This window comes from Dipteris shenzhenensis, chromosome 29, assembly GCF_047967505.1.
Source record: "Dipteris shenzhenensis isolate YYH24624 ecotype China chromosome 29, Dip_SZ_1.0, whole genome shotgun sequence".
Lineage (NCBI taxonomy): Eukaryota > Viridiplantae > Streptophyta > Polypodiopsida > Gleicheniales > Dipteridaceae > Dipteris > Dipteris shenzhenensis.
Window position 1 is genome coordinate 29575911 of NC_141624.1, and position 72089 is coordinate 29647999.

Genomic DNA, 72089 nt, shown 5'->3' on the forward strand with positions numbered 1-72089 from the left:
ATAGGGCAATATCTTGTCACTATTGGATTTCAGATTTCCAATTCAGATTTTTCACTTTATGTGAAAAGGACAAACAGAGGGATTGTGCTTATAGTCATCTATGTTGATGACTTGATTATTACAGGTGATAGTGATGCAGACATTAATGAAGTGAAGCTGCTGTTGAAGCAGAAATTTGAGATGAAGGATTTGGGAGAGCTGCGTTACTTCTTGGGCATTGAGGTTATTAGATCTCCGAGTGGGATATGGGTGTTGCAAAGGCAATACGGTTTGGACATGCTGTCCAAATATGGGATGACAGGCTGTAAGCCTATTTCTGTTCCATTGGAGCAGAATGTGAAGCTCAATGCAGAGACAGGTGAGCATCTTGAAGATATTACTATGTACAGGCGCATAGTAGGTAGCTTGATTTACATGACTATAACCAGACCAGATTTGAGCTATGTTGTGGGGCTGGTGAGTCAGTTTATGCAGGCACCGAGGAAGCCACATTTGGATGCGGCTAGGCGCATACTGCGGTATGTGAAGTCCACATTGCATTATGGACTGTTTTATGAAGCTGGGTGTGCATTACAGGTACATGGATACACAGATGCTGACTGGGCTGGTAGTGTCTCAGACAGGAGATCTACTAGTGGTTTTATGTTTTCCCTTGGGAGTGGTGCCATCAGTTGGAGCAGTAAGAAGCAGCCAACAGTTGCCTTGTCGAGCACAGAGGCTGAGTACAGGGGTGCAGCAATGGCTGCATGTGAGGTAGCTTGGTTACGGAAGCTACTTGCAGATATGGGACACTCAATCCATGCAGCAGTTGTCATTCATTGTGACAACATTAGCAGCATCATGCTTGCTAATAACCCAGTTTATCATGCTAGAACGAAGCACATTGAGGTGCATTATCACTTTGTGAGAGAGAAGGTTCTAGCAGGTGAGATTGATCTTGTCTATGTCAGCACTGAGGAGCAGGTGGCTGACATTTTTACGAAGGCATTGGGTACTGAGAAGCTTCGCAGATTTAGGAGCTTGCTTGGTGTACGTGAGATGGATTTGAGCTTGAGGGGGAGTGTTGAGATATCAAGCTCTACCGCCGATATATCTCCTGGATGACTATCATTTATGTCACCGCCTATGTTAGTTGTACTCGTGGTGTAGTTAGACTACCACGTATGTTTTTGGTTTGGGTTCACATATGAACCACGTATTCTAGGTTTTGACATATAGGGTATTTCCCTCCTCTATTGTATTGTTGTTGTGTGCAAAAGTGAAGAAAGACTTCACCCTCCAACCTTGTGTCCTCTCTCTTTTGTGTGTTGTGAAGAAAGCTGAACTTGAGTCTCCTATCTCTCTCCCTTATTCTTTACAGATAGATGGTATGGCACCTAGGCCAGATAGCACATGGGCCACATAGCACTTGGTAGATAAGCCAAATAGCATATGGGCCAGATAGCAGATGGGCCAAAGACCATGGTATGGCACATGGGGGCTAGATGGAACATGGTGGATGCTATGGCACCTAAACATGCTCCATGTATTCCAGGAGCATGCCAAAATAGGCCATTTGTCCAAGGGGAATCCCATGTCTCATTAGAAAGAGCCCACAACATTTCAAAGGTAGTCACTCAAATCCACTTGCTATCATTCCTTAATATACTATCAAGCATCACCTCATGAACTTCATGATGCTGCAACTCGCTACCATCCCTCCCCATTATGGGAAGTTGCTCCCCCGAGTTCCCGCACATTATTCCCATCAGCCTCTCATTGCTACTACTACTGCTATAGGTGTTGGTGTAGCTTGATGTGCTACTGCTGCTCCACAAGCTCCATTTTCCTCCTTGGCTGGATAGCCTTCGTCTTCTTGTTCCTGTGCTCCATTGCAATCTCATCCATATTACGAACTTCACGATGATGTAGCTCACTACCATCCCTTCTCCATTGTGGGAAGTTGCTTGCCTTTCCTCACTCTCCCATTCGCATGGCCAACAACAATGGAGAGGGACGGCAGCGAGCTGCATCATCATGAAGTTCTTGAGGTGGATGAGATTGCATTGTAGCATGGGAACAAGAAGGTGATGGCTATCCAGCCAAGGAGAAAAATGGAGCTTGTGGAGCAATAGTAGCAGATCGAGCTGCACTAGCACTTGTAGCAGCAGTAGCTGTTGAGGATGGTGTAAATTGCACCATACCTCTAGGGCATAGGGGCAAACCCTAACCCTAACCCTAAGGGATTCACATGTATATCAGATATCTTCATGTTCATGTTCAATACAACTTAGTGTACATGTAGCTATATCATGTGCACTCCTCTCTCTCTCCCTCTCTCACTTCCGCTATCATGGTATCAGAGCCAATGGTGCTCCCACTCCCTTCATGAGTGTTAAGCACTCCTTCCATGAGGCATCCTCTTTGAGAGAGATTTTTCTTGAGAGAGAGAGAGAGAAAGAGACAGAGTGTGAGGCCTTGTTCCATCATGCATGCAATCCCTTGCTCAATCAAGGCATAAGCCCTCTGTCTAAGGAGAATGAGAGTGGTACATTTGAGAGAATTTTTCTTTGAAAAGTCCTACTCAGGGTTCTTTTTTCTACTAGTTAATAGAGTTTCCTTGTCTCTAGAGTCTTTGAAAGGTCATTCTGAGTTGCACAAGATGCATGTCAAGCAAGACAAAGAAGGCCTCGGTAGCTAGTGGTAGCCAACCACACTCACAATTGAAGCAAAGCTTCATGACCTCCTTCCACACGCTCAGCAAAATGAGCCACCAAGAGGCTCTATAGTGCCACAATATAGTGGCCTACAACATCCACAACTAGCTCTCTATCTCCATCCCAAAGCTCAATGAACCCCAATGTCAAGCGGACTACACAACAAAGCTCATCTACACAAGCCTACGTGGCCACCGTGCATCCAAGCGATGTCCAAGCATAGCAATGACTCAGTCCTATCTACAATTGGCTGATGAATGCCCATGGCTCCTCAACATCAAAGGCAACCTTCAATGCCAACAGCCCATGAGCAACAATCTCCATGGCTATCTCTATGCCATAGCAACAACGGCACAAACAACTATCCACAGTGCCTACTAGCAATCAGTGGCCCTCAACGACCTACAGACTTAGCACAACTGCAATGTCTCAACTCAATGGTGGCTACCAAGGACTTCAATGCACGTTTGATGTCGTGATAGAGCAACAACCGACTGTGAGCACGTCAACAGTGCACAATTGAGCACACGAATTCGATTCCTCACCCATAGCGGCTCCCAGGCAGATGGCTCACAAGCTCTTGCGCTTAGCAACCCAAGCTGCAACGATGCCTTAGATGCCAAGCTCCAGCTCCATGCTATTGGCATATGGGCTCCAACAGCAGTAGTCAATCGCTCATTAAACACACCTTCAACAATGAGCAGCTCAACACAGCCGCCGTGACCATGTTCGACACTGCAACAGCCTCTCCAATAGGCTACACAAGCATGGGGACATCCTGACAATGCCTAGATAGTCCTCCAGTGCCAAACCTCCACAATGTCCTCTACAGCAGCAACGTATTGGATCACCCGGCTCACAATAATGCATGCCTCAGCTTCCACACAGACAAGCCCGCACGGTAGCCGCGACTCTCAAAACTCCACTCGGAATGCAACTGGCGATGCAGATGCCTCCATTTCCAATGACAAAATCTTAAGAGATTCCGTCGAAATATTTACAGATTCTAGGATACACACGTGGTAGAGAGGATCACCTTATCTTCAACCTCACGACACACTAAGATTAATCAGCTGACATGTGGCATACTACACGTCAGCAAGAAGGCCCATAGTGACCCGTCACCATTGCCCCTGCCATATTCGATTGGCACAATTAGCCACGTGGTAGTAGCCGACTACCACATCATTGTCACATCAACATCATTATGCTATGTAGGCATACCCAGTCAGCAACCACATAAGTCTACCACATCATGAAGCCATTGTTAGTACCACAACATTATGCCACCTCATCTTGCTGCACAGTTAGCACTTGCCTTTACACAGGCACACTTCTGCATTTTGCAGGTGACCCTCAATGACAAGGACACATCAATTTGGAACCCCTCCTTGGATAAACTTTGGCATAGATTCAAATGGCCATAACTTTTGATCCAAAAGCAATTTTGCAGTGCTCCAACGAGAAAAATTGCTCGGTAGCTCGTGCTCTACACACTTGTTATATCAGATTTCACATCTAAGATTTCCACAAGTCAGCATCATTGAATCCTCATCATCGAAAACACCTCCTGATCCATTGCAGTGTACCCAATACTTAAAATGAATCAAGATAAAATTCATTTGCTTCATTTTGTGCTTCAATGTGTAGTCTAGCTGTAGACTAGTACTGCCTTAGAGGAGATCCAATGCCACCAAGCCAAGCAAGCCATTGCCACATTACTTGATTAGTTCCCACCGGCATCAATCCCATTGGATCTATCGTCGGTGTACACACTCACACATCTGACACCAGTTCAGTTCTCTTGGCATTCGATAGTTCATCATGATTGATGACACTAGGCAGAGCTCTCCTCGGATTCAGGATTATTGCACATTTCCACACACATATGCCACCCATGTATAGTCATATTTATTGATTGTTATTGGCATTGGTTCCTACACATCTACATCAGCCTTGTACAGCCTCTTGGCTATGCCCGACACACAGATGCTACCATTTTACTACTACAAGCTTGATCCTTGGCACATAGTTGTTCTCACATGACTTTCATTTTGACCATTTAGCGTAAGCCCCCTAGTGGCAGCTCTCACACAGTGTTCTCAAGGATAGACACTCTCGCCAGTACACAACTAAGCCTCTTGGCCAGAGCCTTAGACCGCCTCCAGCATGTCATTCTCATCACACAATTGATGATACACCAATCATGACTCCAAATGAGATTCATGAGTAGAAAAAGAATCTACTCCAACCATTTATTGCCACAGGGTATGTACCAGTTTATGATTCAAACTTGAGCCTCATTGGTCTTGAGAGATCATATGCAGATGTAGCACATGCTAGCATGGATCAATCCACACTTTCTCATTATACACATTCTTCAGTAAGCCCTCAGCATGAGGCACACTTCTCGATAAGCCCTCAGCATGAGGCACATTCGACAATAAGGCCTCAACACGAGGCAGTCCCATCTTCATCAGCATAGCCTGATTCGAGTGATGTATAGCCATCACCTTCATGCATGGATCCGACTCCATCTTTTGCCACAGATGATACAGATACTCAATAGGAATTTATTTATGATCATGCAGTTATTCAATAGGTAAGTCCTCAGTACGAGGCCCTCACATCTCCAACCACATGCGAAGATATATGCCATAACACATTCAGCTCCTCAGGTGATTTCATTTCAACATCGATCCCTGATGCTTTCTCCTCTGACACGGAGTATATCTTGGACATAGGTTCCACGAGCAATTCAAATTAGCTTATCAGTCTTCAGGATGTTCCAGCATCAGTGAGTCAATCATCCCGCATTGCACCATCCTTGGATCCAGTGATCACCAGAGATCATTCCTCAGCATGAGGATACCAATGCATCAGTGCGGTCTTGTCCCAGTGCAGTGGACATCATCAAGTTCATCCATAGCACAACCTGGGGAGACTCAATGTTTCATCATACACTCATGGCTGTAGTATACAATCCTTACTTGATGTAGATCAATGGTTGGATCCACGACTTCAGATCAATGGCAACTTCCTCTTCCCTTCAACTTATTTTTTGAGCTTTGTTTCCAAAGGCAAAGGATAAAATGCACATCTTGTACAAGACTAGATAAGTTGTACCCATTGTACATGATTCCGCTATGTAGTCACTGTGCTCAAATATGCACATACAACTCTCATTTCTTTCAGTCTTGGATGCTATCATATGCACCAAACGAAATCCACAAAAAGGTCTTATACATGCACCCTCTACTTAACACAGTGCAATTTAAGAGGGGGTGTTGAGGATGGTGTAAATTGCACCATACCTCTATGACATACAGGCAAGCCTTAACCCTAACCCTAAGGGTTTCACATGTATATCTTCATGTTCATGTTCATGTTAAACAACTTAGTGTATAGTTAACTATATCATGTGCACTCTTCCCTCTCTCCCTCTTTGCACTCCTCTCTCTCCCTCTCTCACTAGGCTGGTATGAACCTTGAGGCAGGCTGTGAAACAAGAGATGCTATCACAAAATCATGTGAAGGTATGCATGCGTGGTGTGCAAATATTCCTCATAGAATCTGAAAGGCGGCTGGTTGAGCTCTTGCAAGCTTGTTACTGAAGTTTGTCAATGTACACTATTGGTGAAGCCTGTTATTCAAGTAAATATTATATGCCCATTTTCATGGTCTTGCCCTTTCCTTTTACCCCTCTTCCTTTCTCGACAGAGCCTATTTCATGTATTGAGAGGAAGTAAGAACTCTATTACAAATCTAACGGTGGCTATCCTTCATAAATTAACAGAAATAAAGCATCAGCGCTCTGCAGAATACAAGTTTATACCACCAGATCAAGTCGAAGTTACCGCTTGCAGAAAGTTTACTCTCTTGTTCAAGCTGATGCCTTTATTTAAAGAATCAGTGTGAAAGAATGTCAAGTGTTACTTCTGGATCTGACGAGTTTAGCAAGGGTCTCTTGAGCAGAGATAGTATCAGGATGATGTTCACCCAGCATAACCGTTCTAATGCTTATGCAAGTTCTACATAACTCTTCTCCAGCATCAAACTGTCCACCTTTGAGGAGCAATTTAGCACGTGTCTCCAGGAGCAAAGCCTTCATAACAGTGGCACGCTGCCATACATATTCATCCACCTGTCGACCATCAGAGTTACTCCTCCTCCAACACAGTGATTTTCCCCACCAGTCTTGAGTTTGGGAAACAAACGACTTCTCTACATCCTCAAGCCTGTTGGTGCACAGACGTAGAAGCTCTAAGGCAGCTCGGCAACGTGAGAAGGTGGTGAATGCCCTGAATGCCAGCTGAAGGGCTCCCTTCTTTATGAAGGACAGCAACTCCATGGCTTTGAGCTCCACCACTACTGGGTCATTTCCGAAGCCAAACACCAGAAAACATGCAGCCCAAAAATGCTCTGAATGCTGAGATATCACACCCCTCTGTCTAATCCCCTGTACCATAGCTCTAGCTGCTGGCACCCCACCCCTTTTCCTTGCATACAGCTGCACTATCTCGTTTAGAAAGATCCAGCCTTGTCTGCTGCAATTCCTTGCAAACCCAAATTTCACCAACAGAGAGCCTGCATCCGTCTCTGATCTCTTGCTTTGAGAGGATCCACAGCAGCACAAACTGGTCCTCAGCATTTGGAGTGTTTGAGATTGCTCCGGGAAATCCAAAGCTGCTGTACCCAGAAGAGAGATTGGAATGGGGAAAGGTGCGCACCATCCTCCAACCCATGCCATACGCGAAGCGAGTTTTCTTGGCCCATCAAATTGTTCCAGGAAGGAGAAGCACACGCCCATAAGCTTTACAAGGAATGAGTTGTTTTTGAGGGTCACCTCCTCTCTTGGCCCCCATGTCCATTCTCCGAGCAGCCCTTTGTTGATCTTTTCTAGTAGTACAGATGGCATGATTGGGAGCTCTGATAGGAGTCTGCCCACCAGAGCTAGCCCAAAAGTCAATCGATCCAGCTTCTCTTCGATCACTTTCAGTGCATCTAGCTCTTGAGAAGAGAACTCTCTCTTGCCCCTCATAAGGGAGAGGGCCTCCACTCCCGAGAGATACAACAGCTTGAACGGCTCAACATTCATGACCTTGGGAAGTCGGGTGGTGATGACCACATGAGTGGCTCCTCCAGGTCGAGGAAGAAGCTCTGAGACTTCCTTTCGATCCCACCAATCTCTCTCACTTTCCAGATTGTCGATTATAAGAAGGTAGGGAACATCTCTTTGGAGCTCTCTTTTCACTCTCTCAAAAGCTTCCCTTTCCTGCTCATCAAATGTTCTAATGCGGCCTCTTTCAGGCCCAACCTGGCTCTCTGTTCCCACATCCAGGCCCAGGAAAACAGAAAGGTTCAGGTAATTTTGCCTAAAGTACCTCGCTTCACCACCGATCCACAGCACCATTCTGTATCTTTGATAGAACCTGTAGGCAAATTCAAGGACTAATTCTGTTTTCCCGATGCCAGCACCTCCAGAGATGCAGACAGTTCCCCCGTTCAGGGACAGGGCACCATCAGATTTGCTCCTTGAAAGATTTGAGGCTTGCCTGCGCCTGCTGATATAGCCTTCTCTCTCGTAATTATCTTTCAGCCTTTGTCCCCTCCTTCCTCTTGGCAGCTCTGCTTCCTCTTGCACTTGGTATTGCTTCTCCTGCCTCCCTTCTGTAAAGGAAGCATCATCGCGACCAGTCTCCAGGTCTCTTGCCCATCTAAAATCTGTGATACCTAAGGAATCACGTCCCTTTGCATACCACCTTTCTGAACCGCTCCTCTTCATCCTCGCAAAACTAATCCCGAGTCCCCCTTCAGCTACAATGCTCTCCCACCTATCCGAGTCGCTCTTTCTCCGGGCAATTCCACTAGTGTCACCCACATATCGACTTTGCAACCTGTCTGCGTCACTTCTTCGCCTGCCTTCAGGATCGTCCCTGGTTGGTTGTTTCGTTTGCCGTGACCACCTTTCTGAGCTACTCTTCCTTGCCGATTGAGATCTAAATGGCTTCTTTACCCTGTGGTTCTCTTCATCCCAATCCTCGTTGTTGTTCTCTGCGTTCCCTCCGAAGAGAAGCCCTTCGAGAGCTTTCAGCTCCTTCTCTCTTCCTACGAAATTAGAGTTCTGCGGGAAAGGAAACTCCTCCCTCTCCACCCTTTGCTTCCTCACTCGTTCTCTCTCGGCAACGCTTTTTCGGCCTAGCCTTGTCCCGAGCAGGCTCACTGCTCTCAAGATGCAGTCCCTCCATTTACCGTTAAACGCCTCAAGTTTCCACTCCTCGATCCTAGACAGCCCATCTATAGCCTCCCTCCATTCTCTTTCCTTGCCACCAAACAATTTCCAGAGATCCCCTCCTTCTTTCTCCCATACTTCCCCTCTCTTTTCCAAGATATCTCTGGCCAGGCAATCCGATGGAGCTAGGTCGAAGAAGAGGGGCACAAGGTTTTTTCTTTCCAAGAAGATCTGAAGCTCCTCTACGCTGTAGACATTTCTGAAAGTCTTCTTGTTGATGACAAGCACGCCGAAGGTGCATGATTCCATGGTGCGCCGAGCAATGTCGTGGCTTCGAGGGTCGGTGTAGCGAGCTCGGTCCGCCAAGAAGCACGCAATTCCTTGAAATTCAAGCTCAGCCCGTAGCCACTTCGAAAACCTTGACAGAGAAGCACTATTCCCATGTATTCCAATATAAACATCGCAGGTACGCGGGCGGAAAGAGGAAGAGGGAGACGCCGAGATTATGGGTGTTGGTGGAGCGCGATAAGGTTTCGCAGGTATCGACTTAGGCTCGGGATCCGGGCGAACGACTGGGAACGAAGCCTCGCCAAGTGTATCAGTTGCTGGAGCTGGCTGACGGGCCTCTGGGGTGGCCTCAAAATGCAAGTCCACGAAAGCATCGGTGGCTTTGAAAGCCGGCGTTTGCGGATCAGGCAACGGGTCAATATACTTGGGCTCCTCTCGGGCAAGAAGCTCGGCATCGCGAGCAGCAGGGACGGAGTCGATAAAGGGAGGGGAGAAAGGGGAAGCGGAGGCAGAAACGAATGCAGAAGAGGGGGGGGAGACCGCGATGAGAGCGTGGGGGGGGGGGGGGGGAGGGGGGGGAAGCCGTGGAAGGGCCAGAGGAGAGGAGGGGAGGGGGGGAGGAAGAGCCGGAGGAGAAAGCGGGGTAAGTGGAGGAGGAAGCGGGGGCATCAGAAGGGGAAGGAGAGCTGGGAGGGAAGTAGTCTGCGAATCTGACGGAGAGATGGCGAGGAGGAGGAGCAGAAAGAGCAGGAAAAGAAGCTGGAGAAGGAGGGACGGCGGCGGGAGGAGGAGGTGGTGAAGAAGGGAGAGGAGCAAAGTCCATATATAAGGAGGAGGAGCTGCATTGGGGGGAGGGAAGGGAGGTGCATGGGAAGGAGAGCCGAGGAGGAGTGTAAGCATTTAGTTGAAGGAGAGGAGTGGCTATGGCGATGGCGAGCTCAGAGCTTCAGAGCTCAGAGTCGTGAGAGTGAACTCTCTCAGTGAAGTAGAAGCGCAGGTGAGGGTGGTGAAGAAGAAAGAAGATTGCCTTAGAGTATTGTCAGAATTGCGAGCGTGCGTGAGTACGTGCATGTGCATGTGCATGCAGACCTTGGATTCAATTCAACACAGTCACACCCCCCCCCCCCCACCCCCTCGTGTTTCCTACTCGCCTTCTTATCATTTTGTTTGTGGCCTGCCCTTACAAGTTTAGGGCTAAGGGCCTCTCCACACTACTCCTGTAGAGCGACTTTGGTGGCGGGTTTTGGAGCTTGGCCCCCTAACTTCGATGCAGTTTTGGAGTGCCACTAGGGCTCAAAACTGCACCTGCATTTTCCAAGGCGCAGATCTCGTGCGGATTTGAGCACTGGTGCTCTGTTTCGCCTCCACCCAATCACCACTTGCCATTTGGCTCTGAGTGCAGCCTTCAATGCAATCTGCAACATTCTGCAGCTCACTGCATTCTGCTCCCTTTCGTCTCTACCCAATCATGACTTGCCATGTGGCTCTCAAGATAGCATTCAATGAACTGTGCAGCTCCCACAAGCTCCGTCAAAGCCATTAAATATTTCAAGATTTTGTTCACGCAAGCTAATTCATCTTTGGCGTGGTAGTCGCACCAATGGCACTTTGGGGGACTCGTGTGCACAGGCTCTAAGGGTTTCACACCCATCCTCTCGAGGCTCCGTGCTAAACTCCCTACATACTCCATCCACCTTCATTTGAACACTATGATGTGGTCCGTTTGCGCTTGTATTCCCACGCGACCGTGTTATGAGGCGGTCCGTCCGCACTTGTATTCCCAAGCGAGCTTGTTTATGAGGTGGTCCTGTTGTGCTTGTATTCACAAGTAAGCTTGTTTATGAGGTGGTTCGGTCGTGCTTGTATTCACAAGCGAGCTTGTTTTATGAGGTGGTCCGCCCGCACTTGTATTCACAAGCGAGCTCATCAATACTCCACTACACGTGCACCAAAAATGGCTATCTTGGATGGTCAGGTTGTCAGACTCTGCTCTGCGGGACCCGGGTTCACATCCTACACAGTGTGTAGATTGGCAGAGATAACCCAGACACCCAGTTGGGTGTGCGTATGAGGCCACCTAAAAGTTTTTAGTCGGTCGTCCATGACTCGGATTCCACGTCACTTGTTTGGTGCGGACAGGTGTGAAGAGGGTACAATGTTAGCGTGCTTTTTTATTGGCGGAGACTCATCTGCCCATTTCAAGGCGGATGTGTGTGAAACCCCCCTAAGAGCCAGTGCAGACGCTACCAAAAATATGCAACTCGCCATGCTGCATTCTGGATCATACCATTTAAGAAGTGGGAGCATAAATGCACCCTCAAATGCTCATGTTGGAACCTTGGTTTGGGGAGGTGCCAAACGCAACATCTATGCACTACCCCCTACTGACTAGCAATAGACAATCGAAGCAAACATTTTCACCTCCATGTTAAGGCTTTTGTAGCTACAAGGTGTGCAACGGGGGCAGGGGGGGGAGTTATAGTGTTGCAGCCAATGTTTCGTCAAGGAGGGCTCCCCATTTAAAAAATTACTTCCTCGATTAATGTTCCAGTGCACAATTGGTACATAGGCCAACTGCGCATATCTAATCATGTATGTGCTAGCTATAAGGGTGGGTTCAAGGTGGATATCCACCTAAAGCTCGCAGACCCAAATTGCATTTTTTTTCCCATGGTGGTAAGTGGGGCAACATACACATTGCCAAGGAGGACATGTCTCACATTATATGGCAAGAGGTCATGGGCTCACAATCCTACTACAAGCAAGATGCATTTAATTTAACTGAGAATTATACTTTGTTGAGAACAATCCCCCCCTCAAATGCTTGGATGGACAGTGAAAATCACGTCCCCAATTGGGATGCTCCACTTGGCATAGCGCATTAACTTTCTTGCATGGGCATGCTCTCCTCCAATGTGTAATTGGCCTCAGACCACCCGCCCACGATGGAGGAAATAGAATTCGAGGATGGCCGCCAGGCAGTCATGTTTGATAAAGCAAGCTGCTAATTTATGTGATTGGTGTAGTGGTTGGTGGACATGGAATGGGCAAATCTTAGCGGCCTTCATGTGTGAGGCACAAATCTTTTGCGTCAATGTCCAGGCCCATCCCTCCTATTGGGCTAACGAGGATGGCAACCTTCACATCACCTTTTGAAGGATGGCAGGCAAATGGTGCACAAACGTGGCCTATGTGAAGGTGCTAGTCCTTCGAAAACAAAAATTACTTTTGGAGATTTTTTGTGGCTTAGCATTTGTGGAAAACTAATTGGGGCATTGAATAATTACACACGATATCACTGAGTAGTGGAGGAACCCACTTGCACATGTTAGGCATTTGCACAGCTTCACCGCTACTCAATTGATGTATTCCTATATGAGCTTTAGGCGTATGAAATCCACCCTTGTGGAGCTCAGGATTGCACATATTGCAAAGATTCCGAACACAATCTACATGCAGATAGAAGAGAATGTCCACCTTCACAAGTTACAATTTCCTCTTGGCAGGTCGAATGAATCTCATTCATCTTGTTTCTCATCATATGATAGCACATTCCCAATAACAAGATCCTTATACAACCTTAAGGCTTGGTCCATACAAGGGTGGACACCTTCCATCAAAAGGGGCATGGATTGATAGGGAAGAATATGGCTTGATGATCATTGAGGGTGGTGGAAGCCTAAGTGTGTCTGGCACCTCCACCCAGACCAAGCACCAGACAACTGACAAAAGTAAATTAAAAAATTACGCGCATTGAAGCTGTTAGAAGTCCCCAGGTAGCAACCAGTAAAGCTTCTCCTCCAACAAGCGGAATTCCCTATGCAGCAACTAGTAAAGCTTCTCCAACAAAGATAACAAATGCTATCATTTGGATGCTACGAGTGTGAATATTACACCTTGACGTCTATCCTCCCAAAAGACAGTATGGAGTCTGAACCCAATCTTACTCCCCCTACCCCCCCAAACCTACATTCAGTGCTTGTTTCTTGGCTTTTTCTCATCATATAATCTAGCACATTCCATCCAACGAGGTTTCTTGCCTATCACCATAGGCCCTACACAATTGTGCCCCTCACAATTCATCGTGTGTGCAGATGTGTGAGTGGGTAGGGGGGAGGGGAGGGGGGGAGTTCGCCTCACTATTGTGGCTAGAGAAGTTCCTACTAATGTAGTCACGAAATTGCATAGTAAGCAGATTTTTATTAGGAGCTCCTCACGCTTCACAACTCCTATCACCAATCATGCTCTTGCTCCTCTCGCCACAATCTTCCTTGTTGTTGAAAGGTGAAACGATGCTCTTCGAGAGGGGTTGATGCAAACATACAGGGACACGCATGAATTTTTCCAATCTTGTTTACCCACACAATTATGAGAATGGGCTAGTCTCAAGGCAACTTGAAATTTTCCAATAAAAATCCTTTAATACGGGTGGTGAAAACTCCCAAAAAGACCAAAAGTAAAGGTTGTTTAGGATTTTGCATGTCAAAATTATTGGGTTGGGTGTCCACAGTTAAATGTTGGGCTGCTCACATCCCCTTCCTTAGATGCGTCAATTTTACGAGAAAAAACCTATGAGCAGGTTTATCCAAGCGTGTTTTTCAAGAGATTTGAAAAATTGTATTTCTTTAGGAAACATGGTTTTTACACTTTTATTTTCACTAGAACTTGATCCATTTATCATAAAAATATATAGACTAGTCACTCATTCATTTTTACACAACATAAATTTTCTTATTTATAGATATCCCTTTGTACCCCTGTTATTACCTTAAAAAAGTGTTGAAAAATAATTCCTTTAAGAAACATCCCTCATAGCCACTCTCAATTAATAATACTATACATATATAATTACTTATTAACACATTTATATCATATGGCAATATCTTTCTAGTGCTTTTATAGCATAAATAACAAGATATTTATGAACATGTTTCTAAAGAAGTTTAAATTACTATAAGTAAGTATTAACTTGGGCTTATATATCACTCTCATAAAATACATGTAATATTTAATACTATATATGTAAGATTTTTCAGAATATAACTCCATGGATGTGCTCAAGTGGGGTGTTCCGATCAATTTGAGTGGCTGAATGACTATACTTGGACATTGGATGTGAAAGTTATGTCACTTTTAAAAATGTTGTGCAAGATAGTTTCGCTAGCGAAACTACCTTAGAAGATCTACTTCAAAGGGGTTTCGCTGGCAAAACCACCTAGATGGCTTTCTTCAATGAGTTTTCTTTGAAAAAACCCTTTCATGAAGAAAGGTTGAGCGAGGTTTTTCAAGGTCACCCCCTATTAAGTAAAAGTTGTAAGAAGGATCATAAGGGAATCTTCATAGAGAAGTCTACTCTACATGTGGATTTCTTCAAAAGCCATCCCATTATGTTCTCACCATGCCTAAAGATTCACGTAAAGATTTGTGTATAAAATAGGCATTGCTATAATACTTTGCATATTTCTAGTGAAAATATGTTTTCTTCTGATCCATTTTTGCCATATTTTGCCATAGTTGAAAGCTTTTTTTTTCCTTCGCTCAGATGCTCGGAAGATTTCGCTCAAAAAATGCTCGTCCCCCCCTTCCCCCCATCGGGCCTTTCCAAAGCCCCCCCCTTTTCAGGTCCTTTGCTACATACAAAAACCACCTCATTTCATAATATTTCCCCTTAAACATCATCAATTTTTATAGTTTCCATGTCCATTTTTTAAACTACAATGCATTACATTTCGTTCATTGTTTATAGTTTTGGCAAAATCACAGCCCATTTTGGTCTATATAGCTAATTTCAAATACGCTATTGGTCAGCTTTTGTAAGAACTCCTCAACTCTCTTCCCCCCAGCTCCCAAGTCCAAGTCTGTTTCCAAGTCTATTTCCTAACAATTATAGCCATCCAATTACAAAGCTTTCAAGACATTTGGAACTTACTTGGTGATATACATAAAGCTGTCCAGTGAAGAACTGAATTTGGTTTACGGCTACAAATTATTTCACTGCTTGTCTTCAAGATATGTTATATCTTTTACTATGGACATTTTGTGCTCCTTTGATACTAGCCCTTGTAATTACTAGTATGAAAGCATTATAAGTAATCAATAAAAATACCCTTATTTCTCCATCCCCTACCCCCTCCACTCAAAAATGTCCCAATGAACACCACATCTATAATAAAAAGTGGCTTGGAAGAGTTTTGGCAAGCAAAAACTTCTACTCGAGCACCTTCACACAAGAAATGCTCACCATTTTCACTAATCATCACCCTTGTACATGAACTCACTCCCACATTAACTAGCTCACCATTGGCCAACAAAGTTCAGCAAGGCTTGTTTGCAACATGCTGATGATTCCATGGTGGCCCTACCATGCAACATAAAGAGGACACGAGAATAGGTGCACCACTGATGTCAAGACTTGTGTTATCTAAGTCTTCCCAAAGATCAAAGGGTGTTTCTACAAAATACTTTGCTTAAAGCAAATCTGCCTGTGTGCATTTGGGCTGACATAGCCCCATGGTTTGGAGATCGGATAATATGTAAAAAATGATGCATCCTTGTGTGATGCAATCATGTGTGCACTCAACTTGTGATTCAACACCTTCTCCTTCTCTGGTAATACTTTGTTTATGTTGGGCGCTTGTTTGAAATCATTTCTAGTTTGTGTTAGTTTGCATTGGAAACTTCATGCCGGTGTGCCTATAAAGCATCTTGAAACAATTGCCAAGCATTTTTACTTTATTCTAAAGCTCATCATTTAAATATTACTAGATATGCTAGATACCACCTAAACTTATTTGCAACAACCAAGTGGCTCTCCTCTGAGGCATTAAACTCAGACTTGTTTCTTGTTATGGCAATTTGGAAAGACTGCTCAACAGCTCGCCTTCCTAAACAATTGAGCATTTATCTCACTAGAAGCAATTGCACTAATGTAAATGGACTCTATGGAGTTTTTCCAACACATTACGATTTACTGATAGCCATTATGTGTGATGCCATGAAGACACTCATGCATTCTCACCATAGTCTAGAGTAGATTTGGTTTCACTACTACTATTACTTTCTAATTATGAGAATGTCTATACCAATTATTACATTGTCTATACATCTCTATGAGAAGCAATCTTTCCAAGGAAGATCAAACAATTGCGTCGGATCTACTGCAAAAAAGTTTTATTTAGCACATATTACTTTGTGAACATGCTAATAAAAAGATCTATTTTGTCAAAATGAACGTGTCAAGTCTATTGTTCCTGATCTTCATAAACTTTCTAATTTGGATGTGTTTTGATATGATCTGAGTGAGTTAGCTACAACACTAACAGTTTGTTGAACATACTTTCAAGCTACAACAAGTGCAAAGACCATTAACAAAACCCTTTGTGTAAATTGATCCTTAACTCTGTGAGATTGAAGCCCTATAAGCCCTCATTTATAAACAATGCCTCATCCCCTTTTGAGTACAAACCCTTAGTGAAGATGACAAGGTACTTCATAGACAAGAGTGAAAAGTCTAATGGCACAAAGTATCACACACAATGCATCAAGATATAGTATGGATGAGATTTTTGAAGCATAGATAGTGGGACTGATAAAAAATCTAGCATTAGATATCCAATCACAAAATGGATATGCTGTGACACTAAAGCATTGTCCTTCATCATTTGTGGACTTGCTAATAACCAAATTTATCAAGTTAGCTCTACCAAATATTTTAATGAAGCATGGAATAGAATAAATTCACTTTTCGGTCAAACTAATGCTACTACAAGATTATTTTTAATGAAGAAACTATATCAGAAGGAAAAGGATGATAAGACTAGTGTGGTACCTCATGTTAATGGCATCCATTGCCCATTGATCAACTCAATGGCACTGTAGTCAATATCAATGAAGAAGAAGCTATATTTGTCTTACTTGCATGTATGCCTTCATCCTATGATGCATGTGTATCGAGTATTGCAAATCAAGCCAAGTCCACACTTGCATCCATCGCATTGTCCCACTTTTTGGAAAAGAAGAGATTTGAAGTGAACAAGACTACTAGGTCTATTCCTAGCCTAAGTGAGACTACACTTCTCATGGAGAATAAGAAGGCGCCTAGGATATGCTACTACTATTGCAAGAACAGACATGCCATAAATATTGTAGAAAGAAAAAGCAAGACAAGGAGGGTAAGAAGACAAAATACAAAAGTAGAAAATATACAATCTCCCATGAGGCAAACATGGTTGAAAAGGACCTTTAGAGCATCCTTGTATTCAATCTTTTAGCCAATGGGCATTTGTTTCTTAGTGATTCTTTAGTGGTCAAGCACACCCTATGTGGTATGGATGTTGATCAAGAGAGAGTGTTGAAAAATGGATGATCATAGCATCCAACTTAGTGAGTCTATGTGTGCCTAGGTGAAAGATACATTAAGTTCTTGTCTAAGGTAGTTCAAAACTAGAAGGGTGACCTGTGGATGCATAGGTGACCATCCTATGTGGTGACCATCTCCTTGATTTAAGGCACCTACCATGAAGGGAAGGTGGAGTTGACCCAGGAAGGCTAGTCTAGTGATCATTGATTAGTGCAAGGCGGGTGAATTCTTCTCCTTTCCTAATTGACAGTCATGGCCATTGCACCTGTAGATGCATTGTGTAAGATTTTGAGTCTTGTACTTATTAATGAATATAGGAATTTATTGATTCTGAGTGATGTCTCTTGCCTTTGCACAACGACTGTTTCTCTCATGCTCTTGTCTTGCTCTTGTCTTGGTACCACATTCCACTACTATTTTTATAATCATTATCCAAGCCAACCTCTAAATGTCATCAATTTTAGCTATGGGGTTTGTGCTTTCAAGTTCTTTCAATTCCTCTATTGTGGGAGTTGCAAACTCAGGTTCAAGGATGGGTAGTGGAGTTCTTGAAGAAAGTGGTGAATGAGATAGGACAAAAGGGACATCTGCGTAATTGGCTTTATAAGTTTGTGTTATTCTAGGAGATTGTGTCTAGGATTGCAAGAGATTTGAAACCATAATCTTGGAGAAAAGTACCCAATAAGATAACCGACCTTGAAGATGTTTCTTATTAAGCAAATTCGTGAGAGATGAATGGTATGTCTACTTCAAAGTATGAATCATGGACCTAAAAGTGAAATTTTTTATTTTCCCAAATGATTTCTCGAAAAATAGGGTTTGTAGATGAGTAATTTGTTCGTTAATTTTGACAAGGATGTAGGGGATAACATACAAAAATTTAGAATCATCTTATTGCATGAGAATTACTTCTTGTGCATGACTAGATGCATCTATTCTGATGAGGAAATTTTTTCAAAGTTTGAATGCTTGAGAAGAGCATTTCTAATATGCTCAAGTCATTCCCAAGGATGTTGCTAATGCTCACACTTTTGTTGTATCACGACTAACTTCTTGACTTGCTACTATGATAAATCCCAAGTATTTGATTTTGAGTTTGTATCCCTCTACATTTCTTAGTTATATTTTATCTTCGAGATTGTCGAAGGACCTATTCCCATAGAATCAAATCTTTGCTTTGGTACAACATCAAGAAATTGATTACATCATATGACACAGAGTTCATCAATCCTTGAAAGGTACTAGAAGTAGTGTTCAATCTAGATGGCATGACATTAGATTCATATAATCTAGGTGTTATTGAGAATGTTATCTTAGACTTACTTGATTCCTTGATTGATTAAAGGTGTAGTGTGACAAGAATTTATAATATTCCAAATGATAATGTCATCCAGTCTTGGAAGAAAACATCTATTACAATCATCTACAAGCAAAAGGAGGCATTTTGATGCAAATTTTGATAGCTTAAACACTTGAAGTTTTTCTCATGCAAGAATTGTCATTAGTATTACTGTCAATATTAGCATAAAAATCTATCAGAATAGGCATTGGTAGCAGCATTTCAAAAGTATTGATATGAATCCAAATGCTTATAATGATGCTATAATTTTGCTTTTAAAAAAGTCAGGCAAATGGGCTAATCTGCCTAATTTCTACTAAATGCATAGATTTATGAAATAAAAATGTCTATTAGTATATTTATATGAATTTATGGGTACAAGATTTTAGGTGAACCCCTTTGGGAGCATTCATCCTCTAACGATTGCCACTTTTATTGAGTCACCTCTTTGCCATTATCATCATCCTCATCCTTATCGTCACAATTGCGCTTGGTCCACCACTTGTTTAGCCTACTTACATCCATCATTGAGATGTTCATCTCTTGCCCTCTCCTACTCAAAATCAATTTAAGGGTATGCCATGTAAACCTTGAAAGGTGATGGCTTCAAGGTTTTCAACTTGAGCCACTTTTGGACCTCCTCAAAGATGATGTTCATCCCAAAGCCTTCATCAATATGGACACTCTTCATCTTGTGTTTTTAAATTTTTGCATGGATCATGGGTATTCTTTGTCTTACATCATCATTTCAATCACTTCCACTCTTGTGATAAATGGCTCTAGTATAGGTTATTTGCCTGGGGCCCCAACTCAATATGTAATATGTTACTACCCTCATCCAAAATCTAGGGTATGTCCATATATAATATGCATGGATTTTCTTTTAAAAATGCAAATATGCAAGGGAAAAATATGAAAATTTTATGTCCCACCTCCCACAAAATATAAGATATATACCTTGAAAAATATGCAAAATTTTAAGATTTGTACATATTTTTCATAATATGTGAGGCCCAAGGGGGGGGCTCTTTTGGATGAGGGGGGGTAAGACAAAAAATACACTAAAATATGAAAACCCATCTCCTTTCAAATTAATGTAACTTTTTCAGGTGTTACCCAAATTTCAAGGTGTAAAGACATATTTGAAGCTCTTTTAGTATAGAATAGAACCATGTTAATTTGAATAATATCTCCTCATGGCATATTGTTGAATTCATCTCATACTCAATATTTTGATAGGTTTTCATATTAAAGGGAGTTGGCGCCCTAGGGTGATTTGTTGATTCCATCTATTTTAGAAGAACTTTGCATAGTGGGGAGAAAATTCCAATAGTTGCTTGATACATCGTGTTTAGTTCACGGAATTTCTCCCATGCCATATTGAATTGATTATGCACTGCTAGAACACCTTTCATCTTGATTTTTTCTCACCTTGGTTCCTTACCTAGTTGTACTCTAGCTCCTCTATGCTTCCATTCATTGCCTAAGGGCTTGGTTGGTTTGGTTACTTTGACAAGGGGATCTTTTTGCTTCAATGCATGGCTAATCTCCTTTGCCATCTTTTTCTCTTGCTTCTTTGCTTTAATGCATCACTCACTTTCTTTGCCATCTTCTTCTCTTGCTCCTAGGGCATCCTTAGTTCATTTGGCCTCTTTGGATTTGTCTGGTTGTTTGTTTCTTGTAATCTTGTGACCACCTTTGGTTCCAAATCCATCAAAAACACTCCTTTGGTTGGTGTGGAGTCATCTTTAAGGTTGCATGCTTTTTGTAATATGTCTAACTTCTCCTTCCATAATTGGCATTGATGTTACAACACTTTTCCTTGCCATGGAAGAAACATACTATGCTAATACTCTTTAATCTATCTCCATGATAGGGCCTTCTAGCATCCCCTTCCACTTGGTGGACCTCTACAATCCTGTTATGCTTGTTGAACCTGAACTCTTTGGTAAGGTGACTCAAGCGATTGCATATGTTGCACTATCTAACATTCATTCAATATATGGCCATATAGCTTGCACTTGTGGCACCATACTTCTCTTATTTCTAGAAACCTTATATTCCCATTTCTTTTCAAATGTTTTTTAGCCCTCTTTTCTTGATCTTCATGCTCTTTTTTACCACCATATCATCATCTTGTTCTTCATTGCCCTATCTCAAAAGAAAATCAGGTTTACTAATGATCCATTTCTCGATTGCAATTGCTTTGTGAATAATTCATTTTACTTTTTTGTCACATAGGTTGTCTCCATGTTATCTAGACCTGCATTGTCAATGAGGCCACCCAAAAACCATGAAAGCAACACTATATTGTATTGAATGTTATTTATTTGATTGGTCAACACCCTCATTCAAACTGCAAAGTCATACACTCATTCATCAAGATTTTAGTCGATTCAACATGGCATCTCCTTGTTGAAATCATGTTGAAATATTTTTAAGAAGGCTTCCTCCAATTCTATCCATCATTTGGATATTGATCAGACAACTCAACGGCTTTATCTACTATGACCATAGTAGGGAAGTAGATCAAATTCTACTCTTCCTTCATATTGACTTGCAATATTGCCACCATTCATCGAAAACCTTGCACGTGGGAATGAGGATTCTCATTCCCTCATCCCATATATTACTAGAATTCTATCATCATCTTTGGTCCCCTCATTGTTGTTGCAACTCTTTGTGGACTTTATGGTGGGATCTTGAGCAAATCCATATAGATTATTGTGCTACTAATCTTGGACTTCTTTGCATTCATGATGTTAGTGGGGATCTACTTCTTGGTTCTTGCTAGAATTCACCCGATTCTTCTGAATTGGTAGAGTCTCAACTCTTTTGGTCTTCTCCGATCCTTTTTCTCTTTCTTCTTTGATATTGTATCTAGTCTCAAAATACCCGATTTTCCCGCTTCCCTCGTTGGTTTAAGTCTTCTCTTCATTGATAACCCAAATTTTTCTAGCTTGAGCATTCAATCCCACTATCCATTCTTCTCTCTATTGTTGATATCTTTGCTAGTGAACAACCTCATGTATTCTCTAGTTTTGACATTCATTGCAAGTTGTTTGGCATTGTGTATTCTCATCACATCATTGGATCATCTAGAACAAACCATGTTACTCCCCTAAGGATTACCAAAAGTGTTGACTACAAATGGTTGTCAATAAGTTGAGTCATTAGTCCAGTTGTGTGCATGATTTACATTCATTCTAGGTGTTGTAATGCATGTTTCCATTTCCACATTGCCAAATGAAGTGTATGTTTGATGGGAAGCATGTACTATGGTCATTGCAGTGAATATAAAAATAGTCGAATGCTAGGAAAGTAACAAGATAATTAACTAAAGTGAATCAAATGAGAAAGAGAGTAGCTCAAGAAAATGGAATGATTGAAAGATATCTTGTATTACTTAGAAAGTATTCTATGCAATGGCAATACAACTAGCCCAATGGATAATCTTTACAAACACCCCTACTCACAATAGCAAGAGGATAACCCTAGGTACCTCTCATTCAGTCCCTTATATATATACCCCTTTGATAGGGCATCAATGGTACTACTCGCTTGTATATACATTTGTTTGCACCTACCTACTAGTAGGGTACTAGGTACCATTAAGTCCAATGGAAAAATCATTTTGACATAGCCAACCCTTACCATGTAGCTTGGCATGTTCTAGCAATAGTCATTTGGGCTTGTTCTACACTATGTTGACCTAAGTAAAGGGATGACTCCTTGCTTTGATTGAACCATATCTTCATTGTGTGCTTGGTCATTGGTGGCTTTTATTGTTTGGCTTTGGATTTGTCGCTTTGTTTGGCTTCAACTTTGGTTCCTATTGAAGCCCTTCATTCAAGGGGTTCAATAGTGTGGACCATGCCATTGATCCTACCCGGAAAAAGGACTTGACCTTCCTTAGTTTCTATAATACCTTATGCATTCCTGGTACAAGTCTATTCTTCTTGGCCTAATTTATCTGAGACTTCATCTTTGTTCATTCCATCTTGCTTTCCTTTCTCATAGTGATGGATCCTTATAGAATTCGCTTGTATGTCTTTGGTAGGTTCAATACCTCCACCCAATCTCCATGGATTTGAGGTCTAGATTTAGTCCCTTGATAGCCATCTCCTATTGAAATGTTATCCAATTTCTTGTTGATTGATAAATACCCATGTAAAAAGTACAAGGTATAGCCATTAACTACACCACCTCTATTTGAGGTTGTTCACCCAATTCCTCATAGCTTCTTAATTAAGTCTTTTGTATATTCTTAGGAGGACACCCTTTATTTGGTCCCAATTCTCTTATGGAGTGTATATGGAAAAGAAATCCCAAAGGCCTCTTCCCATGTTACAGCTATTTAATAGAGGTTTTGTACATGGCTAAAGAAGGCATCAATTCAAGATGTATATTTAATATAGGCTTTGTATGTGGCTAAAGGGATCCATTAAAGAGATTTTATGGATTCTTTCACCACTTATGGCATGGGTAAAGCAATCTTGCTCCTTTCATGGACTTTGACTAGACTCACTTGCTTTCTACAATACTTCTATAGTACGGAGTTCAAGTTCTTAATTAATTTGCTAAATGATGTTTTGGTTGCCTCTAGCCCTTAGGTCAAGATATGTTAACCAATGGTACATGCATCATACATTAGTATTGGACAAATGGCTTCTATAGTGTTTTCCCCCCATTTTGCTATCACGCCCATTCCTGCCAAATAGAAACCAGATTAGTAATGAATGTTGATATCTCCTTGAACTTCATGGCTACTATTCCTAGCCAAATAGAAACTAGATTAATAACGAATGTTGATATCTCCTTGAACTTCATCTTAGTTTGTAATGCACTTGGGAATTTTTTCTTAGATTGGAATTTTGCTCCTTTTTATCCCCTCCTCACAGGCATACTTTTCACCCCTCTTGTGTTCTTTCTCCAGATATTTGGTTATTGAGAACACCCTCCTCATGGGTTGATTGTTCCTTCTTATGTTCTTTTCCAAATATTTAACTAATGAGATCACCTTCCACACAACTTCCTTCTACAAGCTTTGGAGCCCTATGGAAATTTCTCTTGGTCCCCCTTCATAAGGATCATATGTGAGATGACTCCTACCCAAAGTCCACTCTCAAGATCATATCATGAACTAGGATCTTATTCCAAAAGAGAGAGAGAGAGAGAGCAGAGCATGAAGAGCTTAGCACTAGAAATCGAGATAAGGAGAAAATGGATGAGATTACACAAAGGTATAATATTACACATTAGCCACTACCCCCCTGCGGTGTCACTCATGAAATGTGACATAGCGTGTCATTGCATGAGGGGGAGTATGTTTCTAATAGGCGGACTTACATGTCATTTACATACTAAAAGCTTAATAGTGTAATGTATATGTGTAGATTGTTAGAGAGTTGTATAAATTTTAAGATTGAAAAATGTAGACATGTAAGAGGCAGTTAATCGATTACATGAGAAAATGTAAAAATGCAAGAATAAGGGTTTTTTTAAAACGTACTTACTCAAACGTTCCTTATGGGGTTTAGGAAGAGTGACTCCTTGAGTGCCAACCTTGTAAGAATAAGGCTCCTTGGGTATTGCACACATTACACCAAGGTTCCTCCTATTCGATATGAATCCTTGACCTTAAAATCCCATCCAATCTCAAATTATCGAATCCAACCGATTTGGACTCCTAACCTTGGTTACATGCCAATGTCACTAAGGGGGCTTTCACATTCGTCCACGGATGGCTGTGATCCCCAAAATACGTAGGTGTTGAGAAAAGGAGAGTCCATCTGCACCGCTCTTCACAACAAGGTGGACGAAATGTGAACATGTATTAAATGCTTCCTTTACGTAACACCAAAAGGGTTGGGTTCAATGGTAAGATCGTTAGCCTGCAGGAGCGGGTCCCAGATTTGAATCTCCTGATTAGATGGGGTACTATGAATGCAAAGTTGGGTGCTGTACCTAGGCCGCTCAAAACATTTTGCTCAGACGGGCATGAGTTCCTAGGATGCCAGCTCAGTTTTTTCATCGTGGTGGGCAGACGCATTTGAATGGCTCTCCTTAAGGGTGACAATTACCATTGGTTCTCACTCCGTACGCCATTTTCTAGGGAAATGGGTGTTAAACCCCCCTAACTCTAGCCATGGTTCTACCATTTAGGGAGGCCAATGGCTGTGAGGGTATCCTTGAAAGCAAAGGTTGTCTGTGCATTGGCTCTTAGAGCACGTTCACACATTGCTTATATAAGGGTGATTTCAGTAATATAGGCCAACCATGTCAAACACTATGCTAAAAAAGGTCAAGGCCAAAACAAAGATAACTTCGCCCCTCAAGATTTTAGGTGCCTTGAAGGGGAGCTAGTTTAACCCATGGAGTGTGCGGTGCACATGAACATGCTCTTAGTGAAAGGATGTATATGATGTTGATTATGTATGTGGTGATGGTTTCTAAAAAGCTAGACTTTGGGGCTACTCCCACAAGACTCAAACGAACACACCTATGTGTGCAATGTGGCCTTGTGTCAATTCACACATGTAATTGTTGAAGGGGGATGGTGGTGGCAATATGCACTTCCAATGGCAGATCCAACATTCTAAAAAATGTTGGATTCATTCGGCAACCCAATTGCTAAATGCACTGCCCAACCATTCGACGGCCTCCCTTCACTACATTTCGTCCCTATGAGTTTGGTTTCCTTTAGGGAGAAGCTCTTTATATGTGGCCTGAATGGCCGATGGCCATTAGGCCACCGTTTTGGCTTGCCCATCGGAAGGCCTTAGTGAGGATGTGTGATAAGAAAGGAAAAATAGGTATCTTTTTAGACATTTCTAAGGTGATTGGTCCATTGAAGCTATGCAAGAGGCTTTCAATCCATGCATTCAGTGACTCGGTCTTCTTTGGCCTGCCCTCTCCCCCCCTCTGTCTCTCTCTCTCTCTCTTCTCTATGTTTGTGTCTAGCTCTCTTCTTCTTCTCTCTCGGCAGGCCACATGAATCCCCCCCCCCCTCTCTTTCTCTCTCTCGAAGTTCTACTTCTCTCTAGGCAGGCCATAGGAATGAAATTCATCTTGTTGCCTTTCTTTTTTCCCGAGACACCCTCCTACAGGCTACTACCTCCAATGCATTTACCTCGCGTGGAAACAGTCCCTTTGTCTTCGTGTTGGAGGAATGGTTTGAAATGTCAAGCGGCATTTCGCAAACCTAAACAGTCGCTATGATAACCTGATCCAACGATTAAAGCATATAGAATATGTGCGCCAGCATGATTCCGTCGTTTTCTAAACTGAGGCAGTGGCGTCTTTTATCCAAGGAGGTAATGGGAATCGGGATCAAACGTGCCAGTGACTTGTGAGTCGTGAGGAATCAACGCGAATGCTATTTTCCATCAATATAAGGGATCTACGATGAAAGGATTAAGGCTTAAACCTTAAAGCCTTTAAGGGCGCAAAGGCTGCAGGACCCGAAAGTTGTCTCTATGTCATAAGCAAGACAAAAGTGGGCAGAAGGTGGCGCAGGAGGCGTTTGAAAAGTGCTCGTTATGGCGGTGGCGATGACGATAGTACTCTCACACTCTCATTATGACGTTGCACATTGCATAACAGCTCGCTTCTGGTGCTCACTGATACATGCATTGTGCAAGGCTCAAGTTGAAGGCGTGCTACGGTGAAACACAACTGCGAAATGTAAGGTTATCAGAGGGAGGGACAGAGGAGAGAGACGTGACTCATGATTCGTGAGAGCAGCGGAACAACGGATCCGATCAAAGACGGAAAAACAGTCGTCGCACGAGCTACACGGCTGCCCAGTACTTGCGAATTATAATGAAACGCGTTTTGACAAAAGGCAAAGAAAGGCTGAGCAGGTCAGAAAAGGCTCATCAGAAGGTGAGACTGCGACAGTGCAGTCTGTCGTTGGTCATGAGTAGAGACTGTCGTAACTTCCAAAATCTATTTTGATGTAGCTCGGATGGCAGGAAAGTTCTGGGTTAGAAAATTTCTCTTTCCCACAAGCCACTACACTTCACATTTGGTAACTTTCAGGACCAACCTTGCTGTTTTTTTTAGGCTCGCACAAAAATTGAGCTCAAAGCAAAGCCACAAGAGCGCCATTGCCTCATCAGCCAATAGGATTTCGCATGCGGCGTTCGCATTGAGTTGAACTCCTCTTGAAAAGGTATAGATTTGGATGGGCAAGCCTATCAGAAACCCCTAGCCCTCCTGGTATAGATTTGGATGGGCAAGCCAATCAGAAACCCCTAGCCCTCCTGGTATAGATTTGGATGGGCAAGCCAATCGGAAACCCCTAGCCCTCACACGCAGAGCTCCTGGCACAAGTAGTGAGACCTGTATTAAATGCTCTATTCAAATGCTTGAAGCTTATTTGCAATTAGCCAATCTACCAACTCCGCATTTCTTGCTTGTGCTCTCACTATGGCTCTTGGCGAAACCATGAGGCCTGTATTAAATGCTCTATTCAAATGCTTGAAGCTAATTTGCACTTAGCCAATCCACCAACTCTGCATTTCTTGCTCTTGCTCACTGGCTCTTAGCGAAACCTTGAACTTTTCACCTAAGAGGTTTTTCCTTCAAATTTTTAGGTTTTAAGGCCAAACAAAAGATAACTTAAATATGAAGAAAACTAAGGATTTTAAAAATTACAAACAGAAATCTCTCACGTAAATTTACAACTTGTGAACACTGGGTTTAAAGCATAGTTTAGTTCGTTTTATAACTAAAATCTCGAAAAGTCTCCCTAGGGAAGGCACAAGACATCGAGATTGAGGCGGGCAAGGCATGGGGGGCCGAGTGCAGCATGAGAGGTGGGTAGTGGTGGCAAGGCATGGAGGCCGGCAACTGGGTAGCACGAGAGGTTGAGGTCAGAGGTAGAACATCAAGGGTTGATGGTAATGCAAGAGTCAAGGGTAGGGGTTGGGTAGGGTTGGAGATAGGCTGAGGTGGGGGCAAAGGAAATCTAGCCCAAGTTTTTTTCAATTTTGACCCTTAAAATACACAAAACATGGCTTTTTTAAATGCCCAAGATCATTACCACATTGCTCAAGCAAAAGTTTAGGTTTAAAGCACAAACTTGCATAAATTTCACTCTTCTATATTTAGGATTCATAAAAAACAATGCATGCACCATCCTTCTTTAGAACTTAGCTCTTAAGACCATGCTCTGTTGCTTGGAAGAAGGGCCATGGATCTTTGTGTGAGACATATGTGGTAGAGGAGGCAATGTAGGTTCAATCGAGGGTTTGCAGATATTAAGCACCTTTGTCAATGGCTATTAAGGCAAAGCATCAATGCTAGGCAAAGCCTAAAAGATACTCTCTTATGCTAACGGACTTCAGAGATTGATCAATGGTGGCTTCTCCAAGGTCTTGCATGAAGAGGTGCCAGTGTTACTGCAAGTAGATATCCATTGTGTGCCTTAGGCATTAGACCGTAAGGAGAAGGATGGAGACATGTAAGAAGCATGCAAATTGTTTGTTAAGTTCCTTTGAAGAAGGTGAAGCCTAAGTTGCCTAGATTGGCAAGAGGGGTGTAAATATTCTTCACATGATTGATCCCTCTTATGAAGAGCTTGTGAGGTACTTGGGGTTTGAGTGAGAGCTAGTTGTCGATGCATATCTTGGTAAAAGTTCCTTCCTCCTACATTGTCTTTCCATAGCTATAGGATATAAGTTAATGAGTTGCTCTTTTTGTTTTGTTGGCATTCCTATTTTGGCTTTTCCATCGCATCCCTCCTTCTGGTTTTTTCGGCATCCCTCCTTTAGCATTGATGAGTTTGTCTTTCATGAGTGTTGAATATAGATTGTGTTTCTTGCCCTTTCCCGTTAGCTTGCAAATGCCTTGGAGTATCTTGCATCCTCAGAAAGTTGATGCATATATCCCCCCATTAGCCAAAACTCCTCAAGGAATTAAGTAGGCTTGGATCTAACAGGATCAAGCTCTAGATTGGTTGAGCCATTAGATGTTTGGCCGATGCTTACTTAAGAAGTTCAGTTTGGCCCATTTTTGAATAATAGAGGCCATTTCGCTCGTAATTGCCCTACCAAACTGCATGAGGAGCTGCTTGCCACTAGAGATACAACCTCCTCGTTCAAAATAGTGGTGCACATGGAGTATGGTTTGTAGGTGGCTTGTGTGGACGTTGGTGGTGTATTAGCATAGGCTAAGGGCAATGTTTCATCTCAAGCCATACTCAAGTTGTGCTAAGTACTAAAAGTATTGATGATGTGGGTGTTCAATGAGATGTGGCTATCAGAAAGGTGTTTCATTATGTCATCAAATGGGATAGAGAATTCATGAGATCCATGAGGGAAGTCTCAAAAAGCATGATGGGAATTAGGCCTATGATATCATGTTTTTAAGCTCAACATAGTTAATGTGGATTGGACAATTCAATCTCTTAATGCTTCTAGCACAAGCTTTTTTTTTAAAAAACCCATGAAAAGAAGATAATGAAGGCACCAACAAAACCTAACTATGTTGTTAATAGAAAGTAATCCTCTTCTCCATCATGAATAAAGTATGGTAGAAACTTTCAATCTCGGGGGGTCACTTAGTATAAGATGCCTATATCACGTGCATTCAAGGCCTCTTTTATAAATCCCTATGTAACCACTTTATGGTAATTGTTATTATCCCCTCTATAAATTTTTATGAAATTATAAATTCCATTGTTGTAAATATATTTTTGTAGGAGAACTTAAAAAATATCCTTTTATAATAGGAAAGTTACTAAAATGTAAGAGAATGTATTTTTTAAAGGAGAACTTAAAAAATAAGGCTTCTGTATCCAAAAGACTAAAATCTCAATTGCAACTACCATTAGAGATGTCAAAACTGAAAACTTATAATCACGCGCAATGAGTTGGGACAACTATAGGTAAGAATGCCAAAAATCTATCCCCCAAAATCCGAGACTCATAGTTGCAAATCTAAAACTTGTAGATGCAAATTGACTCCAAGCATAAGTACTCATCCCTTAAGGTCTTGCAAAATGGATTCAAGTCAATTTTCTTATAACAGCTAGTTGCTCGAGCGATGAAGTGGAGAGTACCACGAAGCAAAATCAATGTCATGACAAAGAACGATGTAGTAGAAAGCGAAGGCATATTTGATTTCCTCACCCTAAGGGCATCCAAGTTACCACGTGTCCCCTTTCCATTATAGGGCCAAAAGTCCTCTTTATAGTATACTTTCTCTCCTTTCTTTCCACGTGAGGGTATTACCCCAGTGGTAAGTCTCTCACCCTACACTCAGGTGGTTATGAGTTCAAATATTTACTAGAGCACTAAGGCATTTATTTTGCTACATAGGGGTACCTTCTACACAAATCATCATAAAGAGATGTGGAAACAACCTCCACATCTGGAAATGCCACATATCAATTAAAAGTTATGGACATTTGTTTAGTGACCCCCTAGGGAAAATTGCCATAGAAGCACAAAAGCAGGCCTATGATGAGTTGAATTCCAAAGTGATGGATATCTTTATGGTATGCCTAAAGAATACAATGTTTTCCCAAGTGATGCATTTATGAAGGCAAGACATTGGGCATTTGCCTTAATCCAAAGACATAGTAGTTGGCGAATCTTCATATGGACAAAGGTAATACATCGTTGGATCATCTGAGCAAGATGAAGATCCCCAAGGACAGACTGACTAAGAATGGCTTTGAAATGGAAGATCCAGACTTGGTGGAACAAATGCTCTAGAGTTGACCCCCATCCTTTGAAAGCCTCAGAGTGGCAGTAGTGATTTCCAGAGGCGTGGCTATCAAGTATGATGAGCTGATAAGACTATTGATCCAAGAGGAGGATTGAAGAAAAGGATTGAGGGATGACCATGATGATGGCATATTGGTGGAAAAGATGTGTTGCGTAAGGCCAAGATGTCTATTGTTGCATATAGGTCATGCAAAGACCGTAGATATCTCAATACATCAAGATATGCACATCATTGACTGCATCTAAGAAAACTGACTGTGATGTTTGGATAGTGGATTCTAGTGCATCACACCATATGTTTGTCGACATGAATGGTTCAAGACACTTCATCTACTCAAGGGAGCTCCAAATGTTCATCTATACTCATGCCAGCATCTCCAAGTTCCTCCATGGCATGGATTAGCTTCTTGTTTATCCTTGAGGATATTTGCTCTCTTGAAATTACCTTACATGGATTCTCCACCAACAATCGATGATGCTCTTTCCTATTCAAGCCCAATTCTTCACCTCGATGGATTACTACCCTTTCAACACCTTCATAAACCATACCAAGAAAAACAGCCAATCGACTATGCAAAGTGCCTACTTATGCCACTTCATCTACCATGTGCATGAGCAAATGCAATTGGATATCCATGATAGTCATTGAGAAGTCTCATTTGTAGAATGAATTCTTGATCTATTTTGATGATATCCATGTGCATTTACATGTTGGTAAGCAATGGAACTTGCTTTTGCAATGAGCACAAAAATTAGGCATGCATTTGTATAGCCTCTAACATACCTTACAAATAAACTGAGCTTGTTGATGGCCTCTGATGCATCTTTAGTACTACATCCCTGCAAAGAAATTGGAAATACATACTATAGAAACAATGATGTGTCAGTCAAATTCAAACAAGAGTTCCAAAATGGATCAAACTGAAGTGGAAGTAATATTATATGAATCATTTTGTTCAATCATGCAACTTTAGACCACTTAGCTTTCTGGATGAATAAAAGGAACCCTTTAAGTTATGCATGTAGCAGGTTGGGGTTTTCATACCCGCGATAATGTTCTTTACCCAGGTCTCCTCTGCTTTTGTTAACACCCAAGTGCCTTTGCTAAAATCACCTTTCCAACACGACTTTCTCTTGGCCAAAAGGCTCTTTTGGTTTTCATCACTTTCAAGTCACCTCGTGTCTTAGGTGTGTCTTTATTCCTAATCATGTGTTTCCACAAGCTTTTAGACACATTTTTTAATACATGCATTGGGTCCAATAGATATGTGACTTTGTGTTGTCTCCAATAAGGAAGAGTATAAAATAGATATGTTGCATGCCAACTGGAGGTGTTTGTACTTCTGGATCATGCCAAAGTCTCTCCCAATATTTGGATCTCCTAACTGGAGGAATAGGAGCTAATTTTGGCTCCCCAAAAGATGGATTTGCCCGACACGGATGGTCCATAGGAAGAAACCGCATGTGCTTCTCATATACCACCTTGTTTAGATCTTTGGAGTGTCAACTACACAAAATGTCTCCTCAATTTGGACATTCAAAGTATGTTGAGGATGGTGTAAATTGCACCATACCTCTAGGGCATAGGGGAAAACTCTAACCCTAAGCCTAAGGGGTTCACATGTGTATCTTCATGTTCATGTTCAATACAACTTAGTGTGCAGGTAGCTATATCATGTGCACTCCTCTCTCTCTCTCCCTCTGTCTCACTTTTTCTATCATGGTATCAGAGCCAATGGTGCTCGCACTCCCTTCATGAGTGTCAAGCCCTCCTTGTGTGAGCCATCCTCTATTGAGAGAGTTTCTTGAGAGAGAGTGAAAGCCCTTGCCCTTGTAAAGGAATCAAGCCCTTGTTCCATCAAGGCACAAGCCCTCCCTTTGAGGCATCTTCATTCCATCTCAGATGAGGAGTCCTAGTATGCATACAACAACAACACGAAAGCTTTAATGAACCTACTCTCAAAGAGATCTCAAAGAGAGGAGCATTTGTACCCTTCCTCAATGTAATCCCTTTGTACATTTATCTTTTAAAAATGCTCTTAAAGAGATATATACTAACCATGCAAATCGTGTGCCATATGGTTGAATAGGAGGACGGAGATGACTACATGAGAGAGGCTTGCCAGGAGAATGCTACAACATGTGGAGAGGGTGATAGTGAAGGTGACGATAGTGGAGAGGGCACCAATGGGAGTGCCGATAGTGGAGAGGACAAGGATGGGAGTAGCGAGTGAGGAGTAGCACTACATTTTACCTATCTACCTGTTGATGACAGACATATGAAGACAATGCGGACTTGTATATATTGTCAAAGTTTTACCTCAAATGATGTAATAGTTTGATGTAATAGGACAATTTTGTAATCAACAATTGTAAACAATACAATACAATGGCCACTACAGTGTAATACATACCTTTATAAAAGGGCAGATTAGGGCTTGGCCAAGCCCTAATCTACCCTTAAAAAACTTTTACCTCAAATTTTAGCGTCGATATTAGCATCAAAACACTCTCAATATATTTTACCAATGTCGATACTAGCATCGATATAACCATCAGAAATATGTCACCAGAGTCAATATTATTGTCAGAAAAGCGTCGAAAATGGGTTTAAGAAAACTAGGGGAATCGTCGATGTGCCCGTCAATATTAACATTGCTATTACCATAAAAAATCTAGATATATTTGACTAAAATTAGTACTTTAATAACGATGCTAATATAGACGATGTTTTTTATGGATTCTAGAGTTTGAAAAAAAATTAATGTATTTTCCATCGAAAAAAGCATCAGAAATGAGCTAAATTGTTGTAGTGGAAGGTGATCTTGAGTATCTATGCACTATTGTTGTCCATGATGGAGAGGTTAAATGTGTTAATGCTCCAATGAAAAATGATATTGAGGAATTGCAACTTGCAGCGATGAGGCAGTGGTTGGCATGTATGTGGGAGCTAGTAGGGTCTTGATTATCTTCATCATGAGCGTTCTTATAGTGGATGGCTCGCATTTTGCTTTGGATATAGAATGATGGACCTCTCTTGGAAGTTGAGATTATGTAGTTGTGCTAAGCACACGCTGCATACTCCACAGCTGGGGGAGAAATGTTATGTGAAATTTTATCTTAGTTATAACATAAGCATTTCTTTTGGTTGGAAAAACGGCTTTATGCATATTTTAAAAGAAAATATAAAAGGGAAACATACACGTGCACTACATAATCAAGGGCATGCATACACATATAAACATGTTTGTTGTCTCTATGCCAACATGGACTTAGGTAGAATAGAATGTGTGTGTAGAGTAGCGGCAAAGCTCCACTTGTACTTGCATAAAGCTAGAAATAATCCCTCTTAGAAATCCAACTTGCAAGTTCTACATGCAACTCCTACATGCAACTCCTACATGCGAGTTCTACATGCAACTCCTACATTTGAGTTCTACGCAACTCCTACATGCAACTCCTACATGCGAGTTCTACATGCAACTCCTACATGCAACTCCTATATGCAAGTTCTACATGTGAGTTCTACATGCAACTCCTACTTACAACTCCTACATGCGAGTTCTACATGCAACTTGCAACTCCTACATGCAGCTTCTATATGTGAGTTCTACATGTAGAGAGAGAATGTCTTACAATTCCTACATGCACAGAGAGAAGCTCTCTAACCTGTATAAATACCCCATAATGGAATGAAGCCCAGACTCTTTGGGGCATTGTGTTGAGTTCTACTTTGGTATTCCAAGCAATTCCTAACCTTGTAACTCCTCCTCCCCTCTCCTCCAACCTTGCAACTCCTCCTCCCCTCTCCTCCAACCTTGCAACCCATCCTCTCCCTCTCCTCCTCCCTCCTCCTCCTCCCTCCTCCTCCTCCCTCTTCCTCCTCCTCCCCCCTCCTCCTCCTCCTCCCTTCGGGCCTCCTCCCCCCTCCTCCTCCTCCTCCTCCTCCCTTCTCCTCCTCCCTCCTCCTCCTCCTCCTCCCTCCTCTCTCTTCTTTCCCCCATGCTCTTACACCTTCTTCCTCTCCCACTCCTATGCTCCCCCTAAACCCTTAGTTCCTCAACCCTTAACCTCCATGATCTACAAGGGAGACAAGTTCTCCACCATGTACTCTACCCTGAACCTTGGAACCTCTTCTAAACTCTGGAACCTCTCTCTAAACCTTGGAACCTCCTTCTAAACCTTGGAACTCCTTCTAAACCTTGGAACCTCCTTCTAATTCTGGAACCCCTTCTAAACCCTCGAACCTCCTTCTAACCCCTGGAACCTCCTTCTAGCCCTTAAAATCCTCCTAAACCCTGCAACACCCAATGAAGACGAAAGCCTTCATTACCTCAACAATGATGATATACATTCCTTTTACACATGCATACACTATGTTTGCTTACCACACTTAAGCCTACATCTCTTACCGAAATACGACTCGAGGTCCTAAGCTACATGTATACTACAAATGACAACCCCGATATATCTGTAGGTGACAAAAAGCATTGAAACCCTACAAACTGAAAACACCCTACTCTTCCCGTAGAAGCCGTGGGAAAGAGACAACATTTGACACCATTGCTGGGGAGACTAGCATCTCAAGTAAAGAGTAAACATACACAGGTATGTGTAAAGAACAAACTACTTCGAACTTTCACGAACATATCACTCAAGAGCTAGGAGAGGTAAAATTTTTCCAACTCAAGTTTTTTTTTTTTTAATTCCTAGCTGAAACTCTTCGTTATCGGTTTAGGAAAATGCATGTTTTCTGGAAAAACAGCACCTTAAGGAATAAATCAGACCATGTGATGGTTGTTAGAGTGTAGAGCTTGAAATTTTGAACATTTAGCCTTCTTACGGAAGCATATTCTGACACAACCACCAAAAGTTATGGGCAATCGATGATTAAAGGTTCTAAATGCCATAACCCAAAAGAAAAATTAAAACCACCTCCCTAGTCAAAAATGGACAAATTCAATTGTACACATGTGTTTGACTAAATCCACAGCTCCCCCTCCTTCCTTATAAAAGAGCACCCATCCTTCTCATACTTTCTCTTTCACATCTGGCCTCCATCCTCTTCCCCATTCCGAGCCCTATGCAAGACACTCCTCCCTCTCCATCGACCACCACCCTCACATGGTAAGTTACTTCGAGCCCATCTCGTAGTGATAACCTAGCCATCTACCCACTGTCCATTGGTCCTCAACAATCCTATTACATCAAGAAAGACTTGGAGAGCGTTCAGGTGACCATCTCTTCCCCTCTTTGGATTTCCGTCAAAGTTTTCCGTCCATCAAGTTTTTTCTTTTTTCCCCCTCCCCCTCACCCTCCAGCATTCCCCCCTCCACAACCACCCCCTCCACTTCCCCCTCCCCTCCCCCCCCCCCCTCCCTCCATTCCCCCTCCACCACCACCCCCTTCCCCCCCCCTCCATCTCCACCGTCCCCCCTCACCACCACCCTTTCCCCCCCCCCTCCTCCACTTCCAACACCCCCCTTCCCATCTCCACCCCCACCCTTTCCCCCCCCTTCCTCTCCACCACCCCCTTCACCATGCCATTTACTATTCCCAAGGGTTTAGCCCATGAATCATCAACAAGGCGTATAATGAAATTAGCCTTTTGCATTGGTGGGAGATCCCATTCTTCGTAGAGTTCCTTTGATAGGATATTTACACCTGCTCCACCATCCACTATGGCTTGGACTTCATTATATGCCTTGTGGATCAAAGGCATAGTAATGTTGCGTATGTCATCTCTCTCACCCATCCGCACAGGGATATCTTCGATGTCGTTCATAGATGGAGGGAGATTTGCGAGTTCAATCCATCCTTTGAAACTCTCCTAGAGATTGGGACACTTCTGTAGGAGGATCCCGATGGGAATTGACACAGGGCAACTCAGGATGCTAAAGAGTGCAACTCCTTCAAGTTGACATGGTGGTACATTATGTTGTGGAGTCTGTTGTTGGAACAGAGGCTTGAGTACAGTATCAATACTTTGTGGGGCCAAGTCATGGATTGGGTCTTGAGCTTGTTTCTCAGCCTCAAATTGAGCTTGTTCCTTTTGTACCCATTGTTGAAGTGCCTGAAAACGAGCCTTCTCCACCTCTGCATTTGGGTATGGAGCTTCTTTTATTAGAGGCTCGGAGGATTTAGCCTCGGAGCTAGGGGCACTTGTGCAAAAGCCAGTTGCCTATACACTGGCATGTGTGCCGCTTGGTATTGTTGAGGTTGAGGCAAGTTGTTGCAAATGTTGAAGATGCAACTGTTTTCATCATGGCCGCTGATGATGTAGATATGGCACCATAGCCTAGGCGGTGGATTTGCTTGTGCACTGATCCTCGCTCTTAGGATTGTCGGGCACTCATTTGCTATATGATTGACCATGCAGTGTGGACACCAGACATTTTCTCGTCGTGGACATGTTTGAGTTGGCGACTGAGACAAGTGAAGTTTTTGTTCCATGGCATGCATCATGTCTTCTTTTAGCTTCATGGTCATGGCCTCTAGGCGATCTTCATTTGATGTTTCAGCAGTAAACTTGGATTTTCCCTTTTTCAAGCGCTTATCTCGTGCATTAGATCTACCATCATCACTGCTAATGTCAGAGTCGATTATGCCATCCTCGATGTCAATGGCTGCCGCATGAGCAGCACCGAACGTTTCATAGTTGCTAATCTTTTTCATATCCTTTCGGATTTTCTTTCTTAGTCCTACAATGAACCAGGCCGTGAGGTACTTTGCATCATGGCATGGGCCACATTTGGTGATTAATCTTTTCATCTTGCCTAGGTATGTGTGTACATCTTCTCGACGGCCTTGTTCGATCTTGCTTGGTTGGAGAGCGGGATCATCTTGTAGCCTCTTTGATTGAAAGCGTCTTTTAAATTCTGTTTGAAGCGGGTCCCATCTGGCGCGCTCTTTCACTAGAAGGTCTAGGTACCATTCAGACGCTTCATCAGTTAAGGCCATGGGAAACCAAGCCACCTTGGTTTCATGGGATTGATCTCCACCTGCTCGGCATGCGGCATCAAAATGCTGGAGGAATCGGGCTGGATCTCCCCTACCATTATATTTGGGAAGTTCCACTTTTCCCAAGGAGTGCATGCCTTGAGTGTTATTATTTCTTCGATTAAAGAAATTGTCAGCCTATGCATCGAGGTCAATATCCCCATCATTGTCACGACAGCATCTAGCCATGTTGTGGCATTGAGGAGTTAAAGGGAGTGATTGAATCTCAGGGGGGGATTTAGGGTAGAGCATTGTCAGGGGCAGTGGTTGCAGCGGAGTTATATGCAGATTTGGCGAGCGTTGGAGTGATACAATCTAATCCTAACTAAGGAAGAATTGGTTTCCCAAATCTTCATTTTTGTCCAGGGATGGCTTGCGTGTTGAAGTAGTAGCGCTTCAGTCAGCTCCCATTTATTGTTGTGTTGAATCGGACTCCATTCAATATTTCTAGCAACACAGCTCCGATGGGATTCATCTTTCATACCTGGTATGGTCCTTGACCTAGATACTTCAGTTTCCCCTTGTATACTTTGGCATTGTATAACAGGACCAAGTTGCCTTCCTTGATGTCTTCAACTTTAAGATTTCTGTCAAACCATGCCTTTCTTCTATGTTTTTCTATTTGTCATGGCATGGTAGGTGACTAGTCTTGTCTTTGTATGCTTCCCGAACTGATAGAGCCTTTCTTTCAAGGATTCATGGTCTCCCATGCATTCCTATACTGCAATGCATAGGCTTGGTATCACAAATTCTAGTAGGACCACATCTTCAAGGCCGTATACCAATTGAAAAGGTGTGTTCCCTGTACTGACCTTGAGTGTGGTTCTGTATGCCCATAAGACTGCATTCAGTTTCTCTACCCAATCAGAACAATGTGGTTCTACTACTTGGTGAGGATAATGCATATTATTTTGGCCTATCCATTCCCTTGGGGGTAGTAGGGTGTGCTTTTTCTATGGATTACCATAGAGCCAGACAAGAGTATGTGTGCCTCTATCTGACACAATTTCGATTGGGCATCTGAATCAGGTGATCACATTTTTGTATAGGAATCTTGTTGTGCTTCTGGCATCTGCCTTTCTGACTACTTTAGCTTCCACCCATTTTTTTAAGTAATTAGTGGCCACAATGATGTAGCATGCATGTGTTCCTTTTGCTGTGGGATGGATGGGACCCACATAGTCAATCCCCCATTTTTCCAATGGTTTTTGTGCAACAACTATTGTTAGGGGATTGAAGTCTTTGTCTTGTGGTTTAGTAGTCCGTTGGCATACATCATAGCCTTTTACATATTCATAGGCATCTACCCATAGTGTTGGCCACCAGTAGCCTGTGAGGAGAACTTTTCTTGCTGTGGATTCTCCTTGGAAGTGTCCTCCTGCAATGCCTTCATGGACTTCACTTAGGATTGGCATGATCTCACAAGGCATTATACATCTTCTTAATATCTAGTCCTTGCCCATCTTGTACAGTTGTCCTGCAATGAGTTGATAGGGTGCAGCCTTTAGAATCAATTTTTTGGCATCTATTGCTTTCATTTCAGGGGGTGTTTTTCCTACCATTAAGTACCCAATGATATCTCCACACCACTCTAGAACAGCATCTATTTGAAATAGTGTGGCATCTGGTAAGTCGTCTTCTACTCAAGTTGCTTCTTCTCCCAACTTGACACGAGACGTGTGATCGGCAATGTAGTGTTGGGCACCTTTGCAGACCACTATTTTGAAGTTGAATTCTTGAAGCAAGAGGAGCCATCTGGTTATTCTTCCTGTTGTACATGGACGGTTCACAAGATAAATCAATGCTTGATGGTCGATGTAGAAGACAAAATTATTTGCCAGTAGATAATGCCGAAATTTCTTTACACTATACACCATTGCTAGGGCTTCTCTTTTTGTGGTGGTATAGTTGATCTCTGCATCATTGAGTTGTCACGACTGAAAAAGTAGAATGGGTAGTCTTTCTTATGTTCACCAGGTTGACAAAGCACACTCCCAATTGCATACTTGGATCCATCAGTATGAACATGAAAATCAATATCCCAATTGGGAGATATAAGGATGGGTGTTGTGATTAGGTGCCACTTTAAAAGCTCAAAGGCTTGGTCGCACTCTTCGAACCATAAGAATTCCACTAATAATTTGTAAAGTGGTCTAGCTATCATGGCATACCACAATATAAATCTTCTATAATAGCCAGCATGTCCCATAAAGACCTGTACACCTTTGGAATTTGTAGGAGGAGGCAATTCCATGATGATTTTGATTTTGTCCATGTCAGTTGCAATCCCATGTTGAGAGATGATGGCATTTTGTTGGATTTAGGAAGATGACATACTCCTTGCATTTGATTAGTACTGCTTCAAGACATTTGAAGTGGTCTTTTTTGTTTGAATGGATGCACAAGAACACCTGTAAAAACTTATTTAGAAATGGCTTGAAAGCTGTGAACATGACTCGCTAGAATGTGGCTGGGGCATTACATAGGCCGAATGGCATGACTCTATATGCAAAAATACCTCATTCTGTAGCAAATGTTGTTTTTGATTGGTCTTTAGGAGCAATTTGCACTTGGTTATAGCCACTGAAGCCATCCAAGAAGCTATATATTTTTGAATTTACCACCTTTTCCAACACTGTTTCTATTAAGGGTAGGGATAGTGATCCCTAATTGTGGCGGCATTCACATTCTTTAAGTTTACGCATATTCTGAGCTTCTTGTTGCGTTTAGGCACAATGACGATGGGTGAAACCCAATCAGTGTGCTCTATCTTGTAGATGAATCCGGCATAAGAGTTTTTCCAGCTCGTCATAAACCATGGTGCCATACTTAGGATTTGTGCAATAAGGTCCACATACCTTAGGGTGAGCACCTTCCTGTACTACCACATCTAGTAAAATTCCTTTCATCTCTTTGTATGACCATGCTAGGCAGCCACGGTATTCCATTAGGAGTACTTTGAGTTTGGTTTCATCTTCTTGTCAAAGCTATTTCCCAATGAACACCAGTTTTTCTTCCTCCCCTTCAAGGGCGAGGTTTATTGTGCGTGTTTTTGCCGGTCCCTCATAGATTGGAGTTTCTCCAATGCTATCAATTTCTTGAACTTCAGATTCTCTTAGTGGTCTTGGCATTGCTATTGGCACACTACCACGTGTAATTCTTGAAGTATTTCAGCACTTCTCGAAGATTGGCCTCTGATGATGTTGAACTAGCCTAACATGTGCCATGTATACTGGGTGGCATAGTTTCATTTACCAATTTGTTAGGCTCTTTTTGACTTTCTTTTTTTGAAGTCTCTTGATCAAGCTTCATCCGCACATGTGGCTTATATTTCCAAAACTTCTTACGTTGGGAAGTGTGGGGTAACTTTTCCACTGGTAAGGTGTTTCCAAAAGTAAGGGTTCATTTGCTACGCATACTCCTTCCAGTCCCTCAGGGGACCATTCTAGAGGCGGTGGATCTGATTTTGAGGGAGCTGGCTTTGCAAGATACAATTTGATGATCCTTGTTTGGACTTGTTTGAATTCATTGAAGTGTTCGGCCTTGACTTTTCTACAATCTCCTCCTTCAGCTTTCTTACAGGATCTTCTACTGTTATTCAACTTTGGAGGTTTAACTTTAGGGAGCTCGATTGCCATTAGGGCATGTAGAATGGCTAAGTCATTATCAAATATTTGATCTTCAATTTTAGCATTCTCAGCCTCTACTTCAAGGTCCCAAGGAAAATCTGAGTCATCATTTATATGGGTACCTTCTTCAGGTTCATTATTCCACTCGAGGTCAGCCATAAAGAATGGCACCTCTAGATCGATTTGTTCTTCATGTCTGAGTGGAGGATCTACATGTAGCACCTTAGCATCAATCTCTGAGAAGATGGGGTCTAATGAATGGCAATTATCGTTGGTTGCCAATGTTTGTATCCAGTTATTTACATTGCTTTGTGAATCGTCCGCTATGGCATGCTATTACGATGACAGGAGTTTGTGAGGGGGGGGTTTGCGAATGGGGGGGGAGGGTGGAGTGGAGAGGAGGGGAGGGGGGCTGATGAAGGGAGGGGGATGGGCAGAGGGGGAAGGGGGTGAGGGCGAGGGAGGAGGGGGAAGGGGGTGAGGGTGGGCGGGTGGAGGAGGAAGGGGGTGAGGGCGTGGGAGGAGGGGGAAGGGGGTGAGGGCGGGCCAACGGAGGGGGTGAGGGCACAGGCACAGGTGCGAGAAGAGGGGGAAGGGGGTGAGGGCACAGGCGGAGGGAGAAAGAGGTGAGGGCACGACACGGGGCGGGCAAGGAGGGGTGGTGGCAAGGTGCGGGGCAAGCACCACCATTGGTAGCTCTATCGTTGGTGAGGCAAGCATCGCTAGCACATCACCCTAGGCCGGCGCTACACATGGGCACCATGCCTTAGTAGCAAGGGCTTAAGGCCCTTGCTTAACAGGTTAGGTTTTAGGAGCGTGGAGCAGTTGACGAGGGGGGTAGAAAGAGAGAGAAAGAGAGAGAAGGGAGGGGGGGGAGAGACAGAGAGAGAGAGAGAGAGAGAGAGAGAGAGAGAGAGAAGGGAGGGGAAAGAGAGAGAGAGAGAGAGAGAGAGAGAGAGGGGGGGGGCGGGTGTTGAATCACGAGGGGGGGTAAAGGGTCCACAAAGGTTGCAGGAGTTCGCTTTTCCCTTCAATTCACAATCTTGGATCTCCCCAAAAAAACCTATCAAATCTTACTGGGACATCCTTGGTTATGGGAAGCATCAGTCCTCCATGATTGGGGAGCTGATAGACTGACAATCCAGAACCATGACACTGCGGTCAGGGTGAATGTGGGAACAAGAGTTACAAAACCAATTGTGCCTAGAGCATTGGATGACACATCTTCAATGACAATCTCAAGCAAATCAGCTTCGGGAGTATGTTGTCTCTGTGCCAACATGGACTTAGGTAGAACAGAATGTGTGTGTAGAGTAGCAGCAAAGCTCCGCTTGTACTTGCATAAAGCTAGAAATAATCCCTCTTAGAAATCCAACTTGCAAGTTCTACATGCAAGTTCTACATGCGAGTTCTACATGCAACTCCTACATGCAACTCCTACATGCGAGTTCTACATGCAACTCCTACATGTGAGTTCTACATGCAACTCCTACATGCGATTTCTACATGCAACTCCTACATGTGAGTTCTACATGCGAGTTCTACATGCAACTGCTACATACACTCCTACATGCGAGTTCTACATGCAACTTGCCACTCCTACATGCAACTTCTATATGCAAGTTCTACATGTAGAGAGAGAATGTCTTACAATTCCTACATATAGAGAGAGAAGCTTTCCAACTTATATAAATACCCCATAATGGAATGAAGCCCAGACTCTTTGGGACATTGTATTGAGTTCTACTTTGGTATTCCAAGCAATTGTCTCAAGTGTCCATACTTCCTTGCACTCCATGTCCAAAAGCATGTCCTAAGCTTGCAACTCCTCCTCCCCTCTCCTCCAACCTTGCAACTCCTCCCCCCCTCTCCTCCAACCTTGCAACCCATCCTCTCCCTCTCCTCCTCCCTCCTCCTCCTCCCTTCTCCTCCTCTCCTCCCTCCTCCTCCCTTCCTCCTCCTCCCCCTCCTCCTCCTCCTCCTCCCTCCTCCTCCCTTCTCCTCCTCCCTCCTCCTCCTCATCCTCCTCCTCCCTCCTCTCTCTTCTTTCCCCCACCATGTACTCTACCCTGAACCTTGGAACCTCTTCTAAACTCTGGAACCTCTCTCTAAACCTTAGAACCTCCTTCTAAACTTTGGAACTCCTTCTAATCCTTGGAACCTCCTTCTAAACCTTGGAACCTCCTTCTAACCCTGGAACCTCTTCTAAACCCTGGAACCTCCTTCTAGCCCCTGCAACCTCCTTCTAACCCTTAAACTCATCCTAAACCCTACAACCCCCAATGATGATGAAAGCCTTCATTACCTCAACCATGATGATACACGTTCCTTTTACACATGCATACACTATGTTTGCTTACCACACTTCAGCCTACATCTCTCATCGGAATACAACTCGAGGTCCTAAGCTACATGTATACTACAAATGACAACCTTGATATATTTGTAGGTGACAAAAAGCCTCGGAACCCTGCATACTGCTCTTCCCTAGAAGCCGTGGGAAAGAGACAACAATGTTGATATTTAGTATTATTCTTTTATTAAGGAATATTTGCCATGTGTCAAACAACCAAAGGGAAGAGCAAGCCTAAATTTTAGTGTTTGTGAGTTTATGTCATTCATGGGTGCATGCATGTGTGTGTGAGGGGAATAGTCACAAGAAGAATTTGTTTCTATATGAGTGAGAGAGAGAGACAGAGAGAGAGAGAGAGAGAGAGAGAGCCACACACACACACAGGGAGGGAGGGAGAGAGTAGCGGGGGGGGGGGGGGGGGGGCATCATCTGTGTCAATGATTTTCTCCTTGATCAACATCATGTGGCCACTCATCTAGCTAAATAATTGTGCATATAGCCTAGCCAAGTGGTGCCTATAGTGTAGGGGTCTTGAAAGTTGAAACTATATTCTTGATGCTAAAGATATTTTAATATCCTTTGAGACCCAACAGAGTCGATCTGTAACCCATAATAGATGGGTCATGCTACTCATGGGATGAAGGGAAAGGTGGAGTCCATAGGAGCATGAGTGGGAGTGAAATATTTACATAAGGAGAGAAGGGTGAAATTCATGTAGGTTAATGTAGGAAAAAGGAGAGACTCTAGTTTGTGAAACGTTAACTTTGTAACTTGTAACGCTATAAGGTGCAATAATCTCCATACTGACATGTTTGCACCTAATATTACGTATCCTTGAAAAAGTTATCTACACCGGTGGCTCCTCCAAGTCTACTGATCTATTGGACCTTCAATCCTTAGTGAATTATCTTGGCAAGTGTTGCAAGGAGTGCTAGCATCTATCAAGTTGTCAATCATGGAGGCACCTCTCATATCTCTCGAGCTTTGTGCTTGCCTTTGCCTCTAGTCTTGCGCTACAAAGTGAATTCTTCCTTTGCCCTAGTTCTACCTTGCCATGGACCCCTACCCATTTCCATGGATGGAAGTTTGGACATGGGCAAGGGTAAGGGCATGGCCACAACCACTAATGCCTAAACCTAGACCAATAATGCACATCTTTAAAAATGTTTGGCTTTGTGACATGCACCTTTGAAAGGAGATGGCAAGCCCATAAAATGGTGCTCCAAATTGATAAAAGTATTCAATGAATGTATGTAAAGGTCTCTTAAAATAGTTGGAGAAGTGGTGTGGGACATCATCATCTCAAATGTCAACCATATGTTTCATTTGAAGAAAAAAGTTTTGGTGCAAAAAAAGGAAATTACTCAATGCATCTTTTTCTAGTTGTGGGGGTTTCAGTCTCATGGAGTCAAAAAAGGAGGCATATGTTCCTTACAAGCACAAATACTTTGTCTTCTTGCAAGTTCTCGGTTTGGATAGCCATATCCACAACTCCATGCATCAAGATGCACTAGAAATCAAACTCTCATGAGTGACCCTTCTCGAAATGTACTTTCAACAAGTGGCACAATTCTATATAGGCTTGTGAGACTATGTTGTCTTTGGTGTGATGTTGTAATAATGTAACCTTGTAAGCCACCACTACCATTTTTGAGAGGCCTTCAAATTTTTTTCTTATCCTAAGGTTCTCAACCATTTTCTATTCGTTAGTATTAAGGTATATAGAAATCAAGATAAATTAAGGTTATTTTGGCAAATACAATTGTACAACTCATAAGTACTTATTTATTTTGACTTTTGTTTCTAGGCAGGTTGTTGAATCAATTGTTCTTTTCATGGGTTTGAAGTCCACAAATTTCTTTGAGCATTTAGGTTTTGATTGCTCCTTCCTTTCATGGGGTATGGAATCCATAGCTTTTGAGCTTGACATCTATAGGAAACATTATGATTTTTGATGGGTTATTGATTTGATTATTCCTCTTGAATTTGTTTGGTCAAACATGTAGGTACGAAACTTGGTAGCATATGGTTGAAGCAAGTAATTATTTAATTTGACCTTGTCAAAATGGAGAACAAGTAGCACAATGAGAACCCCAAGTGCAAAGGCAAGCTGAGGGATTGGCTTCCTATCTCATGTGATCTTTTGGTTGATTTTTCAACCATGTTCCTTTTCCCTTTCATTGCTATGCTTTCCTTTTTAGTACACAATTGTGCACTTTTTCCAATTTAGAGAGAGGCTAATATCTCAAATGTGTGGACTTGAAATTTGGATCATGTGCACCTAATGCAAGCTAGCAACAAGCATTTTTTACATGTAATGATCATCTTCAACTACATCAGTGTGTGTATACTTACTTGAACTTATTGCTAACCAGCACTTGATGTGTTCAATTGTAATAATAATGTAATTTTAATAGTTTTGAGTTGACGAGGACAACTGGAGGTTTTTTTTATATTTAGCATACTTCGATGGTTGAACTAATGTTCTAGAAGATTAGAACATTAGTAAAATAGAAAGAGCATTCCAATCAAGATTAGATCAAGACGTATGTCTGATTGACTGAAGAGAGCGATGATTCCAGTGCAAGCACCTGAAAGAGCATAGCTAAGCCCAAGATTAGTGCAAAAGATGGACTTTAATGTTAATATGCAGCAATAAAAACACAACTTGCTTGGAGTTTTGGGAACAAAAGGGTCACCTTTAAAAAATGATGCTTTTGTGGGAGTCTGAGTAGAAGGATTCACCTCCATGAAGAAGTAGGGAATCATGTTGCAATAACCAATAACACCAGTAAGGAACTAGCTCAATATGTTGATACATGTGTTAGACATGCAAGTCTCCAGCAGCAGTAGCTAGCCAGCACCCATACATGTGTTGGACATGCAAGCCTCCAACAGCAGCAACTAGCCAGCACCAATATGTCGATACATGTGCTTGACATGCAAGTCTCCAACAACAGCAGCTAGCCAGCACCATATTGCAAATCGTACATTAGGTAGCATGCAGACAATTAGGCCATGCTCTTAATTTTGTAGGGAAATTTTGAAATTAAAAGAAGCTGACATGTGGATGTGATCAATGTGACTGTTGGAGTTATTGGTTGCCTAGGGGCATGCCCTAATAGGGGGGTTCAGCTACTCTGAGGTTCTACAAGGCCTTATGAAGGTAAGTAGTGATTGGTGTAAGAAATTAATACAATGTCTGTGCTCAACAGATAATAGGATCTCGTACGCAATAGAGAAAACAAGATAGTATGGAGAATCAAAAATTTGAATACTATAGAACTGATACAATAGATGGCATTGCCTCCCAACCGTGCGCTCCTATGAAAGAAGCTTCGATGGCATGCTAGAAACAGTAGAAGACGGAGGCTGGATGCTAAGGAATCAGGGTTGTTGTAGCCAGTGATGAAATGGACTTCACGGGCTTGCTCTTATATAGCCACCAGTCATAGTCAGTTAGGCTCAATTGGGTGACCGACCCAGTCTGCCCAAAATAGTCGACTGGGGGTCGATCCTAAAATAGGCCACCGACCATACGATAGAACCGGTGCGCAAACCAGAGCCACTCGGGATCATCTGAGGCTCCAAACGGGCCTCGCAACTTGAGAGTGGGCTGCCTCGAGAAATGCTATGTCTACCCTCAGTGCGGTCAATCAAGGGATGCCTTCCCGCACTTGCATGTAGCCTAGTTGGCGGTGTGCCAACTCTATCTGAAGCCGTCCAGCCATCAGGCCACACATGGCCCCCATCTGGTGTCCAAACCAGGACCTACTGGATAACCGAGCTACTCAAATGCCTTCTCCTCATATGGGGGGCTTACAAGTAGAGTTAGCTGGTTCCCGCGTAGTTACACGAGTGGAGCATTGATATCTAACACCCCCCCTCAATGTCCACCCACAAGTGAACTTACTTTTTCGGCCCAATGCCAAGTCGATGAATATGCCTCTCAAGCAACTCTCTTCCAAGAGCCTTCGTGGAAGATGTCCGCAGCATTCTCTGTAGTCAGACAGTACACCAAGTTGACCTCTCCATCCATGATGAGCTCGCGTACAAAGTGATATTGAATCTCAATGTGTTTTGTGCGAGCGTGGAACACCGGGTTCTTTGCAATTGCCATGCAACTCTGATTGTCACATTATAACTGCGTAGGCTTGTTCTGCACTGCACCCATGTCCCCCAAAGTCCTCCTTGACCACACTGCCTCGCAAGAAGCAAAGCATGCAGATTTGTACTCGGCCTCGGTAGAAGAAAGAGCAACTGTGGGTTGCTTCTTGCTGACCCATGACACAACTCTAGATCCAAGTGAGAAATAGTACCCTATCACTAATCTCCTGCTGTCCACATCTGCTGCCCAATCCGAGTCACAGAATCTGGTCAAGATATTGCCCTTGGTATAGGTGATGCCATAATCAAGTGTGCCTTTGATGTATTTCAGCACCCACATCCCTACCCTCCAATGGTTCTCCCGAGGCTTATTGGAAAACCTGCTTAGTACACCAGTCGCAAAACTGATGTCCGGTTGTGTGTTGCACAGGTAAATCAAGTTGCCCACAAGCCTGTACTTCGCTTCGTCCACCGGTGGTGATGAATCCTCATTTGAGAGCTTCATGTCAACCTCCATAGGGGTACCAACTGTCTTGCACTCAGCCATGCCAAATGCCTTCAATATCTCTCCAGCATACTTCAGCTGTGAAATGAAGATCCATTTCGGCTCCTGCCAAACTTCAATCCCCAAACAGAAATGCATCTGTCATTTCAAAGTCTCTTCCTAGCAAATGCTTCATCTGCGAGATCTTCTCTTCATGGTTCCCTGTTATGACAAGGTCGTCCACATAAAGGACCATGATCATACACCTACCTCCTTCTCTGAAGATATACAAATTTGCATCAGATGGACTCCTCCTGAACTCGTTTTGTAGAAAGTAGGCATCAATTTGCTGGTACCATGCTCGTGGGGCCTGTTTCAGCCCATAAAGTGCCTTCTTCAATTTGCAGACTTTACCTTCTGAACCGGGGATCTCAAAACCTGGTGGTTGTTCCATGTATACCTCCTCCTTGAGATCTCCATTCAGAAAGGTGGATTTCACATCCATCTGAAACACGGGCCAACTTCCCTGGGAAGCTAAAGCCAAAATACTGCGAATTGTGGTTAGTCGAGCTATGGGAGCAAAAGTATCTTGATAATCAAAACCATGTACCTGTGCAAATCCTTTTGCCATGAGCCGAGCCTTGTACTTATCCAACGTGCCGTCAGACTTGTACTTGGTCTTGTACACCCACTTGGTTGTGATTACCTTTCGTTTTGGTGGTTGATCCACAAGGTCCCAAGTGTTGTTCTTCATTATGGAGCCATACTCCGACTGTATAGCCTCCATCCACCTATCATTGCCCTGTGCCTCTTCAAGATACTTGAGTTCATCAGCACGGATCACTTCTATCATCAAAGCATAGTTGACCAAGTGTTCCTGTGCCCTTCTTTGCTCCTCTAATCTCTTGGACCGGCAGTATTCAGATGGTTCCTCCTCAATGGCTGGAGGTTCTCTGCTGTCCAAAAGCTACTTTACCCACTTCAGGAATGGCCGTTGCCATTGTGGTTCTACAGGCTCTTCTTCATCTTCTTTGTCTTGAATCCTCCCAAGCCCCCGTTGGGGGAGTTTGGTCTGCTATTGGTGGCAGTACTGGATGGATATCCTGGTCCTGGTTGTCTGGGAAGGAAGCATCCTCCTCCAATCGATGCGGCTATTTTGAGAACACCACATCGCGACTCAGAATTACCTTCTTGGTAATAGGGTTATAGAGACGGTAACCCTTCGCCTCTTCACTGTAGCCCAAGAAAATACACTTCCGACTCTTCGGTTCCCATTTGGTCTTGGTAGCATCAGGGACATGCACAAAACAGTCACATCCAAAAACTCCAAAATGTGCAGCTGAAGGTTTCTTGCCAGAAAAGGCTTATAGTGGAGTCATCCCATTCACAGCCTTCATGTAGCTACGATTCAGGATGTAAACTATAGTGTTACATGCTTCAGCCCAGAAAGTCTTTGGCAAATCTTTCCCTTTCATCATACTCCAGCCCATTTCGCAGATGATGCGCATCTTGCATTCTGCTACTCCATTTTGCTGTGATGTATGTGGCGGGGGTTTCTGTCTCTTGATTCCGTGACTTTTGCAGTAACTTTCGAATTCAGTTGATGTGAACTCTCCACCTCTGTCTGATCTCAACTTCTTCACCTTCCTCCCCGTTTCTTTCTCGATTATTACATGCCATTCCTTAAACCTACTAAAAGCCTCGTCTTTAGTCTTCAGGAAGTATATCCATATCCTTCTACTGTAGTCATCGATCAGCGTCATGAAGTAGTAGGAACCACCCAAAGCTTCCGTCTCTATCTTTTTGCAGAGGTCTGTGTGAACGAGCTCTAGAGGAGCCTTTGCCCTACTGGCCTCTTTAGGAAAGGGCTGCCGATGCTGCTTGCCCATCATGCAATCTTCACATACATCGGGCAGATCTAAAATTTCTGGTAGGTCTGCAATCATTCCACTTTTATGCATCTCCTTCACAGAACTAAGGTTTAGATGACCAAACCTCTCATGCCACAGCTTAGTGTTCTTCACATCCGCTCGAGCACTAAAAGCTAAGAGTTCATAAATGTTGTTGCACCGTGTACCTTTAATAATGACCTTTCCTTGAAGATCCAGGATCTGTGCACCATTCTTATCAAATTGAACTTTGAGGTCCCGATCCGTGTTCGCAGAAACGAACAACAAGTTTCTCTTGATATCTGGCACATAAAGAACATCGGACAACTATTTTACAACTCCATCTGACTTGAGAGCAATCGTAACTTTTCCTTTTGCTGGACATTTTGCATCATTGATGACTACTACCAGGATGTCATTCCCTACCAGTTGTAGAGAGGTATACCAATCCTTCCGACTGGTCATGTGGCGCGATGCACCACTATCAATGATCCAAGGTTCATCCATAGGTACATGAACTGCCTCCGTGCAAATCTCCTCAATTGCTACGAATAGCTCTATTGGTGCTGCCTGCGTGCTATTGCTGGACTCTTTCTTTACTCCGTTCTTCTCATCTACAATCTTCTTTCAGCACTCATTCTGCTTGTGCCCTGCCTTGTTGCAATAGAAGCACTTGATCTTCTTCTTTCTCTTTTTATCATCAGAAGAAGATGGGTTACCAGAGTCCTTACCCTTACCTTTCTTTGATCCGGTCCAGAAAGCCGAATCTTCTCCAGTCCTCGTCTTTTGACGCATCTCCTCCTCCAGAAGCATCGCGCTGAAATCCTCAAAGTTGAGGGGTGGATTTCTGTTCTGCGTATTCAGCGTCGTAACAAGACCATCGTACTTTGGTGGGAGAATCCGTATGCACCTTCGTGCTAGATTCTCGTTGGTGATGGTGATGCCAATCGCAGTAGTCATCTGATCATGTAGATTCTTCACCCTGGTGATGAACTTCTCTACCGCTCAGACTTAGACAACTTCTCGTTCGTGAGTTGAGTCTCCAGATTCTGAATCCATGTCTGATTCGTGGTCTCGTACTGATTTTTCAAGATCGTCCATGCCTCCGCTATGGTGACATGTTGAATTAACACCATGATGGAATCACTAACACTACAGACAATAGTACACAGCGCATCTGCATTTCTTCTTGTCCACACGAAAATCTCATCCACAGTTGGTACTATCTATTGTCCTGCATTGGCTGGATCCGGTCTCACAACGGGCCTCATCTCCACCCTAGTAGCAGTGTCCTAAAGCTCGTATGTGCTTAGGATGGTCTTCATCTTGAACTTCCAGAGTGGATAGTTTGAGTCGTCTAACTTTTCGCTTTCACCGAACAGTGGGATTCGCAGTCTTGCGGGCTGGGCCATCTCTCACAATCTGCTCGCAAACAGAAAACACACTACCAAATCTTCTTGCTAGAGTCCAGGCTCTGATACCATGTAAAAAAATAATACAACGTCTGTGCTCAACAGATAACAGGATCTCGTATGCAAGAGAGAAAACAAGATAGTATGGAGAATCAAAAATTTGATTACTATAGAACTGATACAATAGATGGCGCTACCTCCCAACCGTGCGCTCCTATGAAAGAAGCTTCGATGGCATGCTAGAAACAGTAGAAGATGGAGGTTGGATGCTAAGGAATCAGGGTTGCTATAGCCAGTGATGAAATGGGCTTCGCGGGCTTGCTCTTATATAGCCACCAGTCGTAGTCGGTTAGGCTCAATTGGGTGACTGACCCAGTCCGCCCAAAATGGTCACTTGGGGGTCGGTCCTGAAATAGCCACCGACCATACAATATAACCGGTGTGCAAAACAAAGCAACTAACCTATGGCCTCCGTTCGGCCCAGAGCCATTTGGGATCATCTGAGGCTCCAAACGGGCCCCGCAACCCGAGAGTGGACTGCCTCGAGAAATGCTCCATCTACCCTCAGTGCAGTCAGTCAAGGGATGCCTTCCTGCACTTGCATGTAGCCTAGTTGGCGGTGTGCCAACTCTATCTGAAGCCGTCCAACCATCAGGCCACACATGGCCCCCATCTGGTGTCCAAACCAGGACCTACCAAATAACCGAGCTACTCAAATGCCTTCTCCTCATATGGGGGGCTTACAAGTAGAGTTAGCTGGTTCCCGCGTAGTTACACGAGAGTGGAGCATTGATATCTAACAATTGGCTCATAGACTTGGAGCTAGTATATGATTGGATCATGCATGTTGGAGTGAGTTTATCAGTTGACTAGAGTGGATGTGACTCGGGATGCTCTGGAACATTTGCATGTCTGACCACATGGCAGTTTGGAGACTTCATGCAATTGATTGTGGCAATGATCAGAGAAGCAAAAAGTGTATATATCCACATGAAGAAGATGAATGCTCTATCTTTGTCCAACCAACTTCATGAGAGCCACCTAGTAGCTGTAGCCAAGCAACTACTCATGCTAGGTCATAAAGTCTTATAGAGAGTCAATTGTGTCAATCATTGTACGATCAACGAACACGATAGTGGTGAGAGCTAGTTCTTCATTCTATTTCAAGTCCCATCCAATTTTATGCAAGGCTTATATTTGGGTACTCTCAAGCATCATAATTCCTCTAATCACTCAATTCTTAAGGTGGATGGTAGTCAAAATACTGCAATTCATACTTTATGTGTTATCTTGAGTGAATTGCTTCATCTTATGTTTAGTTAATCTAAGAGAGTGGGAAAGCTCTAAAGCTAACGTTGACTACATTTGCTATGATTATAGCTACAATTTCATTGTATTGCCACGGGATAAGCTTGTAATTAGCACTTGTGTCCATGGGATGTGTGCCAAGATGGCAAACCTATGAGTGGTTGTTAAATCTACATTTCATGGCTATGGGTGCTATTTGAGGGTTGACGGTGCATTGTGGCTAAGTCACCTCCTTTTAGTGGCAAGTATCTCCAAGAATAGTGTGTGCTAACTTTTTTTGGGAAAAGGTAGATTCTAGATATAGAGAGCTTACTCCATGCTCTAGAACCTATAGTTGAAGTCTTAGGGACATCCATCTTTCATCACAACCCTTATCTGCAAATCAGAAGCTTCATGTGCCAATTTTCCCTCATTTGGTCAAAATCATATCCTTTTAAGTCTCTATTCTTGGACAAAGCCAAAAAGTAGGCTATTCTATAGTTAACTCTTGGTGAGATTTCCCAAGGATTTGGGAAACAACTCATAGTGGTCCTTCACATGGGGATGACTAGCATGCACTTTCCCTAGAATATATCTAGTAATTTACCTCTCCTAGTAGACTTAGTGATGTTCCATCTACTGAATGGGTCAATGTTTGCTTGGGTGTAGCCATTTGGTGAGAGGTTCAAGGCATTTTTTGCATACGTATCTTGCCTAACCCATAACTTATGCAGTGGTGCCAAATTTTGTCTTCAAGTTATAGTACACACTCCAATCTTAAACATGAGACAAAAAATAATAATGGAATAAATATTTGGAATGAGATCATTAAAGCATTACAAGTGATATGTCGCATGTGAAGCATGCATCCTAGAGTATAGAATATAACAATTTATTCAAAAACATCAAAATTTTGTTCTACACATGCATGCAACCAAGTAGTCATTCAAAAGTACACTACATGAGATTCTCTCAACCCAAGCACATGCCTAATTGAGAACCTTAGGTATGGTTTAAGGGGCCTCCAATTTTGTGCTAAAATTATGCACACCCATTCGAGGGCACCATATCTTTTTCTTGATTTGTTAAAAACCAAAATGGATTAAAATTTTGGAATCCAAACTAGTGGTACTACTACATGGTGGTCTTAAAACTTTGATAGTTGGTGATATTGGTATCCAGATTCACCCTAGAATGGAAACTAGTGATACTATTGCATGGTGGTTTTAAAACTTTGATAGTTGGTGATATTGGTATCTAGATTCACCCTAGAATGGTGAAAATGTGCAACTTGTGCATGTGCAAACATTTTTAATAGATACAGCACTATTTACAATTGTATATTGGTTCTCTCCCTGTACTTTCTTGCTATAAGGATCATAAGCATGCCAAAGTTCATTGCATTTCATCATACACAGCATCAAACCCAATAGTGTGCCTTTTGGCCTATGTGTGTTTTGAAGAAATATAGGCTACATTGCACTTGTTTGGGATATACAATTTTGCTTACATGTATCCTTGGAGGGGGGAACTCCAGCAATTGAAAATTTTACTACTCCCATGATTTTTTTCACACCTCCCACCTACAAATCTATGAATTTTTGAATTTTCACACCTGCCACCTACAAATCTTTGAATACCACAACCTACATCACTGTGCAACCTACATAGTAATCCCTGCTCATCAATCCTACCCTTGAACACACACCCAAAATTGCCCTCCCCTTAAGGAGCATAGGCATTGAGATGTTGAATGCCGAGATGACCCTTGTAGCCCAGAGGACATGTAGCAGTGGTCAGTGCATAAAAACATTGATGTTAGATGACTCGAGCAAGTTGTCTTCTATGAAGACTGCATGAGTAAGATCAAAGATGTCATAGATCCTCTTTTGAATGAACAAGAAACAATGAGCCCAATTGTTTCCATTGACCATGGTCAGTGTATGTTCAATTCTACACTAGTGAGCCAACTAAGTGGGAATCCAATGTTATCAAAGGAGAGACTCACAAGGATTCATCAAGGAATATACTACTCTAAGAAAGAGAAATCCCAAGCTATCTCAAATGAGATGATTTTTGGAATAGGTTTAAATTGCGTTGTATTCTTTGTAAAGTGGAGAAGAACACAAAAAACATAAAGCAATCCAGCCTGTATATAGAGGAAGAAGAAGACAAAAGCTGCATGTTATCTTGGGCGAGTCCAAAAGAGGAGGAGAAAATCGATGGAGGATATGTGGAGTATAAGAGAGGTTTTAGGCTTATAGATAGGCCTTTAGGAGTGCAAGTTCATCTTGAATGGTATCAAAAAGACTAAAGGATCAAGATGCTTCACATATGACTTGGTAAATCTTTAGATGATAGATATTGAGAGTATTTGTGATGTTTGCTTGTCATTTATCTTACTTTGGGATTTTTGGTATGGTTGCCTAATTATAGCCCGGATTATAGGTGATCACTAACCATCCATCTTGCATAATTTTTTGGAATATTTCCTTTCATAGTTGAGTGTGTTGGGAGGTGGCCATCTTTGGTATAATGTATTGGGAATTTGGTGGTGTATCTATCCATCTTTGGTGTAAGGAGATAAGTGTGATTCTATCTAGAGATTTGTTCTATCTTTTGCTATAATTGAGTAATTCCATCTAGAGTTTCTTTAATCTTTTTCAATCATACGGAGGTAAGTGTGATTCCATTTGGAGATTTGTTCTATATTTTTCTATGGTTGAGTAATTCCATCTGGAGATTTATTATATTCCCTACCTAGAGTTAGAGTGAGAGACTAAAAATAATGATGAACATGGGAATCTGGTTGCTTGATATGTTGTGGATAGGGATGAGCGTCTTTACTAGTGGGATATCAAAGCTTATTTCCTTTATTGTTATTCGTATTTGTCATGGCTAAAGATGGATTATGTGAATGGGAAAATGATACCAGTATGTCATTTTATCTCTAGGTTGAACTTGAACTAAGGATGAGTTGTTTGATTGCTTAAGTGTTTTTATTATGTTCACATGGATGTGTTAAACGTGCTTTTCACTTCAAGAAAAACTCTTCCTAGAATGCATGTAAAATAAGAGCCTTGTGAAGGGGCAGGGGGGGGAATGAGAGAAAGTGTCTCCCTCGAGGATGCGATATTGTGGCCTCTTGGGAGACACTTTTTCTCATTTTATTTTCCTTTTGGAATCTTGCAAGTTAGGGGACTTGACTAACCTACTTAATATCGCAGCCTTGAGGGAGACACTTTCTCTCTTTTTTTTTGCCTTTTAAAAGCTTGTGAGTTAGGGGAATTGACTAACTTACTTGAGAAATGATGGCCTGTAGTTGTTGTCCGGTGCCAAGAGGAGGAGAGGGAGCTATGTTAGGAGTTGTTGCCACTTTGATCTAGTACTATGGCTCTATGAGTCAAGAGAGGTAGTCAGGGGAGGGAGTCTAGGGAGTATAAAGGAATATTATCTAGAATGCTTTATTTTTTATATGGCATATGACCTTGGTTTACCTAACTAGGCTAGTTTGATTGACTTGTAGCTCACAAGAAAGTGTTGAATATAGATTTACTTTTGTTACAAATGGTTTAATGTGAAATTGCAATTGTGGAAGACTCTCATGGACAAAGATGCTCACAAAAGTAAACATGGGTGTAAGAGATAAGAGAGCAAGTCGATCCTCTTTTGATTGTGTCACTTATCAACACAAGAACCTGAGTCATTTATCATGAAGAAATTTAGTAAACAATACCAAAAGTCAAAAAAAAGTTGTGCAAAAACCAGCATCATCTTCATATGATTGTTACTAAGGAACTACTATTGTAAATCGATAGGTAGATCCATACGTGGATGGCAACAAGATTATGGGCATCACTAAGGTGATGATCACTTATTGAAAATAGCGAGCTACCAATGGCAAAAACAAAAGAAGAGGGAGAAGAGATACCATGAATCAAACACCATTAACACTGAATGGAGTATAAGGAGAAAGTGCAAGTGGTGGAAGACTACCGAAGATGAAGATACTCACAAAAGGAAAACATGGGTAAGAGAGACAAGAGAGCAAGAGATTATTTATCTCCAAAGGTGGACTTCATTTCCACACCACACACTTCATCTATATGTGTTCTTATACAAGAATATGGATTGAGTTTCTCATGCCCTAATCCACTCACCCAGTCCTCATTGGCTTATCCTTCACATGTTTAGCCATACTTACATACCTTACATATCTTGCTTCCAGTACATGGAGATATTCCAACAATGCGAGACCATGGGTTACTTGAGCTAGGGTCAATTAGACTAAGGACCTAGAACTTGGCTATATTTGACCATGGGTATAGTTGACCTAAGCATCATTAGGTGATGATCACAATGTTGATTATGTGGCACTAACTTTGTACCTGGTGGGGGGGAAATGTTTTTTTTCAACATGAACGTCAACACTTGAGTTTGTTGTGGACTCACCAGAGACTATTAGGTGCATTGTAAGCCCGTGGCTATTTCATATTCATGCTATATAGTTATGAGATGATGTAAAGTGCATGAGGCTATGTAGCAAATGCTACAATCCATGGAATACATGCTTTGGAGACTAATTTTGTGCGAGTCATTATTATGTTATTTTTTCACATAAGATTTTTGCTAGACATTCTTGTTTATGTGTTGTAGTGGTATAGACATTCCTTGAAGCCATTTTGTCCATTGTGAGTTTATATAGCTTCTCTTGCAGTCTTGTTTTATTGACTACCAAAGCATTCATGTAGGCTTGCTTTGTTGTGTCACAAAGAAACTCTAAGATTATGAATTTTCTTAGTTTAGAGAAAGAAGTATGTGCAAGATTGCTATATTGTGCCTTTATTGATTTTCCCTTTCCTTTGTGACTACTCGTCTCACTTTGCCATATGTCACTATGTATTGGCTATGGATTGCTTTGTGTCTTGTGAGTATGATCCTCTTCTTTCTTCCCTTCTTACATCCTTGTTTTGTGAGCCTAATTCTTGCAAGTCATTGAGGCAAGTTTTTTGGACTCATTTGTGCCTTGTGTGTGTAAGTGGGAGCCATTTCTATCCATTGATGATGCTTGGCTTATGGATTGTGCAATTCTTATATGCTTATGGATCACCCTGCAATCCACTGTTGAGCTTGTTTTGAAGCTTTACTATACAAGTTGGGCCATATGTTGCATTGGTGCTCACCTATCAATGAATATTAGTATAAAGATTGGGGATGTTTGGCTTATGCATTAAGCAATTCTTAGACCTTGATGTGGGCAAATTTGATATAAAAGCATTTAGAATCCACAATCCTTTAGGTAGAGACCACAATAGGTAGAGGTCACATTTATGTCAACAAACATATCGTATTCATGCTTGGAGTGATATCGATATGCATAGCCCAATGTATCATGAAGTTGGCTTGTCCTTTGAGGGATGAAATTATAGAGAATTGCAAGAATAGAATATCCATATGGTGAGAAAATTCAATCTCATATCAAGAATTGATTTTACATTTTATGAGATCTCCCCCCTTAGAATCTTTCACCATTGTCAAAAACATTTTTATTAGACTAGTTACTCTTCCACAACCCATATGATGTCTATGAGCAACCATGTAGGTATGTATTTAATCCCATTATGTATGTGAGTGCTCACATGGGCCCCATCTCTATGCTAGTTTGTGTGGGCACTAATTCCCATCTACCCACCTAATCAAATACTTTAAGGGTTGTAAGGCCTAAAGTTATTGTTAGTATAGAACTCTGTGATGACATTGAATGACCTTCTTGAGCCTTATTGAATTCAATGACTTTGCTAGCTAGGTTAAGTTCTCTTGCTATTTGTTACACACAATTATGGATACTTAGGCAATTATGTAAAGGCATCAGATGGGTCATGGCAAAATGATTGTTGATGGATTGATTTTATTATGTGAGGCTTGTGGAGTCATTATTGTTGATTACGATGTAGTCAAAGGAAATTGTTAGGGAACATAAAGGTTTTGATTACTATGGCGTTTTAAAATCCATTACAAATTAAATGCATACCAATACATGTGTATCAAGAGTTTGAGGTTTGCTTAAATTCTTTCCATAAGTTCTTACTTTCCTCCATGCTTGATAATGGAATTACGTTTACCTCTTCATAGCACCCTTAATGAGAAATGTCATCTAGATAGTTATTTGATGGAATGCCAAATTTTTGGATTGTTGTCCATGCCAACAACATCTTGATTGAGGTAATGCAAATTACATAGCAAAAGTGTCACTGTGATCGACAGCCTTCATAGGGAATATCCCTTCAATAAGGCATGCCTTGTATTGTTCAAATTTTCCACTTGGCTTAAGTTTATCCAAAATCAACACTTGCTATGAATGGACTGTCTCTATACAAATAACTTGATAATTTCACAAGCTTGATTTTGTTTAAGGACTTCAAGAGTAGTTTGTAGCCATTTTTCCAAGTTTGACTTCTACTAGCGAAGTAAGCACCCGTAAGAAAGCACCCTCACCCATTTGTCCATAACCTCTATGTTGAGATATCAAGCTCTACCCCCGATATATCTCCTGGATGACTATCATTTATGTCACCGCCTATGTTAGTTGTACTCGTGGTGTAGTTAGACTACCACGTATGTTTTTGGTTTGGGTTCACATATGAACCACGTATTCTAGGGTTTGACATATAGGGTATTTCCCTCTTCTATTGTATTATTGTTGTGTGCAAAAGTGAAGAAAGGCTTCACCCTCCAACCTTGTGTCCTCTCTCTTTTGTGTGTTGTGAAGAAAGCTGAACTTGAGTCTCCTATCTCTCTCCCTTATTCTTTACATGGTATCAGAGCCTTGTTCGTGGTAAGGAGCTCAAGAAAGCAAGCCAAGTTTGTGGTGTCCTGGTAAGAGGACCAGTGTTGCTTTCCTATTTCGAGTTTGGGAGCAAATCTCTGCAGGTAGCACAGCCAGAAGTGCAGGAGTGCACTGTTTCAGATTGAGAGGCCCTTCGCGGTGTGGCGAGAGCGCAGTATTTTTTTGATTTGAGGCCGTTTCGGGGCCCGTTTTGAAGGCGGAAGTTCTTCGCAGGCACTCAGAAAAAGGCCCTGTTTTTCGCTGTGCGACCACTGGCGCGGCTAGTCGGTGGAAAGGTGCCACAGAAATTGCATCGTATGCCTGTGTGCAGAGATATTGGGAGTTGCAGATTCATGCCTGTTGCCTGTTGATGCAAAATCATCACTAGGAAGTGACTGTGTGGTGAAATACCACTTTCGTCAGTGTTGCAGATCTGCCCCTGTGAGGCTTTTTGCAGAAGTTTTGCTATTTGCCCTTGTGAGGCATTTGCTGTGTTTACAGGTTGCTGTTGCAATTCGTGATTTGTAAAATGTCTGAGAATCTGTCTACCATTGTCAGTGAGAAGCTTGACAAGAACAACTTCCAAGCATGGAAGTTTAGGATGACAAACTTCCTTATGGGAAAGGGAGTTTGGGAGTACATCAGTGGTGAAACTGCAGAACCAGTTTTGGGTGCTGCTCCCACTCCTGCTGAATTGAAGGCCTTTAAAGAATGGCATGAAAAAGCCAGAAAATGCCTATATTGGCTGTCTGTTAGCATTTCAGATTCTATGATTGTGCATATACAGGATGTAGAGACGCCTAAGGAGGCATGGGATACATTGGTGAAGCTGTATAGCACAAATACCAAAGCACGAAAGATGCAGCTAAAGCAGGAGTTGCACAATGTGCAAAGGAAAAATCTGAATATAAATGAGTATTCCTTGAAGGTGAAAGGCCTTGCAGATTCTCTTGCCTCCATTGGAGCACCTGTTGATGATGAGGACTTAGTGTCCGTGACCTTGAATGGTCTTGGGAAAGATTATGCACAGTTTCGGACATCCATTGGAGTCCGTGAAACATTTCCTGATTTTCAGAAACTTATTGCTCTCTTGCTGAGTGAAGAGCAAAGGAATGGTGGTTCAGCCACCTCAACTTCTCAAGAGACTGCTTTCTACTCGAATACAGGTAGAGGCAGTGGTAGAGGAAGAGGCCGTTTTGGTGGCTGTGCAGGAAACCAGAATCAACAGCAACAACAGGAAAACCAGTCCTATGGAGGAGGACGTGGTAGTTCTAGAGGCAGGGGGAGCCAAAGAGGCCGTGGTTCATGGCAAAGGAACCAGCAAGTAAATAGCAGCACAGAATGCTGTTATTGTGGAAAGCCTGGACACAAGGAGAATACATGCTATAAAAAGCAGAATGACATCAAAAGTGGGAAGTTGCAGCAAAGCAACTATGCATCATCAAGTGGGCATGGTGATGACAGAAATGAGCATCTTTTTGTGATCCAGCATATGGTTAACTCCATGTCAGGAGATGCTGCAGCTTGCAATGATGTTTGGTATGTTGATTCAGGTGCCTCTAACCACATGACCAGTCATGGTGAGTGGTTTCATGATGTTAGAAATTTGGATAAGCCAGGTTATGTTGAAACAGGTGATGATACTGCGCACCCAATTACGCAGGTTGGTAAAGTGCCATTGGCTATGCAGGATGGCAAAACGAAGTACTTGGCAGATGTACTTCATGTTCCAAAAATCACTAAGAACCTAGTTTCAGTTGGCCAGATGGTTGAGCAAGGTCTGCAGGAGGTTAGATTTAATCCTGATGGATGCTTTGTTGAGGACTTGAAAAATAAGTGCCGCTTGGTTGCGAAAGGCAACAAAAATGGCAGAATGTTCACCTTGGATGTTGATATGCCTGAGGTGAAAGCTGCTATGTTTGCGCATGGGAGAGGTGTCATTGCAGATATTGAGATATGGCACAAGCGCATTGGGCACGTGAATATACAAAGGCTGAAATCTATGCAAACGAAAAACATTGTTGCAGGTTTGCCTAAATTCAGAGTTGAGGGAATGCAAAAGGTATGTGAAGCATGCCAAATGGGTAAGCAGGCCAGACATGCATTTCCCAAAAATGCTAAGGTGAGCAGAAGACCTTTGGAAGTGATCCATTCAGATGTTTGGACAACCAAAGCTGCTTCTATTGGTGGATGCCATTATTATGTGACGTTTATTGATGACTACACTAGGAAGGTGTGGATTTATTTTATGAAGCACAAAAGTGAAGTGTTCAGCTATTTCAAGGCTTTTAAGGCCATGGTTGAAAAAGAGAAAGGTGTGCATATTAAAGTGCTGAGATCTGATGGAGGGGGAGAGTACTTTTCAAAAGAATTTTGTGAATATCTGAAAGAACAGGGAATTCAAAGGAAGTACTCATGCAGGTCTACCCCTCAGCAGAATGGGGTTGCAGAAAGGAAGAACAGGCATATTGCAGAAGTAGGACGGGCGATCCTAAATGAGAAAAACATGCCTGATTATTTTTGGGCTGAAGCAGTAGCAACTGCAGTTTATATTATGAACAGAACCCCCACTGCAGCTGTCCATGGCATGACGCCTGAAGAAATGTATACAGGCCAAAAACCAGATATTTCTCACTTGAAGGTATTTGGTTGCATAGCTTATGTTCATGTTCCTGATGAGAAGAGAACAAAGCTGGATCCAAAGGCAGAAAAATGCATCTTTATTGGATATGCTCTGCACCAGAAAGGGTATCGCTGTTATAACCCTTCCACCCGCAAAATGCAAGTGAGCAGAGATGTTGTTTTTGATGAAATGAGCAGCTGGTATGCACCAACTGTTATGGTAGGAGATGCAGATGCAGGAAATGGGAATGCTGCAATAAATGCAGAGCAGCAATCTCAAGCCTTGAGTGGACCCAGAGATTCCTCTACTAGTGGATCTAATGCATGGACAGGGAGATTGAGATCTAGTGAATCGTCACATGGCAGTCCTGATAGTGTTGTGCAGGTATCACATAAGGGAAAAGAAAAAGTAGACAATGCTCCAGTGTTTGATGTGTCTATTGGTAGCTCTCATGTTGATGGAGAGTCAAGTGGCTCTGAAATGAGCCTTGATGAGGAACTTGGGATTCCTTCTGTTGTTACACCTGGTGCAAGGAAAAGCAGGCATGATTTAAAGACTCCTGCAACTGATCCAGCTGTACGGAGGTCCACTCGTATTAAGTATCCAGTTGACAGGCTGAGATATGATGGGTATACAGCACATCACTATGCTTATATGGTCAAGGTTCTAGAGGAGGCAGAGCCCACATGTTTTGAGGATGCAGCAGGGCATAAAAATTGGGAAGCAGCTATGGATGAAGAGATGGCTGCCTTGGATGCAAACCACACTTGGGATTTGATGCCTTTGCCTCATGATAAGAAGGCTATTGGCTGCAAGTGGGTTTACAAAGTAAAGCACAATGCTGATGGGTCTGTTAGCAGGTAGAAGGCAAGATTGGTTGCCAAAGGTTTTGCGCAGACATATGGAATTGACTATGAGGAAACTTTCAGCCCAGTTGCAAGGATGGCAACCGTGAGAGCAGTAATTGCTATGGCTGCTGCAAAGGGATGGTCTTTGCATCAGATGGATGTGAAAAATGCCTTCTTGCATGGTGATTTGCAGGAAGAGGTTTATATGATGCAGCCAGAAGGTTATGAGGATAATTCACACCCCGATTTTGTATGCAGGTTGCGCAAAGCCTTGTATGGCTTAAAACAGGCGCCGAGGGCATGGTCAGATAAGATAGGGCAATATCTTGTCACTATTGGATTTCAGATTTCCAATTCAGATTTTTCACTTTATGTGAAAAGGACAAACAGAGGGATTGTGCTTGTAGTCATCTATGTTGATGACTTGATTATTACAGGTGATAGTGATGCAGACATTAATGAAGTGAAGCTGCTGTTGAAGCAGAAATTTGAGATGAAGGATTTGGGAGAGCTGCGTTACTTCTTGGGCATTGAGGTTATTAGATCCCCGAGTGGGATATGGCTGTTGCAAAGGCAATACGGTTTGGACATGCTGTCCAAATATGGGATGACAAGCTGTAAGCCTATCTCTGTTCCATTGGAGCAGAATGTGAAGCTCAATGCAGAGACAGGTGAGCTTCTTGAAGATATTACTATGTACAGGCGCATAGTAGGTAGCTTGATTTACATGACTATAACCAGACCAGATTTGAGCTATGCTGTGGGGCTGGTGAGTCAGTTTATGCAGGCACTGAGGAAGCCACATTTGGATGCGGCTAGGCGCATACTGCGGTATGTGAAGTCCACATTGCATTATGGACTGTTTTATGAAGCTGGGTGTGCATTACAGGTACATGGATACACAAATGCTGACTGGGCTAGTAGTGTCTCAGACAGGAGATCTACTAGTGGTTTTATGTTTTCCCTTGGGAGTGGTGCCATCAGTTGGAGCAACAAGAAGCAGCCAACAGTTGCCTTGTCGAGCACAGAGGCTGAGTACAGGGGTGCAGCAATGGCTGCATGTGAGGTAGCTTGGTTACGGAAGCTACTTGCAGATATGGGACAGTCAATTCATGCAGCAGTTGTCATTCATTGTGACAACATTAGCAGCATCATGCTTGCTAATAACCCAGTTTATCATGCTAGAACGAAGCACATTGAGGTGCATTATCACTTTGTGAGAGAGAAGGTTCTAGCTGGTGAGATTGATCTTGTCTATGTCAGCACTGAGGAGCAGGTGGCTGATATTTTTACGAAGGCATTGGGTACCGAGAAGCTTCGCAGATTTAGGAGCTTGCTTGGTGTACGTGAGATGGATTTGAGCTTGAGGGGGAGTGTTGAGATATCAAGCTCTACCCCCGATATATCTCCTGGATGACTATCATTTATGTCACCGCCTATGTTAGTTGTACTCGTGGTGTAGTTAGACTACCACGTATGTTTTTGGTTTGGGTTCACATATGAACCACGTATTCTAGGGTTTGACATATAGGGTATTTCCCTCTTCTATTGTATTATTGTTGTGTGCAAAAGTGAAGAAAGGCTTCACCCTCCAACCTTGTGTCCTCTCTCTTTTGTGTGTTGTGAAGAAAGCTGAACTTGAGTCTCCTATATCTCTCCCTTATTCTTTACACTCTAATCTTTCCACATCACCTCTCCAATCAATCCATTTAAGAGGCAATATCTACTATAGCTCAACCAAAAAGTGAAATAAAATTAAAACTCAAGCTCTCCATATTATACCACACCAATAGCAAACCTTGCCTCCAAAAGTTGGAAGAAGTGCAATAGCAATAGGATGATTTGGGAGGGGAGATACAATATTTGCATTTCTTTGCAAGTCAAAAGAGACCAATTAAAGTGTATCTACATTCCATTCCTTGTCATTGCATGAATGAAAGTAGCTAGCAAAGTAAAAGGGCAAGGCTATTGCTAGTATCACGAGGTGGTATGCACAAGGGTGGTCATTGAGTGTTCTACGTACCATATTGAGTTTACGTACAACTTATCCTTTCCTCCCTTTATGCTAGCATTGTTGATCCTCCCAAAGGGTACAATTGCATGTGACATGATTGTGCTCTTTAGATAGCATGAAAGTTGGGCATTCAACTTGTAATGTGCTTAAGAGTAGTTGGGCTAGCTGATTTTCCAATGTTTGGTATCAACATTTGATCTCCTTTTTTTCGTCTTTAACATTGGATATATATGTTGGTAGAATTGGCAAAGTTGAACATTTTGCTATACATGTTATCACTAGAGATTGTAAACTCTTTGAAGTCATACTATCTTCAAGATTAATTGGGCTTGAAGATTTACCCATGTTTGTATCCAACGCTAGTTCTATATGTAGGCAAAGAGAGAGAAAGAAAGAAAGATCTATTAACATCTCTAGAAGACCTCATGAGTGTATGATACAAAGTACAAGCATCAAAAAGTGATGTACTACATCTGGATAACCATAGAAATGAGGGAATGCACAAGCTCAACTCCTCTCGAGTTATTATATGGCATAACTACAATCTAGTACAATCATAAGGTGGCCTATAACATCAATTTAAGACTAAGAGTTTTTGAGAGAGAGAGAGAGAGAGAGAGAGAAGGGGGGGGGGGGGACAATGGTTAAGACGCCAAAGATATAGTACAAAGTCTATAGTAATCATATTATGATTTGTCTTACATTCTTTGAATTTGTTAACTAGCGCATTACTCCAATGATTTGTAGTTTATAGCAAAATTCAAAGTTGCACTATATGTTAATGACTCCATGTTGGAGAGATTGGTGAAGCAACATTTTAAATTTGCATACAATCCATGCACAAGTGATTCAAAGAATGTCGAAAGAGTGATACATAATTAAAAGCATACTAGGAGATGCTCCTTTCTTATTTCTTCTAATCTACAAAGCTTCTCAAACATGAATATGATTGAACTACAAAGCAATACAAAGTGGATCAGTGATCAAGTGTAATTGCACTAGAATAACTATTAATAGATATTATCGCAACACTTTGTTTTTTGAATTACGTTTTCAAATGGTGACATTTTGGGGTGGTAGTACAAGGTAGGGCAATGGTACATGAAACATAGGTAGACAGAGTGCAAATTACATTTTTAATGAATGAAAATTATCATTTTATTCTTGGAATTAATATAACTTAAGGTCTATTCCCACTTATAGTTACAAAGAACAAGTTAAGGATTTTAGATGCATTCCCATTAGGATTACGAGTAGCATGACCCGTCTACGACAAGTATGAGACTCACTCCACTGGGTCTCAAGGTTGGGATCTCAAGGAGCCTTTAATTTCATGAAATAAAAGTTCAACTAAATCTATCTATCTATATATATATATATATATATATATATGCTTTAGATACTTTAAGGACCTAAAAATGAGGGTTTAACTTAAAGATGAACAAGAATGCTACTCTATTTAAGCTTTTTATTGCATATTTTTGAAGGTCAACACCAAGTCAAAATTATACAAGATGGGTAATTATTTGAAAAGAAGATGCCATTGTAATTGGAAGATCACATCACAATATAATGATATACCATTTTGTGCAAAAAAAGATCCCAAACTTTTAAATAAGACCACTTCATGCATAAAGTAATAAGAATGGAATTGTGTTGTTAAGGTTAACTTTAAAATTACTAGAATAGTTGCATTAAACTTACTAACGTAACATAGCATTAGGTGCAAAAAGACCCTTAAATACCCTTTTTTATATACTTGTAATTTTAATGTGAAAACAATTTCTTTTTTAAAAACACATGTTACTTACATTGTTGGGATATAAGGAGGTACTAGAAATGAGTAAAGTAGCATAACATTTTACACAAGGTGAATGATATTTAATCTTTCATAAGACCTTCCCAAGATTAAAAAAGTTAAGTGCATTCAAAAGGCCTACCTAGAAGCTGAGAGAGAGAACAAGAAGAAGAACAAGAACAAGAAGAGAGAGAAAGGGAGGGAAAACAAAGAGGGATGGGGAGGATGATGTTGACGAAGATGGGAAGGAAGCCGTGAGTTGGAAGGGGAAGAAAATGGGTGGCATGGGACTTACAAATTTGCAAGTTATTAATTTACAATCAATGAACTCTAGGAACAAAATGGCATAACTCCCACCTGCATCAAATGCATGCATTGAAAGCCCCCTACAACAACCAATGAAATTGAAGAATTTTTTAAAATCCAAAAATCCCTATTTTACCTTTTGAACCTTCCCTTAAGGGCAAGCCAAAAAAGCAAACAAAAGGAATCCATTGGAAATGGTGGAGAAAGTATGGAGAGAGAGAGAGAGAGAGAGAGAGAGGGGGGGGGGGGGGGGGCAGGGGTATTGGCACTTAGGGAGAAAAGGTGGAGATGGTAGACTTGAGGAGATAAAGGAGAGAGAGATTTAACCACTTCAAAGTTGCATTGAAGTCCAATGAAGAAGAAAAGCCACATATCAACAATATTGTCCAATACGAAAAATGCACTTCCCAAAATTCTAAAAATGCCTAATTTTTGCTTTGCCCAAATTACGTTGTTGAGAGAGAGAGAGATTTTACCACTTTAAAGTTGCATTGAAATCCAATGAAGAAGAAAAGCCACATATCAACAATATTGTCCAATAGGAAAAATGCAAAATGCCTAATTTTTGCTTTGCCCAAATTGCATCGTTGCTAGGGCTACCCAAAGGGCCAGCCAAAAAGCGATAGTTTCTGAGCTGAATATTTAACTTACATAACCATGTCTTAAATGCCTTGGAAGGGCATTTTTCGAATAATTCTGATTCGCCCAATTGTCTAGATTTCCTATTCAGGGTACAACCAGGGGTTTAACGTCCCTCGAGAGAGGGGATGTCACAAATTTTGAAGACCCATTAAAGGCTAAAGCTCCCTCTGAATTAGCCACCATTATACAATCTCAGGTGGGCTTCAAATTCCACATATGAACTGCCATTTTTCCCAGTTTAGTTGATACATCAATGCCCTGCCACCAATCAAAATCGACATTAGTGAGCAAACTAAAGGAGAGGCTCAAGAGTCAACAGTGCAGTTTTTGAACTTATTGCATTAAGACTCCTCCTTACAGAGTCAACAGTGCAGTTTTTTAACTTATTGCATTAAGACTCCTCCTTACCTCGTTCTCCATATCATCCCGACAGAAATTTGGGCTTGTACAGTTGAGGATAGACTTTAGAGACTCTAAGCTTGCAAATCTGGAGGATGATGATTTTAGATCCTTAAAGACGTTAGTACATCTCTCATGCAGCAGGGCTTGTTCTCTGTCTGCTACACTGTTTAGCTCTTGTAGTGTCTCGGTGATTTCTTTGTCTGTCCAGGACCTTCTCCCAGACCTTCTTCCACCCTTCATTGAACACAAAGAAAACAGTAGGTCAAGAAGTTCTAAGCCCAAAGTTTACCTTGGCCTTTAAAGTTTCATAGCATATGCACAGAAAACACCATAATATCACTCATGGAGATACTAGATAGCAACTGTGATTGAAATTGATAGTAGCAATTATGTAATCCAGAATTCGGTCCTAGAATTGCAACCCCAGCCACAGAAAACACCATTTTTTAATGCAAGGCCGAACTCTTCCTTACGATGGAGATTGCAATCAAAAATCGGTGCACTTTCCACCCTGTGATAGAAGACCACATCCTGAAACAATCCCAAACTCTTCCCAAGCATGAAGAGACGAAGTTTGGCAAAAATGCTATCAAGAATTAGGTGATTACCCCTCCAAGCATGTGTTCTCCAGAGAGCACTGCACTGAGCCCTTTTCGATGTCTTCCAAGAGCAGGCCTATTATCTGAAGGAGTCACAGCACTGATGACTGAGCAGCTGCTGCTGCTTGCGGCCTCAAATTCCGTAGCCTGTTAGGGACAAGAAGAGCGTTAAGAACGGAAGAGTAAGGGACGATATGCTTGTGCTCTGCATCTAAAAAATAAGGGAATGAAAGGTACACTAGTCTGAAATGATTGGTTAATTTACCAAAGGAGTAGGAAAGCTTGCTGGGAGCTTCTCTTCGGCAAGAGGGCAGTAGTCGAGTCCCCTCCTGCTGCTCCTTTTGAGGTGATTGTCCTGTTCAATGGATATAGGAGACGGTTCCGTAGTTAAGGTGCTGCCAGAGCAATTGCTCCCTGTGGCTTCGGCTCCGTGAAGCTGTCGAATTCATTCAAAACCTTCAGAACACCTCGTATTGCAGCTCTGATGGCAATCACCTCTGGTACGCTAGATTGAAGTTCTACGTTTAGATAACATTCTGTGAGGGTAAGGGATAACCTGTGAGACCTTTTCCTCTTGCCTGACTAGCCTACAAGCTTTCACCTGCATCCAAAGAAGTTCCCAAATCTTAGTGCTTCTTCATTTTCCAGAACAATTCTTCGAGGTTTCTGAAGCATCCCAAAGAGTGTCTCTGATCCGTTTGTGCCAATCAAATTCTCCTCCATCGAATTAAGGGAGAAGAACGCAAGCATCAGATTATATCTCGCTACAAGGAGCACAACCCATAGCAGCTGAAAGAACCGGGGTCTGTTACCTGAGCGACATCCTCGGCTAAACTTTTCAGCTGCTGCGCCAAGGCATAGACTTGCTCCTGAAGGACGGGAATTGAGACTCGTGCTTGTGTTAGCTCTTTCTCTTGCCTTTCACAATGCTCGCGAAGTTGGTCGTTTTCTTTCAGTGTCGCCGGGAACGCAGCTTGGAGGGTCTTGATCTCTTCGTCTTGCTTCAGGCATAGCTCCTTCAACATCAACCCCGCTGAACGCGTTTTCTCAAGCTGAGCAAAGCGTGTGAAACTACATCGTTTATGCTTCTCTCTTCAGCAAGGCTTAGTGACTTCGATTCATAGAATCAATCAAACCACAGTCGCCGAAACAATTTTTTATCGAAACAATTTTAGATTCCAAATCTAAGCCATCAGTAAGCTGTCCGTAGTGAAACCAAATCAAATGGCCTGAACTTAGAGAGGCATACCTCTTTATCATTCCTTGTAAATAATGCTCCGAGCTGTTGCGCATGTCTGTCGTTCTCCTTGTCCCCTCCTGTGCCCCTCTGTACACTTCTAGGAATCTGCGACAAGGCCTCTCTACCTGTAGGGGCTTTCAGAGAATGCTTTTCTAGCAGCAGGGATCTTGCAGGCGCTCTCTCCGCTATTGGGTTCGGTTTATTGTCCTTGAAGGGAAATCTTTGCACATGAAGTGGCGTCCCAGCCCGTAAGATACTTGCAGGAGTAGTTTCGTCCTGCTGCTGTGACTGTTGCAAATGCAATGGCGTCGGCCGCTCTTGAGTGTCAAGAGGCCTCTTAAACGCAATGGCCGGCGTGTTTCCTTGGATTTCCGATAGTTTTTGCCGTCTTGATGCTACTGACTGGTTCAGGGGAAGAAGATTGGTTGCTGATGTTGTTTTCATGGTCTTTAGAGAAGGTGAGCCGTTTGTGCGAGTATTCTTTCTCCTCGACAGAGGAGAGGTAACTGCGGCATACCGACTGCTCAAGCTTCGGACAAGCTGCTTGACTGAGGTCCCCGGAAGCTTTTTCCGGACATCGGCGTCCGTGAACCTTGCAGGGATCTCGATACACTTGGGGGACGACCCTGGGCGCCGCTCGGCCGTCGCCTTGTTGGACATGGAATGGCTAGCGAATGGCTGCTGGCGAGTTCAGCATTCAGAGGCGCTTCGCGCCTGAACGTTTGAGCTCCCTTTCAGCACCAGAATGCGAAGAGGGCAGGACTGGAAGAATCCACAGTGAGAAACTGCAAAAAAAGCGAGCAGGCAAAGGATCGAAAGCTGCAAAGGTGATGGCAGGGCCTGCAAGCTTCGTTACATTTTGGGGACCTGAATCAGAAGCGATGGCGGCATAGCAAGGGGGATTTGCAAAGCGATAGAGGTGGAGCTTGAGGGGAAGGAGAAGGATGTGCATATGGAAGAGATGGGGATAGCTAAAGGCATGGGAGCTGTGCAGGAGAAGGGGATGCGTGACGGAATCGCCATAGCCAGAGCTTGTGCAGAAGAAATGGCCGTAGCCAGAGCTTGTGCGGACGAGGCGTTGAGGCTTTCAAGGTGAAAAAAGTAAGAATCGCCTTTTTGAATTCAAAACGTTTTCAAAGGGGGGGAAGAAAACGGCTCCTTTGCTTTTGTGTGGACAACAGGGTCCCCATATCCTTAGTAGAGCAAGTGCACACGCACATTGTGACTCGCCCGCAAGGGCGCATTACCTTCGTTCACTCGAGAAAATGTAGGAGACGCACAAATGCGCCTTTGGTGCTCGGATCTTCACCTCTACATTCTGAGGTGCCGAAAAGCGAGCCCAAGCGCCATTTTCTGGTGACTGGTGTTGCCAGTCACACCAAAGGTCACTGACAGGCACATGTCAGTCAGGTGACATGAACTTTCGAAAACTAGAGAGTTTGCAGTTCCGGTCATCACAACAAGGGAAGAAAAAACGTATAAAATATTGGATTAGGATATGCCCAAACCTCCTTCAGAGCGCCCTCAGGCTACGCACAGGTTGTTGCATTGCACATTGTGCATGTGCACTAACCCTTAGAGCTCCATCACGCATACCCGTGGGTTTTGGAACTTATGATGTATTCGAGCTCCCGTTAGCAATCACAAGCACTTCGAAAAAATCATTTTTTCAAAGCAGTTCAGGAAATCACTTCAGCAGCAGAGGGGGACGCTGCTTCAAGCTATTGGTTTGCTACATTAAATATCATCTTCTTGCACCCTCATTGGTGCAACTTGAAGCTACCAATGGAGATAGCACCCCAATTGGTTGGAATTAGCTTGCCCACCCCACTAGTCAGCTGCATCTATTAAGCGGATGACTGTGATGATCTAAATTGCGTATGAACCAAGCAAACATCATTATCAACAATCAAGGGGTATGCGTGACTATCCCCCTAGAGAGCATTCCTGTGTTTCCAAAGAGTCTTTAGGCTAAGAAA

At 42.4% G+C, this 72089-nt stretch overlaps 2 protein-coding genes across 3 annotated transcripts; both read right to left on the reverse strand.

Annotated features, from left to right (window-relative positions):
• Positions 1-6407: 6407 nt before the first annotated feature.
• LOC147882685 (uncharacterized) lies at positions 6408-10120 on the reverse strand. Its single transcript, XM_087400734.1, has 2 exons — positions 9793-10120; positions 6408-9761 (listed from the first exon to the last, which is right to left on the reverse strand). The coding sequence occupies exons 1-2, from the start codon at positions 10037-10039 to the stop codon at positions 6622-6624; spliced, it is 3387 nt and encodes a 1128-aa protein (XP_087256860.1). The 5' UTR covers positions 10040-10120; the 3' UTR covers positions 6408-6621.
• A 57646-nt stretch (positions 10121-67766) lies between these two features.
• Positions 67767-71205, reverse strand: LOC147882686 (structural maintenance of chromosomes protein). 2 transcript variants are annotated; one of them, XM_087400988.1, is made up of 7 exons: positions 70120-71205; positions 69683-69922; positions 69427-69471; positions 69136-69306; positions 68880-69017; positions 68278-68505; positions 67767-68127 (listed from the first exon to the last, which is right to left on the reverse strand). In XM_087400988.1, exons 1-7 carry the CDS (start codon positions 70768-70770, stop codon positions 68062-68064), a joined length of 1539 nt encoding a protein of 512 aa, XP_087257114.1. In that variant the 5' UTR covers positions 70771-71205; the 3' UTR covers positions 67767-68061. The 2 variants fall into 2 exon arrangements, with proteins under 2 accessions (XP_087257114.1, XP_087257113.1); XM_087400987.1 differs by lacking the exons at positions 67767-68127; positions 68278-68505 and having other exon boundaries at positions 68818-69017; positions 69436-69471.
• Between the last annotated feature and the right edge of the window lie 884 nt (positions 71206-72089).

Coding starts and splice junctions, on each gene's coding strand:
- LOC147882686 (XM_087400988.1), bottom strand. CDS start 70,770: ATGTCCAACAAGGCGACGGCCGAGCGGCGCCCAGGGTCGTCCCCCAAG. Junction 69,307..69,426: donor AAGAGGAAAAGGTCTCACAG/GTTATCCCTTAC, acceptor TGAATTCGACAG/CTTCACGGAGCCGAAGCCAC. Junction 68,128..68,277: donor GGGATGATATGGAGAACGAG/GTAAGGAGGAGT, acceptor GATTGGTGGCAG/GGCATTGATGTATCAACTAA.
- LOC147882685 (XM_087400734.1), bottom strand. CDS start 10,039: ATGGACTTTGCTCCTCTCCCTTCTTCACCACCTCCTCCTCCCGCCGCC. Junction 9,762..9,792: donor TGGCCCTTCCACGGCTTCCC/CCCCCTCCCCCC, acceptor CCCACGCTCTCA/TCGCGGTCTCCCCCCCCTCT.